At 38.6% G+C, this 69,899-nt stretch overlaps 5 protein-coding genes across 9 annotated transcripts in view; 3 read left to right on the top strand and 2 right to left on the bottom strand.

Annotated features, from left to right (window-relative positions):
• Positions 1–9,194: 9,194 nt before the first annotated feature.
• Positions 9,195–13,425, top strand: lsm14b (LSM family member 14B). Its single transcript, XM_027142342.2, has 9 exons — positions 9,195–9,457; positions 9,819–9,982; positions 10,054–10,189; positions 10,362–10,541; positions 11,523–11,591; positions 11,745–11,906; positions 12,006–12,150; positions 12,388–12,556; positions 12,939–13,425. The coding sequence occupies exons 1-8, from the start codon at positions 9,337–9,339 to the stop codon at positions 12,551–12,553; spliced, it is 1,143 nt and encodes a 380-aa protein (XP_026998143.2). The 5' UTR covers positions 9,195–9,336; the 3' UTR covers positions 12,554–12,556; positions 12,939–13,425.
• Positions 13,317–18,368, bottom strand: LOC113640017 (proteasome 20S subunit alpha 7). Its single transcript, XM_027142343.2, has 7 exons — positions 18,158–18,368; positions 17,347–17,473; positions 15,695–15,819; positions 15,495–15,617; positions 14,052–14,171; positions 13,661–13,723; positions 13,317–13,566 (listed from the first exon to the last, which is right to left on the bottom strand). The coding sequence occupies exons 1-7, from the start codon at positions 18,251–18,253 to the stop codon at positions 13,465–13,467; spliced, it is 756 nt and encodes a 251-aa protein (XP_026998144.1). The 5' UTR covers positions 18,254–18,368; the 3' UTR covers positions 13,317–13,464.
• A 755-nt stretch (positions 18,369–19,123) lies between these two features.
• LOC113640012 (SS18L1 subunit of BAF chromatin remodeling complex) lies at positions 19,124–32,955 on the top strand. 3 transcript variants are annotated; one of them, XM_047806787.1, is made up of 13 exons: positions 19,124–19,575; positions 21,307–21,383; positions 22,111–22,195; positions 22,585–22,717; positions 23,309–23,485; positions 24,084–24,098; positions 24,796–24,836; positions 25,109–25,262; positions 28,364–28,459; positions 29,889–29,981; positions 30,073–30,192; positions 31,513–31,640; positions 32,139–32,955. In XM_047806787.1, the coding sequence occupies exons 1-13, from the start codon at positions 19,507–19,509 to the stop codon at positions 32,163–32,165; spliced, it is 1,215 nt and encodes a 404-aa protein (XP_047662743.1). In that variant the 5' UTR covers positions 19,124–19,506; the 3' UTR covers positions 32,166–32,955. The 3 variants fall into 3 exon arrangements, with proteins under 3 accessions (XP_047662743.1, XP_026998136.2, XP_026998135.2); XM_027142334.2 differs by lacking the exons at positions 24,084–24,098; positions 24,796–24,836 and having other exon boundaries at positions 19,128–19,575; positions 23,309–23,470; positions 25,110–25,262; XM_027142335.2 differs by lacking the exons at positions 23,309–23,485; positions 24,084–24,098; positions 24,796–24,836 and having other exon boundaries at positions 19,125–19,575; positions 25,110–25,262.
• Positions 32,956–37,937: 4,982 nt separating this feature from the next.
• Positions 37,938–48,909, top strand: mtg2 (mitochondrial ribosome-associated GTPase 2). 2 transcript variants are annotated; one of them, XM_027142331.2, is made up of 7 exons: positions 37,938–38,008; positions 39,547–39,739; positions 39,962–40,109; positions 40,987–41,102; positions 42,048–42,266; positions 45,238–45,376; positions 47,859–48,909. In XM_027142331.2, exons 2-7 carry the CDS (start codon positions 39,548–39,550, stop codon positions 48,233–48,235), a joined length of 1,191 nt encoding a protein of 396 aa, XP_026998132.1. In that variant the 5' UTR covers positions 37,938–38,008; position 39,547; the 3' UTR covers positions 48,236–48,909. The 2 variants fall into 2 exon arrangements, with proteins under 2 accessions (XP_026998132.1, XP_026998133.1); XM_027142332.2 differs by lacking the exon at positions 37,938–38,008 and adding an exon at positions 38,975–39,008.
• A 5,215-nt stretch (positions 48,910–54,124) lies between these two features.
• LOC113640013 (cadherin-like protein 26) overlaps positions 54,125–69,899 on the bottom strand; it is a 16,411-nt gene continuing 636 nt past the window's right edge. The window contains exons 2-16 of one of the 2 annotated variants that reach the window (XM_047806791.1): positions 69,381–69,494; positions 68,302–68,451; positions 67,720–67,861; positions 66,556–66,728; positions 66,295–66,426; positions 64,711–64,890; positions 63,469–63,767; positions 62,051–62,193; positions 60,814–61,035; positions 60,505–60,705; positions 60,303–60,421; positions 59,884–59,973; positions 56,357–56,410; positions 55,731–55,808; positions 54,125–54,756 (exon numbers count right to left, since the gene is read on the bottom strand). In XM_047806791.1, the coding sequence (XP_047662747.1) occupies positions 54,538–54,756; positions 55,731–55,808; positions 56,357–56,410; positions 59,884–59,973; positions 60,303–60,421; positions 60,505–60,705; positions 60,814–61,035; positions 62,051–62,193; positions 63,469–63,767; positions 64,711–64,890; positions 66,295–66,426; positions 66,556–66,728; positions 67,720–67,861; positions 68,302–68,451; positions 69,381–69,494 (2,316 nt within the window). In that variant the 3' untranslated portion in view covers positions 54,125–54,537. The remainder of the gene's footprint in view (positions 54,757–55,730; positions 55,809–56,356; positions 56,411–59,883; positions 59,974–60,302; positions 60,422–60,504; positions 60,706–60,813; positions 61,036–62,050; positions 62,194–63,468; positions 63,768–64,710; positions 64,891–66,294; positions 66,427–66,555; positions 66,729–67,719; positions 67,862–68,301; positions 68,452–69,380; positions 69,495–69,899) is intronic. The other variant, XM_047806792.1, reaches the window with a different exon arrangement.

The raw sequence follows: 69,899 nt of genomic DNA, 5'->3' as shown, positions 1-69,899 counted from the left end.
TGTGTAATATAATAACCATACTTTATAAGTGGAAGAGAAGAAAAAACTCTAAGTTTATAGTAATAACATTCAGGGCTTGGTATCAGCGGTATGTTTTCTGTTGCAGCATGTTGACGAGCATGTCCTCACAGCGGGGAACAGTAAGTAGGCGCATTAGACATTTGAAATAAGAACATTTATGAAATATAAAGTGTTTTATTCCTCTTCTGACACACAAAGCTTTTATTATAGCATGCTGTTGTACTTTATGTCTCTTAGACAGATTACTGAGAAAGCAGGACATTGAAAGTGAAGACTCCTTCCTTTAACGTTAAAGAAATGTGTCATGGTTCTCATGGTTACGCTGATATCAATGCTACACTACATTACCCATCATCCCCAGCATGCAGCATATCATGTGATCACTCACACATGTTCTGTTCCTCCACATCAGCAGCCTTTTTCCTACGTCATGCTTCGTGTACGTTTCATCGTCAAGCGTTTATTGTGGTAGCTCAGGTTAAGGTGTTCGACTACTGATCGGAAGGTCATTGGTTCGAATCCCAGGTCCACCAGGTTGCCACAGAAGGGCCCCTGAGCAAGGACCTTAACCCTCAATTGCTCAGGTGTGTAAAACTGAAATAAAAAATGTAAGTCACTCTGGTTAAGAGTGTCTGCTAAATGCTGTAAATGTTATTGTATTTGTGTCGTCGTGCGAATTTCCTCCTTTTTTTATCGTGTCCATGTTGATGACTGGACGTCTTCCTCGTGTCTCGCTCCACAGTGGCGTTAATATGAAGCTCATATCAAAGTAGACACTCAGGACTTTAAGAATTTGTAGTTTTCTGTTTACTTTATGGGGGGCACGGTGGCTTAGTGGTTAGCACGTTCGCCTCACACCTCCAGGGTCGGGGGTTCGATTCCCGCCTCCGCCTTGTGTGTGTGGAGTTTGCATGTTCTCCCCGTGCCTCGGGGGTTTCCTCTGGGTACTCCGGTTTCCTCCCCCGGTCCAAAGACATGCATGGTAGGTTGATTGGCATCTCTGGAAAATTGCCCGTAGTGTGTGAGTGAATGAGAGTGTGTGTGTGCCCTGCGATGGGTTGGCATTCCGTCCAGGGTGTATCCTGCCTCGATGTCCGATGACGCCTGAGATAGGCACAGGCTCCCCGTGACCCGAGAAGTTCGGATAAGCGGTACAAAATGAGTGAGTGAATGAATGAATGTTTTTCTTTACAATACTAGGAGCGATAGATTCAGAGAAAAGTTCTAAATTTAACAATTTAAACGGTTCTTTTATTTCCACACAGATGTTCGTGTCTTCAGAGTAAATGTCGATATCGAACCCATTCCTGCTCTCTGAGACGCTCCGAGTGTTCGTTCGTCTAAAAAGCAGCTCAGATTTAACTTCAGATTATCAACAGAGGGACAAACACACGTCTAAAACACAATTATTTTAGATCAGACTCACAGACACAACATCAGATGATTCTTTCTACTGATTGAAAATATCTCCAGTCCATTTCCAGTCCACTGGCAGAATGGAACATCAGCATCCTGCTAAAAAGGGTTAGTTTGTATTATCGTATTGTTATTAGGTTTCGCAAGCGGCTCCCGCACGTCTAACGTAACGTGTTCAGACGAACGCACTTGTTCAAAAAAAAAGTCACGTGACAACTAACGTGATTTTTATGACTACGTTATACAATGAAATATCTGTTCATTATCTATTATTATCATGTAGTCACTGACATATCAAAAGAAAAATATCATTTTCTAAACAGCAAATTATTCAATAAAGAGGAAGAAGAAAATGACGACGGATCGAAACGGCAGACCGAGGCAGGATGAGTTCCGTCCTCGCCGTCTTAATTCGAATTTCTTCCTTCGGCCTTCGCCATTTTTCTCCCTCTAGTTGAGTTTAGGAGCTGAGTGATCTAATCTGAGATGCAGTCAGCACAATTTCATCTGGAAATTGTTCTGCCCAAACTCAGTAACACTAACATTATTACACAGTAACTGCAGGAGCCACGCTAGCCCCAAGCTCCACTTCACTCAGCCTTTACAGTAGGGTTTGGGTTTTTTCTTTATTTTTATTATTTATTTTTTTTTAATTTCTTACTGAATATTACAGCTGAAAAAACAAGCAAGTGTTTCTTTTAAACCGAATATTTTAGTTAATATTTTAATAAAGGCAATACAATTTCTAATTGAATCTGTAGATAACTTAATATAAAACTTTTTTTATGAAGATATATGTGTAAGTTAACGTTCACTGAAATTTACAGTACATTAAAGTGGAGAAAATTGGATATTATTATGGATTTAATATGGAAATAAAATAATAACCCTAGCTGCTGGGGTTGCCAGATCGTAGCAAGTAAATCCTCAGAGTAACTCGCTACCAGTGTGTACTGAATATAATTTTGCCGGAAAAGCTTAAGGTATATGTAAAAAAGTTGTAAAGAGTTCAGCAAAGATGCAAGCTTGTTTTTTTTGTTTACTCACACACTACGGACAATTTTCCAGAGATGCCAATCAACCTACCATGCATGTCTTTGGACCGGGGGAGGAAACCGGAGTACCCGGAGGAAACCCTCGAGGCACGGAGAGAACATGCAAACTCCACACACACAAGGCGGAGGTGGGAATCGAACCCTGGAGGTATGAGGCGAACGTGCTAACCGCTAAGCCGCCGTGCCCAGTAGAGAATATTATTCAGAATGAAATATCTGAGTGTTGGAATGCACAATCATGCACATTGGAAAATACTGACACTTCTGTGTGTAGCATAAACACAGGTTTTTACAGCTTTGTTATGATGTCGCCTGTCCAACATGGACGTCGGTCATGTTATTGTAGAGGCAGTGTTTAGTCTTCGTCGTTGAAGGTAACCTTCCACTTTTACAACTTCGCCAAAGGCAAACTCAGAACTAGGAAGTGCTAGGACTTCAGTGTGTGCTGAGTCGCTAATAAAAAGACATGTCTAGGTAATTATGTTTGTCGTGATATATTGAACGTGGAGAAGCAAACGAGCTGCCCGGGACGTCTAACAGCTGTGCGTGCAGATGTTATCGGACCTCTCGTCCGAAGCACTAAAACAGAAGCGGGTCATTTTAACAGGTAACAGCTGTTCGTGGCTAATTTGTTCAATTACTGTGAGAGATAGGCCGAGGATGTTTCCGTGTTTTGGCGGCCTGAGACGCAGCGATGACATTTTAAACTCTGCGTTTATGAAGGAGAAATCGGTGTGTTACGGCAGACAAGATCTAACCCGCTTCAATGTCTGTATTTTACTCTAGAGAGCTGATATATGTCAGCGGATAATCAGTGAATAAACGAGAGTTGTCTTGGGTTGCTACTATTATTTATTTGGGGGAAGTTAGCTAAGGTTTATCTGGCATTAATATTTAGTTTTAATATAGATTTGGTTTGGGAATATTCTCTAATCTTAGCTAAATTCATTCATTCATTCATTTTCTACCGCTTATCCGAACTACTCGGGTCACGGGGAGCCTGTGCCTGTCTCAGGCGTCATCGGGCATCGAGGCAGGATACACCCTGGACGGAGTGCCAACCCATCACAGGGCATACACACACTCTCATTCACTCACACACTCACACACTACGGACAATTTTCCAGAGATGCCAATCAACCTACCATGCATGTCTTTGGACCGGGGGAGGAAACCGGAGTACCCGGAGGAAACCCCCGAGGCACGGGGAGAACATGCAAACTCCACACACACAAGGCGAAGGCGGGAATCGAACCCCCGACCCTGGAGGTGTGAGGCGAACGTGCTAACCACTAAGCCACCGTGCCCCCTTGTAGGCTATTATACTTGTATTTTCTGGGATTGTCTTTGGAAAAAAAAAATCTATTCCTTCTCAGTTAAAATCCATCCTGTTGTGTGTTCATCACTCCGTGTTACACAGTAAAAATGATGAAATCCACAGTTATTTCTTAGCAAAATGCTACGGAGGCTGTGATAGCTTTGGAAATTAGCCAGGTTTATACGGTAAGGACATTAGTGTACTCAGTATCCTGTTTTTTAATCTCCTCTGCCACGAACTGTTAATGTTAGCAGCGTTAGCTTCAGGCGATTAGCACAGATGCAACTCCATCACTCTGAACGTAGCTAGCGTTTCAGCAGCATGAAGATGAGACGCGCCTCCAGCTGCTCCGTCTGCTCATCACTCTTTTCCGCCTAATTCCGTTATACATCAGAAAGGTCACACTCCATGCCAAGCGGTTCAGAGTTTAATGTTTTCCCAAATACGACACTTCAGCCCGAACTCGGCAGCTAATTATCGCTGCTTTTTTTAAGTTCGGCTCAGCGGCGGCTCTGATGCGGCCCTCGAGAAATCTTCATTTTCATCCATCGTTAACCTTTAGGTCTAATCTGTGTTAGAATGACCCCATTTTTATTACAAGTACAACGATATCGAAGACGTCGGTCCGGTTTAGACGTGTAGACAGAGATAATAATCAGAGGTCTCGTATTCGTACTCAGGCCGAAGGAGCTTTCTGACACGATACCTGAAAAAACTGTCCTTTTTATTAAAAAGAACTCACTCTCGCTTCATCCTCGGTTTCGTTCAAGTAATGCTAAACTATTTTGACATATTTTGACACCAGGCCTTGATTCTTGCAAGGAATCGAATGATCAAACCGTCTCTTTGAACCCCGTCTGTCTCAGGAAAAAAAAAAAAAAAAAAACAGCGCTCAGCAATTATGCATGTCTCCTTATAAATATTTCAGCCATGATTGAGGTTGTGCTGACTGAAGCAGTTAATAACCTGCTTTTAAGGTCAGTTTATTACTGTAACCTGACAGCTGTGTTTGTAGAAGCTGCTTGAACAACCACAATCAAAGCCTGGATTAAACCTTAGGCTATGAGATATCTAGGCCGCTTTAAAAGGAAGCGTGTATATTTATGCAATTTAACACAGTTATTGAGTTAAGCACATAAGGGATGTGGTAGAATAGTATCGAATCCCAGGTCCACCGAGCTGCCACGCCTGGGCCCCTGTTCAAGGCCCTCGATCGCTCGGTTGTACAAAACCAACAGACCGAGCCGAGTTCTGCGATCTGGAACTCAGATTAAACCCATTATTCTTGCATAAGGTTGTTTTGAGCTGAATTAACGCCAGCAAACAGCAAACAGTTTGATGTAAGCATAATGCGTCTTTGTGAATTTTATGTTTCAGCTGTAAATACGCTTAAGTATCTTTCACGCTGGAGGTTCAGTCTGAAACAGAGCAGAGTACGCATGAAAAATTGGTAACGTCGAGGATGTCGTGCAGACCGGGAGCACAGGAGCAGGGTAACAAACCCGAGGCTTCCTGTAGGAGGTGGTGTGAGGTTGGTGAAGAGATTTATGTCGAACACTAAGAAACAGAGACCGGTGATGTGTCTGGATCCCAAGGGAGTACTAGCCCTTCTGATCTGATTGATTCTCAGAAATAATAACAAATAATAACAGGGGGGGCACGGTGGCTTAGTGGTTAGCACGTTCGCCTCACACCTCCAGGGTCGGGGGTTCGATTCTCGCCTCCGCTTTGCGTGTGTGGAGTTTGCATGGCATGTTCTCCCCGTGCCTCGGGGGTTTCCTCCGGGTACTCCGGTTTCCTCCCCCGGTCCAAAGACATGCATGGTAGGTTGATTGGCATCTCTGGAAAATTGTCCGTAGTGTGTGTGTGTGTGTGTGAGTGAATGAGAGTGTGTGTGTGCCCTGTGATGGGTTGGCACTCCGTCCAGGGTGTATCCTGCCTCGATGCCCGATGACGCCTGAGATAGGCACAGGCTCCCCGTGACCCGAGAAGTTCGGATAAGCGGTAGAAAATGAATGAATGAATGAATGAATGAATAACAAAGGGTTGTTTACAATTCTGGCATTTGGCAGACATACTGTACTGTACTCATCCAGAGTGACTTACTTTTATCTCATCTTTTATACAACTGAGCAATTGAGGGTTAAAGACATTGTTCAGGGACCCAGCAGTAGCAGATCAGTGGTCCTGTGATTCGAACCTTTCGATCAGTGGTCCAAATGTTTTTGTTGCTGTGTATGTACTTCTGAAGCGTAAAATGACAAGCCTTGTGCCGTGTGCAAAACGAGGACCACGAGACTACGAATGAACCGTTCGGGATGTGACATCGCACAGCATTTAACATGGTCTGCGTTCATACCGTATGTTTAATGCAAAGCGGGAGCAGGGCCTACCTGAGTGCACGAGCCAGTGTCAGTGATCAGGTTATTAAATGAGTTGCTGTGAATCGCAGTCACACCAATGTATTCGCAAACACGGAGCAGTGAAGTCAAATGAAACTCTTTCCATGCTCGCTTCGCTGCACCACACTCGCTAATACCTTTGTGTGCATGCAAATGCCAGCACCTTGTGCTCCTTTTTAATGAGCAAGCTCACCGGTACCGCTCTGCATGCTCACGTCCACCATGCTCACACTCTCTATTAAATATACTGTTGAAATGCCATAGAGATTCCTGCAGTGTTTTGAGAACATCTGCTGTGAGAACGGCTTGTTTTACAGTCTGCAGAAAACTGAATATCCTCGCGACGAAATGATTCTAGCCGCAGTTTACAGAAAGTAGTTTTATACATAGTTATTGGTAACAAATGAGTTAAATCAGTGTTTTCCAATTCTGCACCGTTTGTTCTTTTAATGCATTTAATTTAGTTCACTGAATATAAAAAAAAGGAAGAAGAAGAAGACGAAGAAGAAGAGACATGTTGGGTTTCTAACATTTGTCATTTAGTTTCTATTCGGCTGTGAAGCTCATAGAGTACGTTAAATATTTCTCTAAATGAAACGTCGTCCCTTTATGTTTTTCTCAAGGTGTCATATTTTCCAGCTCTAACACACTGAATGAGGATAAAGGATGTGAGGACTGTTAATTAGCCTACTATTCATTAACTCTAAGTAGGAGACACAGTAGGAAACACTCAAATTCACTTTACATCTTTATTCCAAAATGCAGTCTGAATGGAAAAAGACGTTAGGTGTAGTGTATTTATGAGGTAGCAGTGACCTCTTGTGGCGGATTTTGGCATTGCAGTCTGAAATCATGCAAACCAGTAAAGGGAAAAGAAAAGTAGTGTATTTTAATATAGAGGGTTAAAATTGCCAGCTAAACCTTTCCTTTCAAAATTATAATAATCTTTAAGGACATTAATTAAGGGGCAATTAATTGAGGGGCGATCTCTTTATAAATCTATAAAATAACAAATGTCTTTAAGAGCAACTTGGACATTGTCGCATTTAACTTGAAATTGGCAAATGATTTAAAAAAAGATTTTTCAGCACAAATGACTGACTGTTAAAGTGGAAAAATATGGAAGAAAAAAATGTTTCAGAACATATATGTTAAAACACAATAAAAAGAAATAAATGCATTTTATGGTCTTGGTTTGAATGTGCATTTACCAGACACCCTCATCGACAGCAACTTGTTTATGCAATTGAGCTCAAAGGCTCAGCAGTGGTAGTTCGAGGATGCTGAGATTTGAACTCATAACCTTCCAATATCTTATCCACAGAGCTAGAACTTCCCTTTGTGCAATGCCTAACGAGGTAGTTCTTAATGTATGTCTCCAAACAAACAAACAAACAAACAAACAAACAAACCCACCACATATGTAAATTTGTCCAGTCATAGCAGATAGTCAAAGGCTGGAACTGCCAAAACTGATTAAAACTGAAGAGTGTTGAATCTCCAGACAGTTATTTTGTACTTGTAGGTTTTAAAACACAGCTGCTTCACAGAATAATAGAGAGAGTCAAAGCCCCCAACACTACAGTGGGATTTTAACACATTTAAGGTTTCTCTGAGCTTGTTAAATCCTCTCCTAAAGTCTTCTTCAGTGCATTTTCACAAATCGGTGGCAAAAAAACAAACTTCTGATCAGCCACTGGAACAGATTTTCACAACACTTTGTCTTTTTTTTTTTTTAATAGAAATATAAAGATCTGTAGTAGAAATGCTGGGCAGGTTGCACAAAGACAGTAGTAGTTCAGTTGTTTAGGGCTCTGGGTGGCTCAAGGAAACGAGCACGTCCTATGTGACAGGTTCCCGACGCTCAACCTACAGTACTACTGGATTATTTGATCACACAGGATACAAGTTTCTAAACCTGGTCCTGGAAAATTCCTTGTCCTGAACATTTTGGTATTGAGCAGGGAAAACAAAGCAGCTCAGGTCAAGTCATGGTGTTACACAGAACAATGCAGAGCGACATAGAACAATGCAGAGTTACATAGAACAACACAGAGCTACATAGAACAACACAGAGCTACATAGAACAACGCAGAGCTACATAGAACAACACAGAGCTACACAGAACAACGCAGAGCTACACAGAACAACACAGAGCTACACAGAACAACACAGAGCTACAAAGAACAACACAGAGCTACAATGAACAACACAGAGCTACATAGAACAAACACAGAGCTACATAGAACAAACACAGAGCTACAATGAACAACACAGAGCTACATAAAACAATACAGAGCTCCATAGAACAAACACAAAGTTAAGGACTTAAGTAATTTAGTCCTAGCCTCAGAACCTTTACAGAACATTAGAAATATTGCAAAAAGAACAAAGCTTAACATTATACAAATATTTATACAAAGATTCAATATTAATATTAGACTTATATTTACACGTGTTTGTATTTATCCCTAATGAACAAGTCTGAGGTGACCGAGGTGACTGACGAGGAAAAACTCCATTGGATGGAAGAGGAAGAAACCTTGAGAGGAACCAGACTCAAAAGTGAACCTCATCCTCATGTGGGTGACACTGGACACGGAAATATACAGTCTGATAAATAATAATAATAATAATAATAATAATAATAATAATTCACACAGGCTTCTGTTAACACACACACACACACACACACACACACACACACACACACACACACACACACACACACACACAATTAATAAAATAAGGCTGTGTGAATTATTATTATTATTATTATTATTATTATTATTATTATTACATTTATTACATTTATTACAATATAATATAATATAATATAATATAATATAATATAATATAATATAATATAATATAATATAATATAATATATATTTGGAGCCAGCAATGCAGCACAGGTGTGCAGAACGAGGGGGCGTGGCTTAACCGTCAGGTCCATGCCTTATAAATATGGCGGCGCTGTGTGTCTGGCATCTTCTCCATGTGTTTGTGGTAGTAAAATGTGACGTGGGCTTTTGTGTGTTAATTATTAGCTTCTGTAGTAAAGGCTTCTGTAGTAAAGGCTTCTGTGAACAAGGACCGCGTCCCGACACGTAAGGTGTTGAACATGAGCACCGGAACTCCTTATATAGGCAGTAAAATCAGCCTCATCTCCAAAGCCCAGATCCGCTATGAGGGGATTTTATACACTATTGATACCGACAACTCCACTGTGGCTCTGGCTAAAGGTAACGTTTTACTCCATGTGCTTTAATGTCGTTTCTTTCCACAGTTGAATTCTTTCTGTCAGTTTAATGAATGTGTTTTTTTTCTTTTCTTTCTTAATTGTATTTTTTTGTTCATTAACGCAATGGTCACGTGTTCACGTGGATATCTGCTCACGTGACCTCAGGTGGTCTTAATGAACTGATGAATTAAAACGCCTGATTCAGTTAATTAAAGGTTTTTATCGATTTGATTTAAATCTTCATATCACAAATTGGAGCAAGATCACTTCAAATAACATTCAGATCGAATTTTAAACAAGTTATTAAGTGAAAGTCTTTGGCTTGTTGATGATTCGGATCTGTTTTGTCTGTCTGTGATCAGTGAGGTCCTTTGGTACCGAGGGACGACCTACAGACCGACCCGTACCTCCACGAGATGAGGTTTTTGATTACATCATCTTCAGAGGAAGTGACATCAAAGACATTACTGTCTGTGAGCCACTGAAGCTACACCCCGGTCTGCCTCAGGATCCTGCGATCGTCCAGGTACGACTTCACACTTTTATTTATTTATTAATTTATTTTAACCTGAACCTAATGTCTGCCTTGTCTTTCAGTCATCTGTAGGTAGTTCGTCTTTACCGTATGGCCCTCAGGGTGGTTACAGTCCCTACAGGAGCATGATGCCACCTTATAACCCCCTTGCTGCTAGTTCACTGCTCAATCAGCAATATGCTGCTGCACTCAGCTTGGGTGAGAGAGTGAACTTTATTTATATTGAAACCTATTTATTTATTTAGCATTTTTTTGCTCATTGCATTTTATATTCATAAGCAGTTACATTTATCCATTTGTAAAGTGCTTAACCTTTTTAAAAGGGGCATGGAACAAGTTTGCACATGTTATTTCTTTCACACCACACCAGGAGCCGGACTGCATGGCCCTCTAAGAAGAGGTCCCATGGTGGAGCAGGCTGTCCAGACGGTGCCTGCTGAAAACCCAGCTCCGAAAAAAGGCTTGGTGTCACAGCAGCAGGGCCGTGAGGGTGGCAGGGTGCAGCGAGGCAGAGGAAGTCCTCAAACACAGAGGAGTGCCATGTCTGCGAGTAAGCGCGCTGTTAAAAACGCTTTCCAAACCTGGAACTGGACATCGGGTTCAAATCCCCTGCTTCTAGTCAGAGCCTCTGTAGTTCGTGCTGTTTCCTGAAGTGTGGTTCATTTCTCTGGTCATTTCATTTGTGCTCATGTTGGCAGTGATCTTGGGCTTTGGTTGTCATAGGTTTTCAAAGTGTTGATTTATCTGAAAGACGATTTAATGCTCTGTGGGATTTGAACCTCGCCTACTGTAGTTACTGCATCATTAGTGCACGCTTGATTTGCACGGACAATTAACATGCTTCAGCTACCGTTTGAGATTCACATGCGTTCGTAGTTCTGTGCGGAAAATGGCTGCATCTACGCTTCCAGAAATCTGTGGTAATCGCTGTGGCCCACACGCTCCATATCGACCTTTTTGTCATGCCTTTCAATTCGCACCTGACGGGACGTCTGGTTGCACAGCGGTGTAGACGAGGCGGGAAACAATTATTTGAAGCCTTTGGTTAATTATAACATGCACATGTTAGGACTGTTAAGGCTTTAATAATGGCATGGTTTAAAGAGAACATTGGTCATTCTTTTTCAAAATGTGGGCTGTGGAAGCCTAGTGGTTGATGTGTTAGTCTTCTAATCAGAAGGTGGAGTTCCAATGCCAGGTCCACCAACCTGCCACAGTGGGGCACCTGAACAAGGCCCTTAATCCTATTTTTACATTTTTATATATATAAGTATGCAAAATGAAATTTGCTCTGGATAAGGGCATCTGTGAACTGCCCTAAATGTAAAATAACGTGTATACTGGTTTTAGTCCTCAAATTTGTTTGCATGACTAGTAAAGCACACACTCCTGCACTTCTCACTGGGTTTCAGACTTGCACACCTTGACAAAGTATACTTTTTTTTTGTTTTGTTTTGTTTTTTGTCTCAACCAGTTTTGTGTTGCAGATTAGGATCAGTGACCGAATGATGTGTGTGTGTTTTGTGGATAGATGCTCAGCAAGGAGAAGGGCAAAATCAATCTAATGATGAAAACAGACCACCACAGAGGAGGAGACAAGGTACTGTACCTGTTATTATCAACCTTATGAAAAAGGCTAAGATGGATGGTAATGTGGTTTGTGCATCAAGGCTTAATTTAAAAAATAAATAAATAATTTGAATGTACTCTTGCACTTTTTAGCTCTTAATTTTAAACGCCCGTCTCCCTGCAGGTAATCGCCGATCCCGGAATCGCAACCGAGGTCAGATTATCGTAGCCAACACAAAGCCCACCACCCTTCAGTTCGAGTCGGATTTCGATTTTGAAACGGCTAACGCGCAGTTCAACAAGGACGAGCTGATCAAGGAAGCTGAAGACGAGACCGAAGTCAAAGGTTAACGAAGCGCTGTTTATCAGAAGGTCCAAAATTAACATCTGATTTTCCTCCTGTTTCATGCTTTTTTTTTTTTTCTGGGGTTCTGTTTTCCTCCAGGTAAAGAGGAGAAAGAGAAGTCCGACTCTGGAGTGGAGACTCAGAACAGTGAGGGAGCTGCAGATGAGGATCCTTTAGGCCCAAAGTGCTTCTACAACAAGGCCAAATGCTTCTTTGACAACATCTCTTCAGAACTTAAATCAAGGTATTTCAAACTGGTTGTATTTTCATTCCCGGTCTTATTTTTTTGAAATGTCCTGGGATTGTTTAATCGCAGCTCTCCAGTCTTCATATGCCAGGTTTTTACTCCGTATCATTTGAAATGTGCCGGTTTCATCTCGGTAGTGTTGCATGATCCCTTTATCATCTTTGTATGTAGATACGGTGATACCCTGAAATGTCCCACTATGTCGGTTAACTCTGGCTCTAACCTTCGACTCAGGCGTACGACATGGGCAGAGGAGCGCAAACTGAACGTGGAGACGTTCGGAGTTCCCGGTCGCTTCCTGAGAGGCCGTGGGTTTCGTGGTGGGTTCAGAGGGAGGAGAGGAAGAGGGATGACTCAGCACATCTCTGCTCAACCAGCTGTCGGAAGCGGTAGAGTGTGACAGGTAAGTGAATTCATTCCCATCAAAGCATTATTTTAGCCAAATCAGGAAATTCAAGATGAGGTTCTTATCAACATTTCATTGTAAAAACCCCTCATGAAGCTCAATTATAGAATACCGGCGAGGTGAAGGTTTTTAAGCAAAGCCAAATGTATCAGGTCCCCAGATATGGTTTAATATTTGCTCCTACATCTGTCACTGGGGTTTAATTGTTTATAGCTGCAATGACATTCCATAACCATAAGTTTAAATAAGTGTGACTGTGTAAATGGTATTAAATCCTGTTTAAGTATATTCTAATTGTAAGAATATGAAAATGCTTCTAAATCTTTGCCTTTCTTTATTCTTTACACTTTGTGTGACTTGATCGTTTGCTCTCTTGCAGATCTTGACGGATTCTTCAGATAGCCACCAAGTGGTTTTGTAAATAAGAATTTTCTCCTCCCTTTGTTTTCCCTTTCTAATGACTTTGTAATTTCAGTTGGAGTCTTGCACTTAAACTGTAATTAAATATTTTTTTATTTGTTTGTCCAAAGGCAGCTTTTTTTTTTTTTGTTCGTTATTGCTGCCTTCACTAGTGAAATGTTTCTAAAATGTTTGCACAAACTGAACTGCACATTAATTTGATCTATCGACATTTGATTCTAAGTAAAGCTCTTTTATTTATGCTTTATGATGGAAGTAATATCGGAATTGCAGAATGTAGATTTGATTATCAATGTCAGCCTTTGGCATTTGTTCCCCGAACATTGATTAAAGAGGCTTTTTGTTTTGTTTCCTTTATTTTTGCTTTGCATTTGAATTAACTGGGGACTTTGTACAAAAAAAGGAACCATTGTTAATAAATTGGAAAATGGCTGATAAACCTCAAAGTTTTAATGCATGAATTCATTGTTGCTTAACATTCATGTTCAGGATGTTTTGGTGGCTGCAGATTTCTTTTTCTTCTCCGCTTCCTCCTTTTCTTTCTCCAGTTCAGATACGATCCTCTCGACTTCATCAGGGTCCAAAATCTATAGTGCAGAAATGCAGAGTTAAGGGTAAAATGTAGTTGTGTGGTGAAGGAAGGATCGGTGGCATACAGTAGTGTCGCTGCTTTTAACCGACCTTCATGGGTTCGCCGTGCTTCATTTTGGCCAACTCGATATTTTTTCCACCTGATTGCACCACCTGCGAATGAACAGTTTTTTTTTTTTTTTTTTTTTTTTTTTTTTTTAAGATGGTTTTTTTAATTATTTAATGTTTTTATAGTCAAACAATTTAAGGACTGTTGGTTGTCAGTATCTTTATAATCTGGTGGACAGAATTCTGGTAAAAAGTTCGATCCCACACTTGACCCCCCCCTAACCCTCCCACCATGATGCGCATTATCCATTCCAAAAATGGTGACTGGTTAGTACATAACATTATAACACATTTATAAAGACAATAGTGAGTTGACGTCTTGTTAAATAACCAACACGGCACTATGCAGTTTGACGCTCAGTATTTTCAGTACCTCGAGAAGAGCTTTGACTGCCAGTTTAAGCACTAATTCCTCTGACTCCATCTCCTCCTCTTTGTAGTTCTTCTCCAGGAATTCGCGAACGGTTTTCGCTGATCGCCCGATAGCATTTGCCTGCATGTGACAGATTTATGTAGTGAAGGCCAAAAATAGTCTATAATGTTTTAGATATTGGCATGCTTCACTGAAGGTCAAAGGTTGATCATTTAAACTCCATTACAGTGCTTCTGGATTTTTCAAGTAGGGTTAGAAAGGGTCTCCAGTGTTGCACTGTAACAAAGGTAAAGCTGGATCGTTCATGTTTTAGTTTAACCTAGGGCTGGGCGATAAAACGATAATATGTATCGCGATATAGAACGTTTTATATTGATATCGTGTGTCTTTGATTTTATTCTTCGGCGGAAGAAAACGGAGGTTGCGAAGCAGGTTTGGTTGCATTAACAAAGGCATGCACTCTCAGGTAACCTAGCAACGTAACGGCCAATCATGTAACAGTATCACGTTTGGTTGCGCCATGTCGTCGTCTCGTGCTGGTCTGCTCGATTCCTCTTCAGTAACCGGCGACTGATGAGCAGAAAATGAGCCGCAGCGAGCGAGGAAATTGTAAATAAAAAAGGAAAAATCAGCTATGTTTTATATTTCTGCAGGTTTTATATTGCAAACAATGTTACTGTAGTGTATCAGGTTTGTGTTTTATATTACAGATGTATCTCAGTCTACCTCAGTTTTATGTTGAACACTTTATTAACCAGAAGGTGAACAGCTAGTAAACTTCCTAGCACTAAACTTACACTAAACTCTCAGGTTTCTCTTTTTATATTTAACACTTTGCACTAATTTATACCACTTTATTAATCATTTCTTACATTTTCTTTCATTTTGTACCTTTTAAAAGTTAAGAGATAATAGTTAAGTGTTTATTGTGACTTTAGATTCATGTTTACATTGTAATTATTTGAGTTTTCCTGCTTGTTGACATTTCTGTCTTAATAACTGAGGGGATTCTGATCAGAGGAAGGTTAAGTTTCAAATAAAAATGTTTTAAACGGAATATTTTTCTCCTGGTCCTTATTTTAAATGGGTCATAAAAATCAATAATTATCGATATCGACCGATATGAAACACTGATATCGTGATAGTTTTCATCCATATCGCCCAGCCCTAGTTTAACCTCCAAACCTGCCCTGCTTCCCACCCTTACTGACTTTCAGGGAGTCAGGGAAAAAACCTGTTCAGTGAGCCATACAGTAAAACAACTTGAAGGAATAAATGTTGCAATGCTGTTTAAAGTAGATCTGCTCATTCTAGCTTTATGGAGCAAGTCAAAGACAATTTGCTCGCTTTTTAAAAAATAGCCGTCTTATTTATTTTATGATTTCTGTAAGGAGATGTAGGTCAGTGTTTTTGTAGCAAGAGGACGGAAGTCACTTTTCCTACCTTCCAGGCATGGTATGTTCCAGAAGGATCAGTCTGATAGAGATTGGGAGTACCATCAAAATCAAAGCCCATGATGAGGGAAGAGATCCCAAATGGTCTTCGTCCGTTACTCTGCGTGTAACGCTGCATCGAATACATAGATGACGTGAACTCCCTGTACTAATGTTTCAAGATTGTATATGTAAAGCTCGAGGTGTTACCTGTTTCATGTTGGCGATGTAGCGGGTGATGTACTCCACAGTGGCCGGATCCTCTACAGTCAGTCTGTGGCTTTGACACTCCACCCGAGCTCTGTTAATCAGGATCCTCGCATCTGCGGTCAGGCCTGCAGATCAGATGAACCAGGAAAAATGTCTAGACCAGGGGTCGGCAACCTTAAACACTCAAAGAGCCATTTGGACCCGTTTCCCACAGAAAAAAATCCACAGGGAGCCACAAAACCCTTTTGACATCTACATTGAAGATAACTGTACAGTATATATATCGTTTTTTTTACCTTTATGGAAAGTAGAGAAAAAACTGTAGTGTGTTGCATTTATGAAATCGATGACCAGCTACCGAGTAAACCAAATTTTATTTCTGCAAGCAAACAAAAATATTTTGAACAGTTTGAACTAACCTTAACAAAAAAGACGCCGGGTCGGAGGTTACTTTCAAATAAAAGGTTCAATGTCTAATCGAGTCCACTTTGTATTCATGACATCAAAATTTTAACTTGCCGGCTGCAGCGAACCTAAAATGCGTCTGCTTCTGTGTCGGATTTATGACGCAGATTTTGAGCGACAAACAAATTAAACACGGTTTATTTTAATGTTACAAGAGCATCCTAATCTTTGAATTTAGAAATACAGTTTTTAAAAAACTAAACTAAAATAAAAAAATTTAATGAAATATTTATTTTCCAAATCTACAGGGAGCCGCAGTAGAGGGATGAAAGAGATATTTGCGGCTACGGAGACGCGGGTTGCCGACCCCTGGTCTAGACAATATAAAATTGACTTAAACATGTTTAAAATTTGAAATATACAATTTTTCTTAGAACAAACTTGAAATAAGTTTAGAGATCACTTATTTTCGTTGCTATTCTAAGTTAATTAACCATCATCGGTTCCTTAAGCTTTGTTGTCCTTTGTTTTTTTTATCTTTATTGTATAACGTTAGCTTTGCTTTAGGTAGTCTACAACTTTTTTTTTCTACAACTTTAATTCCGTTATAGGCGACTGGACGCTGCAGTTAATTTGATGGATATAAAATAAAAATAGATAATTAATGATTTGAATGAATAATGGGTTTAACTTTTCTAGACGTTTTTCATTCAATCTAAAGTATACAAATGTTATGTATTCATTCATTCATTTATTTTCTACCGCTTATCCGAACTTCTCGGGTCACGGGGAGCCTGTGCCTATCTCAGGCGTCATCGGGCATCGAGGCAGGATACACCCTGGACGGAGTGCCAACCCATCACAGGGCACACACACACACACACACACTCTCATTCACTCACACACTCACACACTACGGACAATTTTCCAGAGATGCCAATCAACCTACCATGCATGTCTTTGGACCGGGGGAGGAAACCGGAGTACCCGGAGGAAACCCCCGAGGCACGGGGAGAACATGCAAACACCACACATACAAGGCGGAGGTGGGAATCGAACCCCCAACCCTGGAGGTGTGAAGCGAACATGCTAACCACTAAGCCACCATGCCCCCGTTATGTATTCAGATAATACATAAATGATCAGTTAACATTTAACATTTATCAGTTATTCATCTAACATGCTATTAAATTTAACAGAGGTTAACATGGAAGTTGTACAAATGATAACCCATGAGGTTTGCTAACCAGCAAACGCCAGGAAGATGTTGTCATCCAGAGAGCAGATTTTCCGCACTGTCCTGTCATCCTGAAGCATGGCCGCCGATTTCTTCTCAACTCCGAGCACAACGACGTTTTTGCCTCTCACCCCCACCTGCAAGTGCAATGCATTTATAACCAGATGCACATAAAGCTAGGAGGCGCTGTACAAGAAATTAAAATATGTTCTTTTGGAGCTTTTGCTTGGGCTCTATACTGTGATTTTTCTGCTGACAGACAGACAGACAGACAGACAGACAGACAGACAGACAGACAGACAGACAGACAGACAGATAGACAGATAGATAGATAGATAGATAGATAGATAGATAGATAGATAGATAGATAGATAGATAGATATTGAATGGTTTCCTTTATTCAAAGGGTCATTAATGGATAAATTAATGACAGAGCTTTAGTCTTGACATATATATATATATATATATATATATATATATATATATATATATATATATATATATATATATAGACACACACACACACACACACACACACACACACACACACACACATGAGCTGGCAGAGGCACATGTCTGTGTAGTCTGCTCTTACACTGATCTTTATCTACACAACTCACTGTATCTGACATGACTTGGCAAACATAAGGGCAAAAAAGGTTGCTGTAGAGTGAAGTGTGCTGACTTCAGGCTCATATAAGCTCTAATGCCCTGTATAATACACTATATTGAGCATCATGTTATAGTAGTTGATTTAAATTTAAATTGAGGCTGATTGCTGCACTTTGTCCTGTGTTTGTCTCATTGTGTGCTGTACTCACTGCAGTTGAACCCTTCTTCACTGCCTCTTGAGCATATTCCACCTGGAACAGGTGTCCATCAGGAGAAAACACAGTAATCGCTCTGTCGTAGCTCATTATTCATACACAGGTCTAAATCTTGATTTATTTACACCAGTTTGTGGCTGATTTGCGCTTCTGTTCTTCAAAGTAAAAGTGAAAGTAAGCTCCTTGAAGTGTAGAATAGATTTGAACAGCGCCTCCGTGCGACTCTAATGCGTAATTGCGCTGAAAGCTTTAATTGGTCATTGGCCTCACCTTAAAGCTTTCTTATTGGATAAAGACAGACTATCAACTGCGCCGTCATTAGATGATCTCAATAAATATTGCATCTCAGATGCAATAAGAAACAACACCACAACACTAGAGAAAGTCACATGATTATCCAGTATACCGTCATTTCTATTCCATGGAACTGTGTGTTTGATGTAGAAACAAACAAACAAACAAACAAACAAACAAACAAACAAACCAAAGTTATAAAACAACAAAATAAAAAAGTAATAACTATAATAGGCCTAATTAGTTCTAGTAGTAACAGTAGTAGTAATATTATTAATATTGTTGTTGATATTGATCTCACGAATACCCTTTTTACTTATTATTATTACTGTTATTTTTATTGTTATATGTTATTATTATTATTATTATTATCGTTATTATTATTATCATCATCATTGTTGTTATTATAATTATTACTGTTATTATAGTATAAATATCTTAATATAATATAATATAATATAATATAATATAATATAATATAATATAATATAATATAATATAATATAATATAATATAATATAATATAATCCTAACGCTAAGCACCATTAACCTATCAGAACAGAGCTGATCCGCCGTGGGCGTGGCCATCCTGAGCTCTGACTCAGAAAAACACAGGTCGCCTTTGTTTACGTGGTTCCGCAGCGTACAACCCGTTTTACGTACAGAAAGGTGCGTAATGACGTCGGTGAATGAGCCGTAGTGTGAGCGTAGAGCGAGCCGCTCACTGAGGAGAGCTGGATGGAGCAAACCAAAAGCAGGTGTTTCCTCCATGTAGACCACGGTGGGGTTTCAGCATCTCCACCTCCAGCACCGTCATCGCCGTTCTCACTATTTTTATTTTCATTTGTAGATGATCAGGTTTTTTGTTTATTTCCAGAAAAGTTTTTTTTTATTCTGATAAAGATCCATTTCCTTTTACAGACACCCCTATTTTCTTTATAATTATTACAACCGACCTGTCTATGTAACAGGCGCATGAAAGCCAGAGAATAAATATTTGAATAAAATCATTCTCATATTCAGATTTTTTGTTCCTGCGATTAAAAGAAATGTCAGTCGCTTTTTCATCAACACGACCGAGAGGAAAAGGTGAAGTGACCCAACAGACGATACAGAAGGTAACTATACGTTGTTGTTGTTGTTGGGCGACGAAAAGCGTTGTATTATTATTATTATTATTATTATTATTATTATTATTATTATTATTATTATTATTATGATCACTTCATGTTTATTGGTGTAGAAGTGAAGCTGGTCCACATTGATCTAAAGCAGAGGTTTGTGTTTACACTTTATGTTAAACCTCAACACAATAATCAGACCTCATTCAGGTGTCTTTCAGATTGCTTTTGTAGAACCGTGTAATAATAACAATAACATTATTTACATATTAAATATTATAGTGTAAATGCAGGAATGAGCATTATTATTATTATTATTATTATTATTATTATTATTATTATTATTATTATTATATAATCTTTTAGCATTGATTTTATAATAATCCAAAAGGTAATACCAATATATTAATGGATAAAACCTTGGAGTTGGTGAACACACACACACACACACACACACACACACACACACACACACACACACACACACACACACATACATACATACACACACACACACTTATCCTCTCTCCACACCTTTGTTTGCACTGGAAGGTGATGGATGTGTCGCTGTCATTCCACTGTCACTTTAATGGAAGACAGGCTTTTTGTCTTCGGATGCATTACCTGTTTTTTTTTTTCCCCCACCGATTATTTCCAATCGAAAAGGTGACATAAGGCCACAGTGATGCACTTTTATAGATCTTTTTTTTTTGAAGTAAACATGCAAGCAGAAGTGAAATGTACCTAACGCACAATATATTCGATTAGACAAGAGTAAATACCAAAAAAAGTAAAGGACGAATTTTCCTTTAAAAAAAAAAAGAAAGCATAATCATGTGCATGTTTTATTCATCTCATTAAGCCACAGTGCTGTGACAGAATACTCAAGTCACATCCTTTTATTTTCTGTATTAACTTAATTAAAGAATATTTTTTAATATAATGGTTGATGGTACAGTTTTTCTGTATGATTTCTGTTTATTTATCATTTATAGTCTCCAGTGCCAGGATTTTATAACGGAGAGGAGGGACGGCTGAGTTTACGTTAACGTTGCAGGGATTTTATATGTTATTAACTGAAATTAAAATGAAAATAAATTGAAGTTCTGTTGTAAATGAGGAATAAAACACTTCTGGATGTGTTATCATGGGAAAATGATGATAATAATAATAATAATAATAATAATAATAATAATAATAACAATATTAATTCACTTTGATTTTGATTCACCATGGAGCAACACGATCTCAATCATGAAGAAAATAAATAAATAAGAACGTAAATATGAAGGGAGTTATTTACAAACACAAAGTGGAACTTTAATGGTACCTCTTCTAGCATTTCAATCATCCGTGGGTGAGACCCAGTGGACAGATTTGGTACCAAACTGCACAGAAGATCACCGCCTCCTGACACACTGCAGTGTTCAGCCACACTGTGAAATGTGTTCATCATTTTAATAAAGTTTGTGACATACTTGAAGTAGTTGGTGACAGACGTTTAACACCTCTTATCGATACCATCCTAGTAGCTCCACTACAGAAGTAAAGACACAGCTCCGAACATGTTATGCCTCTTAATCCACATTTGGTTTCTTTTTTTTTTTCTTTTTTTTTTTGCTAAGCAGCTCCTATAAATGTTCTGAATTATTTCCTTTTTTTCCTTGAATTATAATGATTTAGATTAAACCTATCAGTTTAAATGTGTGTTTTTCTCTTTCCCACAAGATGCTGGATGAAAACCACTATCTGATTCAGTGCATTATGGACTATCAGAGCAAAGGAAAGACGGCAGAGTGCACACAGTAAGGATTCGCTTTATTTATTAAAAACGTGATGCGCAGAGCAGTTGAGGGTGAACTGTCTTATGGTTATGAATGCAGCTTTAATCAACTGTACTGTCTGATTAACATCGTCCACATTAATCAACTTCTTAGCGGGGGCACGGTGGCTTAGTGGTTAGTACGTTTGCCTCACACATCCAGGGTCGGGGGTTCGAATCCCGCCTCCGCCTCTCGTGTGTGGAGTTTGCATTGCACGGGGGTTTCCTCCAGGTACTCCGGTTTCCTCCCCTGGTTCAAAGACATGCATGGTAGGTTGATTGGCATCTCTGGAAAATTGTCCGTAGTGTGTGAGTGTGAGTGAATGAGAGTGTGTGTGTGTGTGCCCTGTGATGGGTTGGCACTCCGTCCAGGGTGTATCCTGCCTCGATGCCCGATGACGCCTGAGATAGGCACAGGCTCCCCGTGACCCGAGAAGTTCGGATAAGCGGTAGAAGATGAATGAATGAATGAATGAACTACTTAGCTCTCAGTGCAGTGTGGGCGGGGCTAAATTGTGGGCAGGGTCTGTCATCAGCCACACCAATGATGTTACTCGTCCCTTCAATCGTTCAAGTGATCACTTGAACAGTCTCTTGTGCTCTCACTACCTAATCTAGTGAATGTAGCCACTTATTGATGTTCATTATTAATGTTATTATTACTACTACTAATAATCAAAATAATTTTTATAATTATGTGTTTAATTTAGGTATCAGCAGATTTTACACAGAAACCTGGTTTACTTGGCCACAATCGCAGACTCCAACCAAAACATGCAGTCCCTCTTACCTGCGGTAATCTATCTATCTATCTATCTATCTATCTATCTATCTATCTATCTATCTATCTATCTATCTATCTATCTATCTATCTATCTATCTATCTATCTATCTCTGTCTGTCTGTCTGTCTGTCTTCATTCTTTCCAAAGCTCTTTCTTTTTTTGTCCTTCTCTTCCTTCTTTCATTCCTCCCCCCTTCTTCTCCTCCTTCTGTCTCTCTTGCTCTCTCTTTCTCTCTCACTCTCTCTCTATCTCTCTCTGTCTTTCTTGCTCTCTCGCTCTCTCTTTATCTCTCTCTCTTGCTCTCTCTCTCTCTGTCTCTCTCACTCTCTCTTGCTCTTGCTCTCTCTCTCTCTCTCTCTCTCTCTCTCTCTCTCTCTCTCTCTCTCTCTCTCTCTCTCAGCCTCCGAACCCCGGGATGGGCATGGGCGGAGGTGGGATGGGAGGGAGCAGTGCAGGAGGATCTCTACACTCTCAGAGTAACCTTAATGACAGCATGCCTTCTTCCTCACTAATGCAGAGTCAGATGAGTAATGGTGAGTCTCTCTGAACCTGCACACAGCTCTTCTCCTGCACTTATTCTCTAACCGCACGACTGCCGATGCTTTCTGTCTAAGCTCTGCGCTGCTTTTCTCTAGACTAAAATAAATAAAATAATAGATACTAATATATGATAATAATAATATAAATGTGTAAAACATAATATACAAAATCAAAACATCAGTATATACAGAATAGATTTAATTGTAGATTCATTCTTTATTCTATAAATTTCTCTATTACCTTGTTTTTTGTTCCTTCCTTCCTTCCTTCCTTCCTTCCTTCCTTCCTTCTCTCCATACTAACTTTCTCTTTAACCCATTTTGAATCACCGTATGTTTTTCCGTTCCTTGCTTTCTTCTAGGTGATATGAAATGAAAAGAGTAACGCACCTCGATTAAATGAATCATTTAAGGAACATCTTTAAGCTTCACACTTTATCATCAGCTTCAGTCACTTTGATTCCCAACTATTATATAATTCCTTTCCTTCTTTTTTTCAATCCTTTTCTGTTGATGAACTGAACGTGTGTGTATCTCGTGCCATTGAGCCTGACTGCACATTTGACTGTGAGTGTCTGTTATCAGGCCCGAGTCACACCCCCATGCAGCAGCAGCAGTCCGGCACTTCCACCTCGTCCATGAGCTCCGGGTCGAGCTTCACTCATTCAGTGCCCTCATCTTTATCGTCACAGGGCACAGCACTGTACCCGTCCTCCCGCACCAACCTCAACATACAGTCCAGCCAAGGTGAGCCCAGAGAGCGCTCTCCATGTCAGTCTCAACCAGACGACCGATTGGACGGTAGAGAAACGAACAAAGATTTTTTATTTTAGTTTATTTTAGAACCAGATGCTTGTTTGCACCAGTGAACACGTACAAATGATTATCAGAGCAAGCTTTTGGACGGAGGAATGTATTCAGGACAGACACTAATTTATGGTTTCTCTGGAGCATGACAAGTTAGATTTTGTTCACATGTTAACTTCAACAGATGGGAAAAAATTACATGGTGTTTTGGCTGCTAAAGTAATAAAAGGAACTCACTTGTTTCAGAAATGTTTCACAACATTAATTATAACTTCAAGGAATAAAGCGGCATGTGCAGTAGCAAAAACAGTAAAGCTTGAATTATTATTTTGTGGAGGGGGGGGGGGTACGGTGGCTTAGGGGTTAGCACGTTCGTCTCACACCTCCAGGGTTGGAGGTTCGATTCCCGCCTCCGCCTTGTGTGTGTGGAGTTCGCATGTTCTCCCCGTGCCTCGGGGGCTTCCTCCGGGTACTCCGGTTTCCTCCCCCGGTCCAAAGACATGCATGGTAGGTTGATTGGCATCTCTGGAAAATTGTCTGTAGTGTGTATGTGTGTGTGTGAATGAGAGTGTGTGTGTGCCCTGTGATGGGTTGGCACTCCGTCCAGGGTGTATCCTGCCTCGATGCCCGATGACGCCTGAGATAGGCACAGGCTCCCCGTGACCCAAGTAGTTCGGATAAGCGGTAGAAAATGAATGAATGAATGAATATTATTTTATCGAATTATATTATTGCTTTTAACTACATGTATACATACGCAACAAAGGTGGAAGCTCGTGTACATCTTTAGAAATTAGAAAGTAGAGAAGAATAGAATCAACTTCTGACAAGAAAAATCTTGTTGTTTTTTTTTTGTTTTTTTTTGTTTTTTTGTTTTTTAATTCTGGGCAATAAATGTAGCTAATCTAGCAGACAAAGCTAACCTACTAAGTGAATGTAAACTAGCAAATTAAAGCTAAACTCCCAGATGAAAAGAAACGAGCAAGCAAGTCCTAAAACACAAACAAACGCTAACCTACCAAACATAGCTAACTCTGTTAATTTGCTAAATGTAATTGGGGCAATTAGCACATACACTGCTAAGCTGTCGTGTAAATTAGCAAGCTAGCAGCCGTTAGCCAGAAATGTAAATCAAGCCTTTTGCTTTAGAACAATAGTTTGTGCACATTGGGACAGGGTTTTTTTTTTTCAGGTTTGCTTGATATTTAATATACCATATATCATTTTGTTGTATCAGGGTTCCAAATCTCCTGTGCTTAAATAAGAGGCAAAAGACAGCCAAAGACAAACACATTCAGTTCATCACGCTGATTATTTACCCTCCTCCTTTAACAACATTTAACCCCTCTCTAACAAGCTTAAGCGATATTTTCTCCCCATGCAACCACTTACCCTAGCTTGGCTTCTGCTATTTATTTCACCTTTTCCAAGTTTTTCCACTTTTCCAAGTTCTTCCCTTTACTGGTTTTTGTTTTCTCTGGCTGTTTCTGATGCTTCTCCTTGACCTCCATGATGTTTTTATGACTTCAGATTGTATTTAGATGCAATCGGTGTTACGGTAACGTGTGATTTTCTTCAGTCTCTATGATGCATCAACAAAGTTCAGGACCTCATTACTCCTCTTCTGGAGGTCAGCAGTATCAGGGGCAGCAGTCCATGGGCATGATGGGACAAAGTAATCAAGGCAACAGTATGGTCTCACAGAGGCCTCTCTATCGTCCTGCTCAGCAAGGTAAGTGTGGTATAATTCCTATGTTCTAGTGGAATTGGTTTGACTAGATTGCATAAGGAAATTTATGCAAGGCAATATGCAAGTTTTAGGACAATCTGTGAGGATTCATAACCTGAGAGACTAAAGACTAATTCATATAACCAATAGCCCTATAAAGATTAACACAAACCCGCTAGTGGTAGTCGCACGACTACATTTACATTTACATTTACAGCATTTATCCAGAGCGACTTACATTTTTTATCTTCTTTTTATACAACTGAGCAATTGAGGGTTAAGGGCCTTGCTCAGGGGCCCAGCAGTGGCAGCTCGGTGGATGTAGGAATCGAACTCACAACATTCCAATTGGTAGCCCAACACCTTAACCACTAGGCTACCGATCGGAAGGTTGTGAGTTCGATTCCTACGTCCATCAAGCTTACACCAACACCTTACCACATCCAGTACAAACTACGACTAAAGTGGCGTGACATACGGTGACCCGTACTCAGAATTGGTTCTCTGCGTTTAACCCATCCAAAGTGCACACACACAGCAGTGAACACACACACACCCGGGGAGCAGTTGGGAGGGGGGTCGGTTCCTTGCACAAGGGCACCTCAGTCGTGGTATTGCCGGCCCGAGACTCGAAACCACAACCTTAGGGTTAGGAGTCAGACTCCCTAACCATTAGGCCTCGACTAACCCTCCATAAAACCATAACATTGTGTTCTATCTGTCTACCTCCTGATACTCTACATCAGTGACAACGCAAGAATTGAACACAATGGTAGAACAACTACCATCACCATAAATGTTGATGGGTGATATTAGTAGTCATAATACATGGGGTGGGGGGGAATGACACAAACACCAACGGCAGAAGAATAGAAGAGTTTATAAATAATAATGATTTGTGCCTGATAAATGGTGGCTCCAACACGTACATTCATCCAGGACATGGAAAGTATTCTGCCATTGACCTAATCCTATGCAAGCCTGAAGTAATATTAGATTTTTCATGGCAAGTATGGAAGTTTTCCTGTGGGAGTGAACATTATCCACTGATTCTAACATCTATCGAAGATGACATTCAACAGAATTCACCAAGGTGGCAAGTGTAAAAAGCCAACTGGTGTATCTTCCAAACACTATGTTATGAGAAATTCAACATAGACTGGAAAGAAAATTACAAGCAAAACAAGAAAAGGAGAAAATCTCATTTGGCTCAGAAAACACCGAACCATATAACCAGCCTTTGTTGGTCTAGCAACCAAACTGCAGTTTGACCCGGCCAAATCCACTACCAGTTTTTGAAGCACTTACCTGATGATGTAGTAAGGATTCTACTGTAAATCTTTTACATAATCTGAAAATCGGGGGACATTCCAGAGTCCTGGAAAGAAGCAATTGTCTTTCAAAAAAAAAAAAATCGGTAAATACTAGTGTGGGTTTAGACGAGGGAAAAGCACTCTTGATCATCTCATAAGATTAGAATTTCAAGATGATTTTATCAAAAAAAGATCCTGTAGTTGCTGTATTTGTTTAATTAGAAAAGGCCTATGGCAGTACATGGAGATATGGGATTCTAAAAGACCTGCTATTATATGGGTCTTACTTGGACAAAAGGAACTTGGACATTTACCAAGTTTTATCTCCATCTTTATATCCAATAGAAAATTCTGTGTTCAAGTAAGAAATGTGTTTATCTGAAGCACATACGCGAGAATCCCAAGGAATGATACTGTCAGTAACTCAGTTCTGTCAGGACCACTTTGTCACAAGGGAATTTATTAGATGATATGCATACAGTTAGCGTTAGCGGTATGGTTCTCTTCTGGGCAAGAATCCACACGCCCGCCGTACGCATGCATGGACAGAGTGGGGAGAGCAGCGACTAGAAAATACAATAGACCCCCCTGTATAACAGAACCACTAAGCATGCGTAGTATTGATACAGTATGCTCGCTTACACGTTTTTGGAAAGTAATACATGAATGGATAGATAGATAATTAAATAATTCGAGAGAGAGAGAGAGAGAGAGAAATGTGTGGAGATTTATGACGTAAACTGGTACAGCGAACACAGGTTCCGGCATGGTGGAGTTGGGGTTGGAGGAGGGAGTTTAGATCACGGCAGCAGCAAAGCGCTAGAACGGCTCTACAAATGGGAATTTAAATGGTCGGGTAATATGGATGTCGTAACCGGATTGGTGCGCGTCGTGGACAGCTGATCAACAGCTGATGCACGCTTGACGACGTGGCCTGCCAGATCTAACGCGATGCCTGATTAACAAAGTCTGTATGTAGACGATGTCTATATGTAGACGATTCCCCCTTTTTTCTTATAACCATAGCATACACTCAAGCTTGCACGGATTCCACAGCTTTCAAAACCCAAAGATTCACTTTAAATCCATCAGCTTGTCATCTGAACATGTGCTTCAAAGAAATAAGACTTATCGTACAAAGCAGGTATCACAAACTGTATTAAATTGACCTAATAGTGCAGAATCTTGTATGGTGCTAAAGCTTTCTGTTTAGAACCAAAAACACCCTGGTGTACAGTAGATGACATCTGACGTGTAAGCTTTAGTTTTAGATGATGGTTTTCCAGCCACAAAGTAAGAATGATGGAGTTAAGAATGAAGTCTCTTTGCTCAATTTATTGTGCTTGGGTTTCTAGTGCGGTCTTTTTTTTTTTTTTTTTTTTTTTAATAAAGGTTCTCTGAGATTTAAAAGGAAATAATACCTGGAGTTTCTGCACACTATCTCTTTTCCCTTTTTAACACCGTCACCTTTTTAATTACTTTTGCACCTCTTTTCTCGAACATACAGATTTTGCTAATTCTATTTTTATGACCATTTTGCTTCTTTAATTTTTTTTTATTTATTTTTTACTACAGTATGTTCAAAATTAGAGACAAACTTCGTCTAAGCTGACTTGTTGTTCTACACATAAATCTTCACTTACAGAGAGATTATTACAGCCTGAGCCCTGCATATATATGCACACTATAGTCAATAATAATCTATTCATTCATACACTTATTCGCCCCTCTGGAGGCTGTTTGATCAGATCAGATCTGATTAACCAACCATGGTGTCACCCTGTGTTTCAGGATCGCAGTACATGGGTCAGGAGGAGTTCTACGGAGAGCAGTACGGACACACTCCGAGCTCCGGCGAGCCTATAAATCAGCAGTATTACCCTGACGGTAATCACACGGACCCTCACAAACATTCCTACAAGCAGTTTATCTAACCCTAACCTTCCTAAATCATCTACCACACCTTCACCTTCTGCTTTGCTTACATTTTTTCTTAACTATTTTTTTTTCCTCTTCACATTTTTCACTTATTTGCAGTTCTTTAATATTCCAAGGTGAAAAATGTTTTTCTGATCGTAAATGTATTTTGTCTCAGAACAGAATTTTATTGTGAGTGCATTCGGTGTGCTGAAATTTCAGATCTGGTACATTTTCATTTTTTTTTTTTTTGCTTGTTATTTGACTGGAAAAGAAGTGTACATGCTGTGTTTCAGTATCGGGGAATGAATCAATGGCGGAAAAATAGAGAAGGAAACGATCACGATAGCTGTACGAAGCGCAATAATGGTCAATTGCTTCAATTCGAATCAAGTCTTACCGAGATACAGAAGCACAGTTATTAAAAACAGATTATAGTTATTATAGATAGATTACCACTCCAGCTGTGCTTTTTGTTCCAGTTATTGAATATTTGCATCTCAGCTAGCTTTTGTGCGTTTTATAGCCAGCTAGCTCAGGTTAGGTGAACTTTATTGCATAAATAAAATGCTTTCCCTGCAAGCTATCGGTTGTTAGGCTACTATGGTGTAATTGCATCGGGGGGAATGTTTGATGATGGCTAATATATAGATAGGCATTCACAAAATTCCATGGGTTTCGTTACCACGACGTAAAGTGGGCGTGTTTCCGGAGGTCTTGGAAAAACGCCCTCTTTCAAAAAAAAAAGAGCATAGCTACGAAGGACAAAACGGTCATACAGGTAGATTTATTTTAGAAAACAAATAAACAACCAAAAACTACGGTTAGGGTTAGGGTTAGATTATCAAATAGGCCACGCCTACCCGATGATGAAATATCTGTTACGCTGTTCTGAAATTCCTGGAAATAATTGCACCCCTATATAGATCATTCATGCTAACTATTGACCAAGGCATATTTAACACTTGATAAAATTCAGCGTTCAGTGTTTCTTATAACGGGGCACGGTGGTTAGCACGTTTGCCTCACACCTCCAGGGTTGGGGGTTCGATTCCCGCCTCCGCCTCGTGTGTGTGGAGTTTGCATGTTCTCCCCGTGCCTCGGGGGTTTCCTCCAGGTACTCCGGTTTCCTCCCCCGGACCAAAGACATGCATGGTAGGTTGATTGGCATCTCTGGAAAATTGTCCGTAGTGTGTGAATGAATGAGAGTGTGTGTGTGCCCTGTGATGGGTTGGCACTCCGTCCAGGGTGTATCCTGCCTCGATGCCCGATGACGCCCGAGATAGGCACGGGCTCCCAGTGACCCGAGGTAGTTCGGATAAGCGGTAGAAAATGAGTGAGTGAGTGCTTCTTATATGCAAGCAAATAGTACTTATAAAATATATCTCGCCCTCTATAGGTCACAGTGAGTACTCATATCAGCAGTCTTCTTACGGAGAGCAGGGTTATGAGAGATCATTTGAAGACTCATCGCAGCACTATTATGAAGGCGGTGGGTAGAAGAACATAACGTGATTGTCTCACATTGTGACACTTTGCACGAACGTTACGAAAATATCATATATTTGTTGTCGTCGTTGTAGGAAACTCGCAGTATAGCCAACAGCAGTCACAATATCAGCAGAGCTCAGGTCAGCAGCAGACATTCAACCAACAGCAGTACCAATCACAGCCGGGATACAGCAACCAAGGACAGGGTTACGGTAAGAGCACAAACACATTCAAAACCTGAAACACTTATTTTACTGTCAGAATTAAGTATGAAGAAGGTAAAAATGATATCTGGTCTTATATATGTAGTTTTTGAAAGATAATGTCTTTATGTTTTGGTGTTTGGTCGGTTATATAGGAATTTGTTTGACGGTGTTAGTGTTTGGTGAATGTTGATGTTTGTTGGAGAATCTTGTGTTTTGTGGGAGTCTGAATTTTGGTGATTGGTCAAAAATCATCATGTTTTTTGGAGTATGTTGTTGTTTGATGAAGAAGTTTGGTTGAGAATAAGAATTTTATTAATAATATTGACGAATGTCTGTTTTTGGTGAATTATGTTGGTGTTTTCTTACCAATACTTGTTTTTTTTTTTACTCATTCTGTTTTTGCGAATGTTAGGTAGAAACATAAATGTGTCTCGGCGAATCGGATATCGATCCGATCTTTCTACTCCCGCCCAAAATGGAAATATATTTCACCTCATTTCTGGGGTAATTGAAACGGAACACACTTTGGTGTCTGCGGTTGCTACAAAAAACAGCATTTACTGTTTGCTGCATTTTCGCTGGCGGCAGCAGTGCGTTTTAAGACCCAACGAGATGCCTGGGTGAAAGATCGGAGCCAGCGCTGGTGGGAAAACATGTTTGTTTCTGGCGCGATGCACGACTCGCGAGTCACCTGCGAGTGACGTACTTCCGTTTGGGAGGAGTATAGCGCTGACGTATGTGGCTTGAACAACCACATGCATTTACACCTGTCCAGTTTCATCTGAAACGCATCCCAGACCACCTCCTGAAGGGGTTTGTACCATCGGATTTATATCAGTCTCGCAACCATTTCAGAGGCCATTTAGACCTGGTCTTTTTACCCTCGGATAGCTATCGGATCACAGAAAACGTGTGTAAAAAAAGTGATCAGGTGTAAAAAAAAACCCTAGAAGAACCTTGCATGTTGTTGGAGAATGTTGAGTGGGATTTTTGGATTTGTTAGAGAAGAGTGGATTTTGATAGTGTCATTAATTGTTTTGGGTTTTTGTAAAGTATGATGATGTTTGGAAAATATTGGTGTTGGGTGAAGTACATTAGTGTTTGGGAGAAAACGATGTTTTGGAGAACGTCGATGCCTGGATTTGGTGATTATATGTTGTTGCTTGGTAAAGAATGTAGGAGTTTGTTGGGGAATCGTGTTGGAGAAGCCCAGAGGTCATGTAGCCCCAGAGGAAATACACACGATACAATTAACAGTAGGGCATTTATTATGTGGTACACACTTTTACGCTTAGACACACATACAGTTTTCTACTTCTTTTTCAGGTCCAGGACAGGGAGCTCCATCTCAGTACTCGCAGTATCAGCAGGGTCAGAGTCAGCAGTATTCCTCATATCGCTCCACACAGTCTACACCTGGCCCTCAAACACAGAGATCCTACACTTACGAACAGGTAGAACATGCACACAGTACTTACTTATACACAAATAAAGTCTGGAACCTTCGAGAGTCAGATATATTCCTATGTAATTGCTGAGTATTTGCAACAAAATGTTGGGTCAGAGTACCTACAGATAGAGTTCATTCATTCATTCATATCTCAGGCGTCATCAGGCATCGAGGCAGGATATTATTGGGTACCCCAATAATACATCATTATAATTCCAAATAGACTATCTGTGTTAGACACCAGACAACAATTAAAACTGAAGTTAAGGATAGCACGAGAAGTTAAGGATAGCATGAGAAAGGAAAATAGGAGACTACTGTATGTGCTAGAAATACAGGAAACTCAGCTAGAAAGCCAGGATATAGGAATTGACTATAATTGTCTGGGAACATTATTTAAAAGCCATGTGTACAAAATTGTGGCTTTTTCACTTAAGGAAGTGTTTGTTGTCTTAATACTTCAAATTTTTTTTATTTCACACATATTTTTTTTTCTTTGCAGGGTCAGTATGGAAACTACCAGCAGTAACGATACGCTGCCATGTTGACCATACGGCAAACTGATCGAATGAACAGGATCGCGAATGCTGCACCGTTCTGTCGTCCTGATCAATGAGAGAATCGGTTTGTCCAAAAATATTATAGCTTCCATCTTCTTATGCAGATTGAGATCGGAATCCACTCTCACTGTCTGTCTGTTTAACAGTTAAATATTCCCGGCTACTTTCTTTCACCTACCTCCTCTTCATTTCTCACAGGGATTCAGAGCTTCTATCTCTGTACAGAGATAAGGTATATATCAGACAGGTGAAAACCGACTAACGAATACATTCGGTATCTGTTTATATGAAGTGTGTAAAATAAGCGTGTGAAAACATTCCTAGTGTCCATCAGATGTTACGTGTTACATGTTAAAGGTGCAGGAGTTTTCTAGTTTTGCGTACTGTTAGCAACAACTCGGTATGGGTTTTTCTAATTTTTCTCTATTTAATTCTTTCTATTTTTATAGCTGTTTTTACAGTTTTCAAAAGAAGCAGTTTAAGAAGGTGTACCAAACCCAACATTCACAATCACACACCAAGCTCCACTAAACACCAGTATTGTCCAACATACAACCGTCAAAACCAATACTATTAAATGGCAAGAATGCACCAATATCCATCAAACACTAACATTTACCATCCAACACCATTAAACACTAACATTTACCATCCAACACCATTAAACACTAACATTTACCATCCAACACCATCAAACACCAACATTTACTATCCAACACCATCCAACATCATTAAACACCAACATTTACCATCCAACACCATTAAACACCAACATTTACCATCCAACACCATTTTAGGTGGGGTCTCCGATTTTTGAAAGCTAATGTTGACATTTGAAATCACCAAAACAAACACGCCCCTAACCCAAATGGGTCCCACCCCTGTATCGATAGCTCCGCCCACACATACATATGTAACCAAGGGAAATAATGGAAAGAAATGTGCCTTTATCATAGCTGAAGGGAAGAACAATACGATTGCATATAAACAAACAAGTAAAAATGCCACACAAGCATAATGATGTAAAGGACAAAGGCATATATTAGTTCTGTGTAACAAAGCAAAACCAACGTTACTCACCTATCGAGAAGGAAAAAAGCGCCTCGGCGTCTTAAGTAAAGTCGTCTACATGTTCACAGGTCGGAGTTTCCCGAGTCGATAACTCCTGAGCTAAACGCTGTTACTACACAAAACGCGGTTGTAGCTGCCTCTCTACATTACTACGATAGAAAAGAGGTGTTATTTGTGTAGTAACAGCGTTTAGCTCAGGAGTTATTGACTCGGGAAACTCCAACCTGTGAATATGTGGCCAACTTCCTGCTCCTTCAGTTCTCTCCAGCGCCGGAAAGCTGATCCTATATTAACACGTCCTACTTCTTGCCTTATCGTAAGTCTTTCTTCTCTTTCTTTCTTTGTTTTTATCCTCCATGTCAATGTTAAAACCGCTTTCTGCTAATGTCACACATGCGCACTGAACACTCTCTCCGCCCATATTGACAAGACACGCCCCTTTCTGCTAATGTCACACATGTGCACTGAACACTCTCTCTGCTGCATATTGACAAGACACGCCCCTTTCTGCTAATGTCACACATGTGCACTGAACACTCTCTCTGCTGCATATTGACAAGACACGCCTCTTTCTGCTCATTGGCTCCACGTTTGTTTTGATTTTTGCTTTGTTTGTCAACAACTCAGTTTTCTGAAACATTTCTCAAACAACAGAGACCCCACCTTTAAACACCAACATTTACCACCCAACACAATTAAACACTAACATTTACCATCCAACACCATTAAACACATTTTTTCATGAAACGTCATTAATTCAATTCAACTCAATTTTATTGGCATAGCGCTTTTAACAACGAACATTGTCTCAAAGCAGCTTTACAGAACATAAAATATGTTTAGGTTTATTTGTATTTAGTCCTATTTAAAACTAACGAGCAAGCTTGAGGCGACTGTGACAAGGAAAATCTTTCTGAGATGGAATGAGGCAGAAACGTTGACAGGAATTACACTTTAAGGAAACCTCAGCTTCGTTTAGGTGACACTAGAGAGAGTGATTATAAATTATTATAAAGACCGTAGCATGTAATTATAAATAATGTCCTTTCTATAGTCATACACAGACAATTGGCTCCTGAGCAACTCATAAATTAACTTATTATCAGAGATTCAATCATTATACAGTAGATTCAACACCAACTCCTCTATGCCGAAGCCTACAAATACCCAGTGATGGAGATGCAGCATATCGTTGCTGTCGGGCAAAATCCTCGTATCTCCAAAACCGTTATTTCCATAACCAGTATCTTATCTATAATGCACAGGGTTTAGTCCGCGTTGCAGTGGATTGTCTTGCGCTAAATTCCTGTCCTCAGATGAGCACCAGAACTAGCGGGGGTCAGATTTTTTTTTCTTTGAGCCCAGTGTTTTGAAGACATTTACCTCAGAAGACACGTTGATTCGTTGCGACTCTTAATCTTGAAGATATGCCGCGAAGCTCTCCCACGGAGTGAAGAAGAGGTGGACAGTTGAAGTGTCCAATGGAGTTAAGAGATTTGCGCTCAAGCTATTTTCAAGACTTTAGTTTGGTGAATAACTTGTAAAAATAACAGACCCACGTGGGGACTGACCGATAGCATCGATATGTGAAAAAATATGAAATTGGCAAAATTTGGACATACGAGGTTTCTGCCCGACAGGGACGATATATAGAATGTTATTTTGTGTATTGATTAAGAGGTTGTTTTTCTCAAAGTCCTCATGGGGTTCCTCATGGCAACTTCTCTTTGAATGTCTGAAATCTTCATGAAGCAGAACACAAGTGGAGCACAATCTCAATCTATTTGCCTCAGAATGGGCAGGAAAAGAGAAGCAAGTGGAGAGTAATCTGCATTAGCATTAAACGCTAACAATCACTGACATTGTTTAGCTGAAATCAGTGTCCACCCCCCAAGAGCATAAAACAGCAACATTCGTTAACTTTCTTCATCAGAAATCAGTATTCACCACCCAGTAGTATCATCATGCAACACATTAAACATCAAAATTCACCGTCCAACACATTAAACACCAGCATCAAACATTAAACAACACATCCACCATCCCCAAAACACCGACATTATTCATCAAACAGCAACGTTCACCAACATTCCCTAACTTCTTGTCCCTCACCAGAACAACACACTTAGACAATAGATTCATTGTCGCCATTTGAAGTAAATGTTCAGGTTATCTATATATCCAGTCAGAACTTCTGTAATGTTTTTTTAAATGATTTGTTATAGTATATTTGCTATATCGCATTGAATTTATGGTCCGTGTTCCATCTGTACAGAAACTGTGAAGAACTGTGAAAATATGGATAAACTAAATCATAGTTCAGTCGATTTATCTCTCAGTTACTCGCGCATATATGTGCTTTATACTGTACGTACTGCTGATTTCGTGTTCTTTTTTATTTTATTTTTTGTATCGTATCGTTCATATTTGATATAAATTATTCACACAACATAGTAGCAGATAACTAGGCATGTGCCAATACGAAGGTTTTATATTATCGATCGTTCTAAAACGTTTAACGAGTTTCTATAGTAATATCTTGCACAGGGATTTGTATAGTGGACGTGCCACGTAGATGATACGGTCAGGTTCTCTGTGAAGAGATGTTTATTGGATATCTTTGGAACAGCAGCGGTGAATCTGACGATTTTAGTTTTCAGTGCAGAGGACTAAAAAAGTTTCTCTGTAACAAGGGCATTTGTAATGAGGAGAGAGAACAAAGAGAGGCCGATGAGGAAACTGCTGTTTATAGCTGCTATAGCGTAACTTCCACAAAATAGATATTACTATAAATGGGTAAAATTATGACACGTCATCCTTTATTAGCACTTGCGATTTGCTGTCATAAAAGAAATATAAAAATCTTGGGGACATGTAGTTTTTGGAACATTATCAACTTTGGGGTGGTACCAATCTCTCATTACACCACCCCATTGTTCAGGGACGGCCAACCCGCGGCTCCCGAGCCGCACGCGGCTCTTTGCCCGGTTTCATGCGGCTCTTACGTTCATACGGAAGTTTGGCTCTTACGAAATACCTCAGAGTTTCCAAGTAGGAGCAAGATCATTTGAGTAAACAATTTGTGTCAAGTTCGCTCTCAAAATGACAGGGAAAAAAGGTGATCATGTGTATAATGTGGCTCTTTGCGGTAACACAGTAAAAAATGTGGCTCTTGGTCTCTGACTGGTTGGCCACAAATGCCATTGTTGATTATGCTCCTATATTCGCATGTCCCTAAGTGCTTTATTCCTAACTTATCAGCACATAACTACCTATAACCACATATTTCTGTTTATGTAAAGATCTTTATATAATTTTTTTACTTGGATGTTTTTTTTTTTCTGAATTTGTACGATTCATTTAATTGGCACTTTATTTTGTTAAGTTTGTTGAATGAAAGAATGAGCATATTTATCAAAACTGCACATTCATCCTGTCTTCTAGCATGACCTTGTATGACATGACGTTTGTCGTTGTTTTTTTTTTTGTTTGTTTGACATTTTAATCCTAATAGTTGCTGGGTTCCAGGAACGCAGAAAATGAAATCTGTGACCAATTATAGCCAAAGCTTACAACCTGTATGTTTTATATTTTGTACATATTTTGAATTAAACATTCTTTTTCAATGTACTTTGATTTTCTAATTGTTATTTTATGCTTTTTTTTTTAACCTTGATAGTTTCCTATTACTATCAACTGACGGATATAAAATGATCCCGTCTAATATTTGAAGGTATTTAGGTGTCTAATGTTATATATTTACATTTCCTATATTAACAATTTCATATTAATATCAAAATGTCATTATATTACCAGGCTGTCAAACATCTAAAGCTGCGATAATTTCAGGTTAATCAATTTTACATATTAATTCATTTAAATATTTGAAATGTTTTGATTCCGAGATCTGAATATAATCTCTCATTACTTAGCACTTGGCAAAATACATTTGACTTGCCCTTCTAGGAAGGTTTTGAACAAAGGCTTTGGACTGTGACTGTGGGGATTTGTCCATTCAGCCAGAAACAGCTGTGATGTCCAGCAAGAACATCTGGCAAGGTTAACTGAAGTACACTCACGTTCTTCCAGTCTAAACTTTACAAACCGTGTCTTCACAGAGCTCTCTCTGTTCACAAGGATGTTGTCATGATGGAAAAAATTTGGTCCTTTTAGATCCTGTGAAGGGAAATCTTAATGCTACAGAATACAGAGACAATCTATACAACTATGTTTCCAAATGTGTCGTTAAAGTGGTTAAAGTGGCCATATTGGTGGTTTTTCATATAGTGCATCAGAATTAGTGATAAAAATAAAAAATTAAAAAATAACAAGAATAAATCTTAATATTAACGATATTGTTTATAAATGAATATATACTTTTGTTCAAAATATCTAATTGTTTAATTTAAATGTAACTGGGCAAGGTCAATAAAGTAAATCTTTCATAATAATAATAATAATAATAATAATAATAATAATAATAATAATAATAATAATAATAACAACAATAATAATAAAATGTAACCGCATACAATTAAATTAAAATCTGCATGTCTTTTCCTATAAAACTTTTAAATTATATTTTATATAATAACAATAATAATAAAAACAAATGTGAGGTGAATAAAATTAAAACTCAAGACGAATAATCAGGTAAGTTTTTTTTTGGCCTCCGCTCGCCTGCCGTAGTTTTACCTCCTCCCATCAGATGGTGTTGTTTCTGAAACATGAAGCATTAGAGGTGACTTCTGTGTTTATAACGCCTATTAATTATATATAAAATAAACGGTGGAATTTTACTATAAGAAGAAATATATAAGCGCTAAAGCTATATTTAGGGACGATAAAATCGATATTTAAGGTATTTGTGGCAGCATTATTAGCATAGCGGCTAACACACTCTGCTAGCATTAGCATTGTAGCATTGCTAAGTGTTATTATAGCAGCACATTTAGTCTGTCGCTCTGAATGTACTAATCGTTTAATCCTCATTCCTTTGTCTTTAATAAAATAGTTTTACTTTTAATTAAACCGCCTCTTTTCCTGCTATGAAGTGTAAAGGGGATGTTTGTTATCTAGTAGCTATAAATATATAGTAACTGTTTATATATATATTATAGTCTAGTAGTCCAGTATATATATATATATATATATATATATATATATATATATATATATATATATATATATATATAATAGAAGATATTCTTTTTAAAATTGGGGCTAATTTGGTGAAGATATATATATATATATATATATATATATATATATATATATATATATATACATATATATATACATATATATGTATATATATATGTATATATATATGTATATATATATATGGTACTGTGCAAAAGTTTTAGGCAGGTGTGAAAAAATGCTGTAAACAAAGAATGTTTTCAAAAATGGAAGTGTTAAACATTTATTTTCATGAACAAATGAACAAAATGCAGTGAATGAACAAAGGAGAAATCTAAATCACATCAATATTCGGTGTGACCGCCCTTTGCCTTCAAAACAGCAGCAATTCTTCTAGATACACTTGCACACAGTTTTTGAAGGAACTCGGCCGGTAGGTTGTTCCAAACATCTTGGAGAACCGACCACAGATCTTCTGTGGATGTCGGCTTTCTCACATCCTTCTGTCTCTTCATGTAATCCCAGACACACTGGATGATATCGAGATCAGGGCTCTGTGGGGGCCGTGCCATCGCTTCATGCTAGTTCGAAGGCAAAAGGTAGTAACACCAAATATTGATTTGATTTAGATTTTGCTCACTTTTGTTTGCTCACTTTGCATTTTGTAAATTGACAGAAATAAACACTCATTATTTATATTTCTGAAAGCATTCTTTGATAGATAGATAGATAGATAGATAGATAGATAGATAGATAGAGATATTTCCTTGATGTTTGCCGAGCTTTACAGAACATAAACATAGAACAAAGGGTTAATATAAAGATTAATATAATACAAAATTCAAGATTAATATTAAATATATTTATTTCACAATGTGTATGTATTTGTCCCCAATGAGCAAGTCTGAGGTGACTCAAAGGAAAATCTCCCTTAGATGGTAAAGTAAGAAACCTTGAGAGGAACCAGACTCAAAAGTGAACCTCATCCTTATTTGGGTGACACCGAAGGGTGTGATTATAAATATACAGTCTGATAAATGTTGTATTAATGCAGAAGATCACATGGAGTTCACGTCTCCTCATTAGTATCGCAGATAATGTGTCAAATTATTTTTGTCAATCAAACTGTTGTACCAGAATGAAGCTGGTGATCTGGAGGATCCTGAGCAAAGCTGTTACTGTGCGCTCTGGGAATACAGCTGCTGGGGAGAAACATCTGCACAGATGTGCAAACAGCACCATATTCGTCAGAAACCTGTGGCTGAGCTGCAAACTGTGTGGAAAAACTCAAGGAAGTTCCAAGAAGAAAGAGCTGACTGAAAAGAAGCTGGTATGTAGCGCACGCGTCATCTCAGAAAGCTGAACATTTTCAGCCCTCGTAGACAAATTAATGATGTGACTTAGTGACCTGTTAACATTAACAAGGTTTTCTCTTCTTTTTGAGCTGTTAATCGCAGCCTCTGAAATCTGGCATGCTTTTAGTAATAATAAAGAATAATAGATTAATAAAGAATGAATAAAAAACATTGCTTTTCCTGTTCGTAATTGTCAGACACGGTATTTCGTGGACCAGCGCAGGGTGAAGCTCCAGGCCGGGTCAGGAGGAGACGGATGCTGTAGCTTCCACAGTGAACCTCGCAAAGAGTGGGGTGGCCCTGACGGGGGCAACGGGGGCAACGGAGGCGACATCATCATAAAAGGTAGAAGGCTACTTTATTTTAAATGCTTTAAAAATGTATTTCACCCAAAGCTTGAAAGTTTAAAAAAGAAGGTCCAGATTTCAGACAAAGTAGTAATTATTGTATTTAAGTTTTTATGTCATTTCTTTACATTTTGGAAAACGCATTTTCTGTCATTGACATCAGTGCGGAACAATTAGAAGAGTTTTAACAATGAAACAATTGAAAGCATAAAATGAAACAAATCCACTGCCAGAGTAGTTTAATGACTGAATATATGAACTATCGCAGTGCTCTAAGTTTTCTTATTAATTATGTCATTTAGTTTCAGTCCACCGGATTGGACGAGTTAAGCGTCTTTCCAAGTGTGTTAATATTAAAGGTGGGGTCTCCGATGTTTGAAAGCCAATGTTGACATTTGAAATCACCAAAACAAACACGCCCCTAACCCAAACGGGTCCCACCCCTGTATCGATAGCTCCGCCCAAACATACCCAGGCGACTAACGGAAAGATCCCGACTCTGAACCATTTCTCAAACAACAGAGACCCCACCTTTAATTCCAACTGCTCATAATTCATTATAACAGCGCCATTTTTCTGAGCTTGTCACCTCGTTGGCGTTCACCAGGTAAAAATTAACTTCCTAGTTTAATAAAACACTAACTACAGCAGTGTGGTGACATCATCAGTGCACAGTTTTCATGAAAAACTATACTTTTCATGAAAAGAACTTTTGAATTAAGACTCCAAAAGCTAATAATCAGAGGAAGACAAAAATAATGATATAAAATTGCAGCATTAATGCCTTGCATTTATTTCTTTGTGAATTCATATCGATGTTGTAGTGAGGCTTCCTGTTTTAGTATAACGACAAAAATGTCTTGTTCGTCCTGCAGTGAACAAGCAGATAAAGTCATTGTCTCTCATATCGGCTGCATATCGAGGAGAAAACGGAGAATCCGGGAGGAGTAAGAACTGTTACGGACGCAACGCTGGTCCCAAATACATACAGGTAGGTTCACACGAATCCCCTCAGACTGAAGCAACCGATGATGGAAAATATCGTGATAGTCGATTAAAACGATTGAAAATGCCAGAAAGCATCAGACTTTTCTTTCTCTGCTTCCCTTATGAAAGGTCACAGCTGTATGACAAGTAGCTAGTAGCTGCCACTTGGTCACCGTAGTAATTACAAAGCTGTTACATGTTGTAGCTGATAATTAGAATTTAAATCCTATAAATTTGGGGAAGTCGTGGCCTAATGGTTAGAGAGTTTGACTCCTAACCCGAAGGTTGTGGGTTCAAGTCTCGGGCCGGCAATACCACGACTGAGGTGCCCTTGAGCAAGGCACCGACCCCCCCAACTGCTCCCCGGGTGCCGCAGCATAAATAGCTGCCCACTGCTCCGGGTGTGTGTTCACGGTGTGTGTGTGTTCACTGCTGTGTGTGTGTGCACTCCGCATGTGAGACGGCGTGTGAAATATCGCATCGTCCCCTCCTCTCAGCTTCATCAGTGAAAGTGACAGTGACGTGACATACGGCTAAGTACGGTGACCCATACTCAGAATTCGTTCTCTGTGATTAACCCAGAGGGTAATGGGACCGACAGAAGGATGGAAATGTTAATTCATTACCGAATAAATCTCAATCGATGCCCTACTACTCTCTCACACTAGAACTTTTTTTTTGGACATTCGTCGATGCATGAATGTAAACACGCGGACCGTCTTTTTCTCTAATTTGTTATTTAATGCATTTGTCGGTTTGTTTATTTTATTCTGTTTCCCCCTTTAGTTTCTCTTTCTTTCATCTCACCTTTCTTTTGAAATTGGCCATAACGTGAAAGTGCGGTTAACAATCCCAATAATTCTGACAGCATGCCTTCCTTTAACCACGGCACTATTAGTTGTTGAGTTTGTGGTGAGTTGTGTATGTTACCTGTTTTTTGTGTGTGTAGGTCCCCGTGGGCACTGTGGTGAAGGAACAGGGCAGAACAGTAGCCGATCTTGCCCATCACAGGCAGGAGTACGTAGCTGTACATGGAGGAGCAGGAGGAAAAGGCAATCGCTTCTTTCTTTCCAACGAAAACAGAGCACCGATGACTAGCACGGCCGGGGAAACGGGAGAAGAACGAGTGCTCCAGCTGGAACTGAGGACGATGGCACATGCTGGTTTGGTGAGGAAGAGGGGGGGAAGGGAGTGACAGATGCAATATGACAGATGCATGTTTATCTATCCTAATTAAGCACTGTTCTTTTCTGATAAATAGATGATAGAACAGGAACGACATTGTCGCTCTAACCGCCACGGTCAGGGTTCGATTCCCGGGCAGGGAACCGACTCGGTTAATAGAGAGATGCACAGGGCCAAGTGTTGCATCACTGTATACAATGTTATTCAGCAACGTTAGTGCAGCAGCGACAAACACATCAACAATGGCGGATGTTGCTTTACTGTTAATGCTCATGGCTTTGCGAGCCTACGTTGGCATCCAAACGCAGCGAATCCTGATTTAAAATGATTTAAAAATGATGCTAACGACATTCTCAGTAACCCCGCCCTAAGCACCGCCCCCAGCTCCTGACGCAAGTAGTTCTTAAGTCTAGACCAGCAACGTTTTGGTGCTACTTAAAAAAAAAAAAACTTCTCCTGGTTCAGAGCCGGTGCTTTGGGTGTCGAAAAGGAAAGAACTAAAATTTTTAAATTTAAGATTTTTAAATGAGGCTCTGAGCCAGCACTCACAGGCCACGTTCACACCGCAAGTCTTAATGCTCAGTTCGGATATTTTGCTCAGATTTCATTTTTTTTGTTTGGCTGTACACATTACCTTTTAAAATGTGACCTATATCAGATATCATTGTGAACTGTTTGTTGTTTCGAACTGACCCGCATGCGCAAACGAACGATAACAATGACGTCACACGCAGCACGCCGTCGCGCTGAAAAGTTGGCGAGGTTACGGAGGAAGTAAGCATTTTCCCTTCTCTTTCCAAATGTTTGTGGAACGGCAGTCGTAACATTAATAGTTTTGCCTGAATTGAAGTATCTCCCCGTATACTAATTAGGTCTAACACCTCACTCTCCCTCCATAGACTTGCTCCATCACCGTACTCCATTTTGTAGGCATAGTCACGTTCGTGTGCGTACCCGCCGGCGCATAATTGTGAGGAATGTCGATGTAGATTGACGTAAAAGTCGCATCAAATCCGCCTCGGTTGTTCACACTGCGGCCACATTGGAAAAAAATCAGATCTGGGTCTGATTCAGGACCACATATGGAAGTGGTCTAAATCTGATTAGAAAAAAAATCAGATCTGGGCCAGATTTGAGTGTTCACACTACTCCTGCAGAAGACTGACCTGGTCACGTGACCCCCAAAAAAATCAGATTTGGGCCACTTTTACCTGCAGTGTGAACACTGCCTCGGTGGAAAAGGGGCGCTTGTGCCAATCGTACAGCCAGATAAGGGAGGGTTATATCAGGAATGGCTACTCTTATCCTACATGTAGGTCATCGGCTTACACGAGCCTCTAAAGTTTGTGTTTTTAGCTTCGTATCAGAGCGAATCGTCTAGCGGAAAGGTTTAGCATCATGCACAATAAACACTCAATACCAATGTGTCAAAGCCTTCTTCAGCATCCCGAGTGCTGATGTTTGGAGGTAAAGTCACATAATTATAAGGAAGTGTTGTTATCGATGGCGTTTCCGAGACAGTGACCTGACACCAAAATACCATTTCTTGGTTGGGAAAGCGATTAGTAAGAAAAAATTGTCCCATCCAAGCACCTAAAAATCCTCTTTCTAAAGGAATTTGATGGAAATTATTTATTAATGAGCCATTTATTAAATTTCTAACCGTTATATAATCAAATTCATGGTCAATTTTTAGAGCTTCTGTTTACAACAATATCCTGTTTATTGTACGCATGTTTAACAGCATCAGTGCGAATGTTGTGAGTTTGTAGTTTTAATACATTCGGCCAGAAGATGTCACTAGTGAGAAACAATTTCCAGCAAAGGGATTTTAATGTTTCACAAAGCTTCTATTCACACACAAATATTACCATTCATAGCTTCATCGTGAAGATAGAAACCCTTTCTCTCTTTTCCTCAACATTTTCTCACCGACATAAAACGTTATAAAAGACGAGTTTGCAAGTGGAATTGTACACCAAACATTATTTGTAGCACATCAGCTACATCTGAATTGTACGTTTAATTACGTTTACGTTTTAATTAAGTACGTTTTTATGCTATTTCAAGAAGTCGGTTATGTACAAAATGTATCACTGAGCCGTAAAGTGGGTCTTTTTTTGTGTTTGTTTTTTTATTTAAATCCGTTTTTAGTAAAGTTTTTTTTTAAATGTTTTCAGTCAAGCCATATTAAGATCCCTGTCAAATGTTTAAATGCTTCGTTAAAGCTTATTTTATATATTCGTGACAATTTAATTAATCGTTTGTGTCCTGTTATGTTTTTGATCATATATTAAATATATTAACAACCGTCTGTAATTCAGAGTTTACTATTAATCAGCAGAGATGGGGGACTCGAGTCATATGACTTGACTCGACTCATATGACTATTTAAGTTGCATATTTGAGACTTGAGAACTGCTTGACAAATATTAAAAAAAGACTCGACTTGACATTCATGACTTGAGACTTGACTCGGACTTGAGTTAAACGACTCAGAGAAGGTGGGACTCGACTTGACTCGAGTCAGACTTAAGTCGCAAATTTGAGACTTGAGACTTGCTTGACAAATATTAAAATAGGCTCAACTTGACTTTGACATTCATGACTTGAGACTTGACTCGGACTTGAGATAAACGACTTAGAGATGGGGGACTCGACTTGACTCGAGTCAGACTTAAGTCGCATATTTGAGACTTGAGACTTGCTTGACAAATATTAAAAAAGCCTCGACTTGACTTTGACTTGACATTCATGACTTGAGACTTGACTCGGACTTGAGTTAAATGACTCAGAGATGGGGGACTCGACTTGACTCGAGTCAGACTTAAGTCGCATATTTGAGACTTCAGACTTGCTTGACAAATATTAAAAAAAAGCCTCGACTTGACTTTGACTTGACATTCATGACTCGAGACTTACTTGCTAATCAGGTCCTACAAAACTGTTCCCAGGTCGGGTTTCCTAACGCAGGAAAGTCGTCGTTGCTGAGAGCGATCTCTAACGCCCGTCCTGCTGTAGCGGCGTATCCCTTCACCACGCTAAATCCACACGTAGGCGTCGTCAAGTACAGAGACCACGAGCAACTGGCAGGTACGCGCATGTCGCCCGTCATCCCAATAATTACCAGTCATTTTGTAATTTGATGTACAAACCTTTTACACTGTGACGTGAACATAACGTCACGTTAAACAGAATAACCGCCAAGGCTGTGAAAATGCATTCGGTCTAAGTTTAGTAGTCCAAACTAACTACTTATTATAATGAGCATTTTTGGGGGTGCTGTTTTATCAGTTCATTCAGATTCAAACATCTGGATTTCTGTTTTTAATAAATATGTCAAATATTAAATTAATTTAAAATGACTAGCATTCAGAAATGTTTTCATAGTAAACAAAGATTTCATATCATTTAAAGTATCCATATAAAATATTATTATATTTAGAAATATTTTAGAATAGCGCTATGGTGTATTATTCGATGTTTTATATCACATATTAATATATATAGTGTGTAATATAATAATACATATTACATATATGTTCCGTTAAGTTGTATTTTATATTAGATGAGGTTATATACAGTAATAGTCTCTTATTTTTATCAAGTTCAAGTTCAAGTTTATTTGTATAGCGCTTTTTACAATAGACATTGTCTCAAAGCAGCTTTACAGAACATAAACACAGAGCAGAAGGTAAACATAATTAATGATAAAGGAATTAACAAATAATAAAAGAAATAAGAATTAACAGAATAAAAATTCTAGATTATTATTAGATGTATATAGTTCACAGTGTGTATGTATTTATTCCCCTATGAGCAAGTCTGAGGTGTCTCAGGCAGCAGTGGCAAGGAAAAACTCCCTTAAAATGCTAAAGGAAGAAACCTTGAGAGGAACCGGACTCAAGGGGGAACCCATCCTCATATGGGTGACACTGGGGGTGTGATTGTAATATACAGTCAGTTAAATGTTGTATTGGTGTGAGGTTCAAGGACTTCTGATCTCCTGAGTACCACAGAGTCTAACTGGAGATGTCTCAGGATTCTTAGAGTCGTCCTCGGCTCAGTGGACGTCCAAAGGCTTCGTCCCACAGAGGACGTTGGGAGCTGGTACAGTGTCTGGATGCCTCGGGATGGGAACAAAGAGAGAAGCAGTGGAAAGGGATTAACATATCTGCTGTTCATAAAAATGTGCTGGTCTGATGTACTGGTGCATGATATTATGGGATGTATTATGTGTACACCTGACTAAAGAGATGAGTTTTTAATCTACATTTAAACTGGGAAAGTGTGTCTGCGCCCTGAACACTATCAGGAAGACTATTCCAAAGTTTGGGAGCTAAATAAGAAAACGCTCTACCACCTTTAGTAGACTTAGATATTCTGGGAACTACCAGAAGCCCTGAGTTTTGTGATCTCAGAGAGCGTGAAGGATTGTAACGTGTTAGAAGACTAGTTAGATACATGGGAGCTAAACCATTAAGAGCCTTGTATTTAAGTAGCAGCAGTTTGTAGTCAATTCTATACTTAACAGGTAGCCAGTGTAGAGATGATAAAATTGGGGTTATATGGTCATACTTTCTTGTCCTAGTAAGAACTCTGGCAGCTGCATTTTGGACTAACTGTAACCTATTTATTAAAGATGCAGGACAACCACCTAGTAATGCATTACAATAGTCCAGTCTAGAGGTCATGAAGGCATGAACTAGCTTCTCAGCATCAGATACAGACAGGATGTTTCTCAGCTTGGCAATGTGTTTGTGGTATGGGCGATATGATTTTACAAAAGACAAGTTACTGTCTAATATAACACCGAGGTCTTTCACTGTCGAGCTACTTGTAATAGTACATCCCTCTAAATGGGAGTTAAGTTGTGAGAGTTTATGTGCACTGGTTTTTGGACCTATGAGTAGTATTTCTGTCTTATCGGAGTTTAACAATAGAAAGTTGCAGCTCATCCAGTCTTTTATCTCTCTAAGGCACTGAGTTAATTTGGACACTGTGGCTATTTCATCTGGTTTTGATGAGATATATAACTGTGTGTCATCAGCATAACAATGGAAACTAATCCCATGTCTTCTAATAATGTTCCCTAATGGAAGCATGTATATAGAGAAAAGCAGAGGTCCTAGAACTGATCCTTGAGGGACCCCATAATTAACTGGTAGTAAACTGGAGGATTCACCATTTAATTCTACAAAATGGTATCGGTCAGACAGGTAGGATCTAAACCAGCTTAAAGCCTGACCATGAATACCTGTGTAATATTGTAAGCGATCTAGAAGAATGTTGTGATCTATAGTGTCGAATGCAGCACTAAGGTCAAGTAGAACTAATAGTGACATACAGTCTTGGTCCGAAGCTAAGAACAAGTCGTTTGTAACTTTAACAAGTGCAGTTTCTGTGCTATGATGGGGCCTGAAAAAATTTTAATTTAAAATTTATTTATTTTATGACTAAAATAAATAAATAAAAGTAATAGAACTGATTTTTTTTTGTTTGTGCTTTTTTTCCTTCTCATTCTCTCTCTCATTTTCTTTCTCTCTCTCTTTCTTTCTCTCTGTTTTTGGTTCAGTGGCCGATATTCCCGGTATAATCCGCGGAGCTCACCTGAACCGTGGCCTCGGTTTGTCTTTCCTGCGCCACATCGAGCGTTGTCGCTTCCTGCTCTTCGTGTTGGACATGTCGTCCCCAGAGCCGTGGGACGAGCTGCAGTGTCTGCGCTTTGAACTAGATCAGTATGAAGCGGGTCTCTCTCAGCGTCCTCATGCCATCGTGGCCAATAAAATGGACCTGAGAGGCACACAGGAGAAACTGGAGGAGCTGAAGAGCCGAGGGGAGCAGCGCATCATCCCTCTCTCCGCTCTCACCGGGAATAACACGGAGGAGCTGATAATCCACCTGAGAGAGCTGTACGACGACCATAAGGAAGAGAACACCTTCAACTGGTAGACATGAGGGAAAAGATATTACAGGGTGAATGTGTCAACATGTCTGCTAGGTGGAGAAGAGTCTCTTAGTCACTGGCTATGTTAGCCTTGGAGTTTTTCAACACAAAACTAAGTCAGGAAGCAAATGTCACACACCACATGTCACGTTCGGGCAACAGTTCAGGAGCTTTTGCGGATCAGGATGAAGAACTTCTGAACTTCTTTGAGAGATTTAGGAAATGTTCTAGTCTAAGACTGAAAACACAATTTTTTATTTTTTTTTCCTTTTCTCCCCTTACATATTATTAAGAAAAGTGAATTATTATTATTTTATTTTATTTATTTTTTTAATGTTGCCTTTTTTTTTTGTTAGTTTTACTTTTTTTTGTTTGTTTGTTTTATTTGTTTATTTTCACCTTCGGATCTGTCAGGTTGAGGCCAGGAAGAACAACAGTCATGGACGGCAAGGTGTCGGTGATGTATAAGCTTTTTTATTTTCTCTTATTGGGTGAATTTAAGATTTATAAATGTTGTTTCATCACAGAAACGACTGACTTGTCTAAAGAGTTTGTTAGAGCAAATTGCATATGTCAAAATATACAGTATGTTGCTCGCTACTTTGACACTGAAACCGTTAAAACATTCAGAATGTAAAATGTTTATTTCATCTATTTATTAAATGCGTTTCTAAATAAATATGTTGTTGCATGGTTATTACCACAGGTTGTGATTACGGTCCAGATCACTGATTATAAACGAACTATAAGTTGTTAACACTTGTGTCATCATATTATAGTATGGTAAAAAATAATATGAATAAATAGTATAAGTATTTTAATAAAAACATACTCTTAACATCAATAAATAATAGTAATTAATATTTGATAAAAAGTAATCTTAATATTAATACATAGCAATTATTTAATAATAACATAGTCTTAATATTAATGCATAATATTAATTAATATTTAATAAAAAAGTACTCAATATTAACAAATAATAATTTATACTTAATAATAAAGTACTCTTATTAATAAAAAAGTACTAAATATTAACAAATAATAATATTTAATAATTAATAAAAAGAGTACTCTTAATATTAACAAATAATATCAATTAATATTTGATAAAAAGTACTCTTAATATTAATACATATCAATTAATATTTAATAATAGCATAGTCTTACTCTTAATACATAATATTAATTAATATGTAATAAAAAGTACTCAATAGTAACAAATAATATTAATATTTAATAAAAAGTACTCCATATTAACAAATAATAATAATTAATATTTAATAATAAAGTACTCTTAATATTAATTAGAAAAGTACTAAATATTAACAAATAATTGATATTTAATAAAAAGAATACTCTTAATATTAATAAATAATATTAATTAATATTTCATCATATAGTATTCTTAATATTAAAACCTGAGAGAAAACGTAAGCTTTATTTTTCATGTCGGCTATATATTTTTATCTAGTCATTAAAGACACTCTGTCCTCCGTGTTAACCGTCGCAGGCTGATAGGAAGAAAGACCCAGCACATAGCATTACAAACAAATTTCTTCTTTCTTCTTTCATTGTCTGTAATGCAAAAGCTTCTGTAGTGGAAAAGTAGGAGTGCTTAAGACTTAGTTGAGAAAACACTCTTTTCTGAAACCTGGCATGCAGAGTGGAATGTGCTGAGAATGGAAATAATGCAAACATCCGTATCCTGTAAATCACCTTCACAGGAGGTCGGAGTAAAGGACAGATGAGGGAAAGATAGAGGTGGGGCTTTGTGTTACAAACAGCTGGTGTGGGTGAAAGTTTTCATTCCATTCTAGTCAATCTGCGAGCCACACCTCGATTCCACCTGCATAATCAGTCGATCTTGACTTCCAGTAGACTTAGATGTGGCTTTTGTCTGGTTGAAAAGAAAACCTGCACCCACACACAAAAAAATGCACTTCCTGGTACGTCATTAATAATAATGATAATATATTTTATTTAAAGGCGCCTTTCAGGGCACTCAAGGACACCGTACAATTGAGTGGTGAAGTTAAAATCAATAGATCAATACAACAAAAAGAATGGGGGCACGGTGGCTTAGTGTTTAGCACGTTCACCTGACACCTCCAGGGTTGGGGGTTCGATTCCCACCTCCGCCTTGTGTGTGGAGTTTGCATGTTCTCCCCGTACCTCGGGGGGTTCCTCCGGGTACTCCGGTTTCCTCCCCCGGTCCAAAGACATGCATGGTAGGTTGATTGGCATCTCTGGAAAATTGTCCGTAGTGTGTGTGTGTGTGTGTGTGTGTGCCCTGCGATGGGTTGGCACTCCGTCCAGGGTGTATCCTGCCTCGCTGCCCAATGACGCCTGAGATAGGCACAGGCTCCCCGTGACCCGAGGTAGTTCGGATAAAGTGGTAGAAAATTAATGAATAAATTAATTATTCATTTTGTATTTTTACATCAGAAAAACATCAGATTAAGTAAAACCAGTACAGTTTTTGACGCTCTCAACAATAAAGTAAAACACAGCCATGTATAGGAAAGTGCACAGATTGCTGCTGTAAATGTATGTTGTACTATTTGTTTTGGTTTTTTTTATAATGTGATATATAATAAATACACACTGAGCTGCTAGTTGCTAGATACAAACAGTAGATGTCACCCTACAAGCTGCTGTTAATAGATACCACAGTAAGTAAGTTAACACGTCCACCACATGATACGGTAAGTTACTGTAACTACAACAAGTTGGCACATCCATGACAGAATACAGTAAGTTAACTAAAGAAAGTTAACACACATGACAAATGGCGTCAACACATCTGACGGAGTGTCTATCTAGAGCAGGGGTCGGCAAGCTTAAACACTCAAAGAGCCATTTGGACCCGTTTCCCACAGGAAAAAATTACCACAGGGAGCCACAAAACCCTCTTGACATCTAACCTTTATGGAAAGTATAGAAAAAACTGTAGTGTGTTGCATTTATGAAATAAATTAACTGCTACCGAGTAAACGCAATTTTATTTCTGCAGGCAAACAAAAATATTTTGAACAGTTTGAACTAACCTTAAGAAAAAAGACGCTGGGTTGAAGGTTACTTTCAAATAAAATGTTTAATATATAATTGAGTCCTTCGTATTCATGACCAGGGCTCTCAAGTTTTGAAGACAGGCAAGCGTGACATCTCCAACCCCTCGCTTTCATTGGATGTTGCGTTAAATCTTTCCCAGATAGTGCTATTTTCTGATTGGCTATTGTGTAGCCTCTTTTTTGATTGGATGATAAGTGTCAGGCTCGACTAAGAACTGAGACACGCTTGGTTCCTGCCCGGTTCCACAGAAGAGACAGCAGTGCGGACTGATACATTTTGGGCGCTGCGGCTTATTAAATATATGATAGTCAAAAAGTTTTCTGCGTGAGTATATGATGTGCGGCGGGAAAGCGTGAGAAAAGACCAAAATGCGTGACTGTCACTCTCAATGCGTGACACTTGAACGCCCTGCATGACATAAAAAAATTAACTTGCCGGCTGCAGCAAACCAAAACTGCGCCTGCTTCTGTGTGTCGGATTTCGCAAGTCGGCAGTTATGACGCATATTCTGAGCGACCAAAAAAAAAAAAATTAAACACGGTTTATTTTAATGTTACAAGAGCATCATGATCTTAGAATTTAGATTTAAAAAAAAAACAAAAAAAAAACTAACTAACAAAAATAAAAAAAATTAAATGAAATATTTATTTTCCAAATCTACAGGGAGCCGCAGCAGAGGGGTGAAAGAGCCACTTGCGGCTCCGGAGCCGCGGGTTGCCGACCCCTGATCTAGAGAAATGATATATATATATATATATAGTCGTGTTTGACTTCTAACCCTAAGGTTGTGGGTTCGAGTCTCGGGCCGGCAATACCACGACTGAGGTGCCCTTGAGCAAGGCACCAAACCCCCCAACTGCTCCACGGGCGCCGCAGCATAAATGGCTGCACACTGCTCCGGGTGTGTGTTCACGGTGTGTGTGTGTGTGTGTGTGTGTGTGTTCACTGCTGTGTGTGTGTGCACTTTGGATGGGTTATACGCAGAGAACTAATTCTGAGTATGGGTCACCGTACTTAACTGTATGTCACGTCACTTTCATATGTATATATATATATATATATATATATATATATATAAATTTTCCTTTTCACTTTTTCCTTGATTGTACCTTACTGCTGTAAATGACCTGTGAAGCAGTTGTATGAAATCCTTAACAAAATGTACCACTCATGAAGAAGTAAAGAAATACACATACCCTTTAATATCACTTCTGTTGCATTGAGTATTTGTAAACGCTAATTGTGTAACTGGGGTATAGCCCTGGTTTTGGCAAATTTCTCCTAACATGCATACATCTCAGTTAAGAGGCCCTCAACCCGAGGCCCTTAACCCTCAATTGCTCAGTTGTATAAATTGAAATAAAAAAAAAAACTGTAAGTCACTCTGGATAAGTGTGTCTGCTAAATGATGTAAATGTAAATCCCCACTAGATGTGTTTAATACAGCATGAATAAGGCTTTTATTGTTCTGTGTCTACAACTTGGACCTTTGGAGAGTGCAAATCTGAGCGATAAATATTCTTGAATAACCGCAGTTGTAGGGGGGAAACGGTGGCTTAGTGTTTAGCACGTTCGCCTCACACCTCCAGGGTTGGGGGTTCGATTCCCGCCTCCGCCTTGTGTGTGTGGAGTTTGCATGTTCTCCCCGTGCCTCGGGGGTTTCCTCCGGGTACTCCGGTTTCCTCCCCCGGTCCAAAGACATGCATGGTAGGTTGATTGGCATCTCTGGAAAATTGTCCGTAGTGTGTGAGTGTGTGAGTGAATGAGAGTGTGTGTGCCCTGTGATGGGTTGGCACTCCGTCCAGGGTGTATACTGCCTCGATGCCCGATGACGCCTGAGATAGGCACAAGTTCCCCGTGACCCGAGAAGTTCGGATAAGCGGTAGAACTTTAGTGAGTGAGTGAGTGAGAGAGAGAGAGAGAGAGAGAACCACAGTTGTCAGAAAACGGGTGTCTTCAGTGATAAAAACCCAGACCCAATGTGGTGATAGCTAAAAACATGATTTATTACTTAAAAACACAACACAAAAGACAAAAGCAGAGAACACTGGGGGAAAGAAAAGAAAAACAAAAATCCAAAAACAAGGACGACACAAAGACAAGCATTCAGAATAAAAAGGAAAGACAATTAGAGACATAAGGAAGAGATGTGCTGAAGTGGGAAGGAATAAAGACTAGGATGGGACAGACACGTCAAGACAAAACGTAAACAAAAACACACGCCACGAGACTGCCAGAACGCCCCCTAAAGGTCCAACAGGTAAAAAGTTTGGGCATGATTCTGACAGCACTCATGATACAGTCGACATGTTAAAATGTTACATGAAATTGAATATTTTAGTGGCATGTTGTTTATGGAGTTTATGCTAATGGAGCTGTAAACGTCATTCTGATGAATATGCAACTGATTAATACTGAAACCTTTTCGGTACAACGTGCCATTTAGTAGCCAGAACTGAGTTGTTTAATGTGAACAAAAAGGTTTGACAACAGGTTGAAAAAAAAAGCTTTTACAGACATGGCCAGCTAATTAACACAGCAGCACACAGTATACGCAGTGTGTACATAAATACCTTCCAGTGGAACTTGAAATAAAGAAAAGGACACACTTTTTAATTGAAAATTGTTGTGATAAAAATGGCAAGGTGGCAAAAGATCTGATTCTTAACAACCGTAGAAAAAAGACACCATAATGTGTCTATAATAATATATAGACCTAAGATATAGATGTACAGAGCTATAGACCTAAAAATTATTATTATTATTATTATTATTATTATTATTATTATTATTATTATTATTATTATTATTATTATGTATTTATTTTTATTTTTATTATAATTATTACTCAAAAATTTGCTCAAAAATTCAGACCAAGATGACATTAGCTTTTGATTTTCTCCTCATACCTTTTTAATTCTCTATTATTGACTTTTCTTTTTTTTAATTCTCTAGAATTGACTTTTTTTTGACAATTTTTTTTATCTATGTTTGTTCCGATTGCACCTTGAGCCCAGCCATAATACCAGTTCACAACGTTTTATTCCATGAATCAGTCTTTTAGTTTAAAGCAGCGGTGACCGATCTTATCCACAAAGGGCCGGTGTGGGGGCAGGTTTTCATTCCAACCAAGCAGATGTGGATACGATTAGACACCGCTGCTTTAAAGTTTAAATTGTTCCACTGATTCCAAATTCAGAAAATTTACACATAGTCACACATAATCTTAAATTTATCCTTGGGGAGGTGACTTTAAATCAGCCCTACACACAGCTGCCAGGCTGGAAAAGCGTACGCTTAGATTTGTTAGGATGTCCGGATTAAAATCATTCTCAGTAACTGAGAGTGTATCTAGATTTTCATCATGGATTTCTTCTGGTCCTTCATCCGCATAGCTGTGTGGCTTGTAATCACCGAGCTCGTGTTCTGAAGTCTGGAGCTGGACGAGTTTCTGTAGTGAACAAATAAAAAAGTTTTTCATCATTACAGTATATATGGCTTATATGATATAAAACGTTTAAAAGTACATAATTAAGATTTAGCTGTATAATTGTAAAGTGGTATGTTTATGGGTTTTCTTTTAAAGAAGATAGAGAAGCATGATTCCTGATAATGAATGTATATATCATACCGACCTCAATATAATTTTGTTTGTATTGATAATCATTTTGGCTCAACATACTGTAGCTATTACAATTATACTATATACTTAAAGGTGGGGTCTCCGATTTTTGAAAGCCAATGTTGACATTTGAAATCACCAAAACAAACATGCCCCTAACCCAAACGGGTCCCACCCCTGTATCGATAGCTCCGCCCACACATACATATGTAACCAAGGCAACTAATGGAAAGAAATGTGTCTTTATCATAGCTGAAGGGAAAAACAATACGATTGTAGATAAACAAACAAGCAAAAATGACACACAAGCATAATCATGTAAAGGACAAAGGCATATATTAGTTCTGTGTAACAAAGCAAAACCAACGTTACTCACCTATCGAGAAGGAAAAAAGCGCCTCGGCGTCTTAAGTAAAGGTGGTGCATACTGTATTCACTGAGTTTCCCGAGTCAATAACTCCTGAGCTAAATACCCCCGCATATTGACAAGACCCGTCCCTTTCTGCTAATGTCAGACATGCGAAACTGAACCCTCTCTCCGCCGCATATTGACAAGACAAGCCCCTTTCTGCTTGTTGGCTAGACGTTTGTTTTGTTTGGCGGGCCCCGACTCGGTTTTCTGAAGCGTTTTTCAAACATCGTGCACCCCACCTTTAACTCCACCTGCTGGCTATTACCAGCTTTAGTGGTAGATACATTTTTTGTTTTGCTTATTTGAAACAAATCCTAAGTCTAAAATCTGTGAAACTGCATCATAAAGAATAATAAAATGTGATAAAAATAAAAAAACAGCACAGCATTACCTGATCAATTTGATTTGACAGGACTCTGCTAATATGAGTGTGATCTCTGTGATTGGTAAAGTTTGTGCTCATTGACACCTGTTGGTAAAAAAAAACAACTAAATCAACATGCATGTTTTGGGGACAAATAACGTCTGATAAAATCTTTTTTAATTTCTATTTTAACCCATTTCTGGATTCAGAAAGGAATTTACTGGCATCCACTGGCATGATTATTTTAACGCATGCAAAAATACACCGACTTCATACGTTGAATTAGATCAAAATTGCCACGCTTCTGTTATTATGATTTTATTAGAAACATTATAAAATAAAAGATGTCCATGCGTTAGCATTTGACTGTCATGTCAATTTATCCGAATCCTGAACAGGAGTCGGCTAAATTGACATGACAGTCAAATGTCAACGCTCAGTTTTGGGTGATTTATGAGTAGGTTGTAAAGATTTATATTCAATGTGATTACATTAAATTAACCACATTTTGAACTAAAATTAACAAGTTGGCTAGTAAGTAAGTAGGTAAGAACTGATAGAATTTCAGATCTAAAAACAGATCTAAGAACTAAACTTTGTTAGCATCTGTAAAGTTGTCAGTCATGCATAAAAATAAATAAATGAATAATTACCCTGCAGGGGGATTTTCCCAACATTAAATTTTCAGCTGATGTTGCAGAAGTACTCTAGAAAATTAAATTTAAAAAATGGTGAGCTGGTGAGAATTAAAGACGTGGACTAGAACATTATTAATACAGTTTGTGCTGCTGGGCACTGTATAGTATACTGTAAGACTTTCTTGTGTGACGTTTTGTTCTTGCTCTGGCTCAGGATCCGTCGTTGCTCTTTGCTAACTAATGCCTACTAATTAATCTAAATATGTTTGTTGGTAATTTCATTTAAATATCTTTAATAGTAATCTTGAATTTTGTATTATAATAATCTTTATATTATTCTTTATAATAAAATTTTGTTCTATGTTTTTTGTTTTCTAAAGCTGCTTTTTATTTCAATTGTAAAAAGTGCTATACAAATAAACTTGAATTAAATTAAATTGAATTGAATTGAAAGTTTCAATCCCATCCATCCATCCATTTTCTACTGCTTATCCGGGGCCGGGTCGCGGGGGCAGCAGTCTAAGCAGGGACGCCCAGACTTCCCTCTCCCCAGACACTTTCTCCAGCGCTTCCGGGGGAATACTGAGGAATTCCCAGGCCAGCCGAGAGACATAGTTCCTCCAGCATGTCCTAGGTTTTCCCCGGGGCCTCCTCCCAGTTGGACATGCCCGGAACACCTCCCAAGGGAGGCGTCAAAGAGGCATCCAGAACAGATGCCCGAGCCACCTCAGCTGACTCCTCTCAATGTGGAGGAACAGCGGCTCTACTCTAAGCTCCTTCCGAGTGACCGAGCTCCTCACCCTATCTCTAAGGGAGCGCCCAACGCCCCTGCGGAGGAAACTCATTTCGACCGCCTGTATCCGGGATCTTGTCCTTTCGGTCATGACCCAAAGCTCATGACCATAGGTGAGGGTAGGAACGTAGATCGACTGGTAAATAGAGAGCTTCGCCTTGTGGCTCAGCTCTTTCTTCACCACAACAGACCGGTATATCAACCGCATCACTGTAGAAGATACACTGATCCGCCTGTCGATCTCCCACTCCATCCTTCCCTCACTCGTGAACAAGACCCCAAGATACTTAAACTCCTCCACTTGAGGCAGGAGCTCTCCACCAACCTGAAGGGGACAAGTCAGCCTTTTCCGGCTGAGAACCATGGTCACGGACTTGGAGGTGCCGATTCTCATCCCCGCTGCTTCACACTCGGCTGCAAACCATCTCAGTGCACGCTGGATGTCCTGATTTGAGGAAGCCAACAGGACAACATCATCTGCAAAAAGCAGATGAAATCCTGTGATCCCAAAACCGGACACCCTCTGGCCCCCGACTGCGCCTTGAAATCCTGTCCATATAAATAATGAACAGGACCGGTGACAAAGGGCAGCCCTGCCGTAGTCCAACATGCACCGGGAACAAGTCTGACTTACTGCTGGCAATGCGAACCAAACTCCTGCTCCGGTCATATAGGGACCGGACAGCCCTTTGTAGAGGGCTCCAGACCACATACTCCCAGAGCACCCCCCCACAGGTCACCACAAGGGACACAGTTGAATGCCTTCTCCAGATCCACAAAGCACATGTCGACAGGTTGGGCAAACTCCCATGAACCCTCCAACAGCCTGGCGAGGGTATAGAGATGGTCCAGTGTTCCACGACCGGGACAAAACCCGCATTGTTCCTCCTGCATCCGAGGTTCGACTATCGGCCGAATTCTCCTCTCCAGTACCCTGGCATAGACTTTTCTGGGGAGGCTGAGGAGTGTGATCCCCTGTAGTTGCAGAGGCGTGTCAACCAAGACAGCCCCACAACATCTAGAGACTTGAGGTACTCAGGGCGGATCTTATCCACCCCCGGTGCCTTGCCACCGAGGTCACTACCTCGGTGACCTCAGCTTGGGGGATCGACAAGTCCACAACTGAGCCCTCGGCCTCTGCTTCCTCAGTGGAATACATGTTGGTGGTGTTGATTAGAACCTCGAAGTACTCCTTCCACTGTCTGAGAATGTCCCCAGTCGAAGTCAACAGATTCCCACTCCAACTGTAAACAGTGTGAGCAGGGCACTGCATCCCCCTCCTGAGGCGCCGGACGGTTTGCCAAAATTTCTTCGTGGCCGACCGATAGTCCTTTTCTATGGCCTCACCGAAATCCTCCCAGACCCGAGTTTTTGCCTCCGCAACCAGCCGGGCTGAAGCTCGCTATCAGCTGCCTCCGGAGTCCCCCAAGCCAGCCAGGCTCGATAGGACTTCTTCTTCAGCTAGACGGCACCCCTTACATCCGGAGTCCACCACTGGGTTCGGGGATTGCCTCCACGACAGGCACCGGAGACCTTACGGCCACAGCTCCGAGCAGAAGCGTTGACAATGGAAGTGGAGAACATGGTCCAATCAGACTCAATGTCTGACAATGTCTGTCCTACATCAGAAGTCAATGTTGTATTTGAGCACGACTCACATTTAGGTGTTTTCACTAAATATCTACATTTTCTCTTATGGTGCTTTCACACCTATAGTTCTGTTCATTTGGTTCGAACCAAAAGCAAATAAATGATACATTGTATATTTTCAGCAGTTTTGGTTCTTTTTCACACCACACTGATCGTTCTGTTCCGCACCAGTTGAAACGAACCAAAATGCAGTCATGTGATAACATCCGCATCACTTATTGGCCACATGTCTTTCCTAAACTGCTTCTCGATTGGTCAGAATAAACATGCGGGAAATTTCAACAAAACACCGGAAGTAAACAAAAAGAGGAAAATACAGGAAAATACAGCATACAGTACACCACGGAGAGACGACTGTGCGCTGCAATTATGTTTGTGGTTGTAATCTACTGCATCGCTCGTATACAGCATTCTATGCAAAGTCTTAATTTTCAGAATGAAGCGCGGATGTGGCTTTAAAATATAATTTTAATGCACTGCAAACGGCGAAGACGCATCGCAAGACACTTCAGGAGGCGGCGAGCATTATTTTTGCGGAACTGTGACATGCTTATCTTCCGAAAATATTGCCAACGACCCACTACGGCAGCTGGTTTAGTCCAAAATGCGCAATCCTTTTTGCAGTTAGATCTATTCGATCTCGGACCGTGTTCTCACCACAAACGAACCGTACCAGAGTTCGTTTGAAAGCGTACCGAGACCACCTCTTCAAGGAGGTCTCGGTACGCTTGTTTAGTCCGCTTTTGGTCGCACCAGAGTTCGATTGCTGCATTCTCACCTGCCCAAACGAACCGCACCAAACGAACCGCACCAAACGAGCAATCGAACTCTGGTACGATTCAACCGAACTAAACAAGGCAGGTGTGAAAGCACCCTTAAACAGGCTCAAGCTAAATATTTTAAGCTTTTAAGTTACATGTGTAATTTTTCTACTGTGTTTTTTCTTGCTCTTTGTCTACACTAGTGTTTTTCATTGTTATTTATTATCGTTATATGTCGAGGATCTTAAAATGGTTATACTGCAGTAAACTTTATTTTTAAAGTTTTTTTCTTTTCTATTTTGGAACAGTGAATGTTTTACGTTGAACGAATTACATACGTCGTGAAGGAGTGAATGCTTCCTGGAAGAGCCGTTGGTCATCTTCACGCTTCTTCCGTTCAGTAGTAATTGGGATATATGATTCGGGACCTTTATAAAAACAATCAGACACTTTATCAGCATGTCTAGTTTGACATATAACATATGAAACAAAAGCTACTCTTTATTAATGTTACTGTAAATAATAGCAAATACAAAGTTATCATAAATTCTTTTGCTATTTTACTTTGTGCCTTTATGACTGGAGTGAATAATACATGATAGTATTGAGTATTTATGTGTAGTATTTGCTTAAATAATGTGCATCTACAATCCCTTAATAATTCTTCAGCTTTGGACTCATTGAAGGTCAGTTTAGAACTGTATGAGGAACCTTCAGGAACCTTTAGTTTTTTTTTTAAGTCTGTAAATTTGATTACCTCACAGTCTGTTCCAGGCATTTCAGTGTTTGATATCATGAGATTCCCAGAAACGTCGTCAGACAGGATCATAGCTGTCTTTCGCTTTTTGCTGAGCTTGAGAGCCATCAGGAAAGTCACTATCAAAGAAACATTTTCAGTTCTTTTATAAGTTAGAGTATGTATTAGTTGTGTCAGTATTGGTCATGCGACTCAGACTTACCTAGCAGAATCAGTAAAGTGAAGATAATTATCCTAACAGCACTAAGGCCTAGCTGGACAGTGAGATGGTTGCTGGTGCAGAAATGCACTTTGACATACAGGTTTTGGACTGAACCATGTCCTTGACTGTCTGAAATTTTGATCCTTATCACATAATTCCCACTATAGACCGTGTCCTTTTTGACCAGGCTCACATTTGTTCCTGAATGAGATCAAATTTATCATTTATATAGAACGTATAAATTTCATCTAATGATTTCAGCTTGATACATATATTTATATTTATAATTTTAAATTTGTTTTTCAGTACCAAAGTTTGGTTCTATCTTCCATTTTTCTTTCGTTTGGTCATCTTCCAGTAGCCAGTGAAACGGTGCACTGTATGGCGGAAGGTCTGGATCAGCAGCGTAGATATTAGTCGTTTTGTTAGATACACACATTTCCACTGTATTCCTCACCAACAATGGCACATTATCATTCTCATCCATTAAGTGTATGAGCAGCGTCCCTGTACCCGTCTGTGGATTTTCAGCTGTAGGTCAGAGGAGAGAAGGCTTTTGGAACAAATGTGAATAATAATAATAAGAGCCCAATTTCAATCAAAGCAAAACCTTCTAGTAAGAAAACAGCAGAAGTAAATACTGAGTATACAGCATGTATCAAACTTAGGGTTAGGGTTAGAAGTATTACAGAAGGATTAGGGTTAGGGTTGGGTTAGGGTTAGAAGTATTACAGAAGGATTAGGGTTGGGTTAGGGTTAGAAGTATTACAGAAGGATTAGGGTTCGGGTTAGAAGTATTACAGAAGGATTAGGGTTAGGGTTAGAAATATTACAGAAGGGTTAGGGTTAGGAGTATTACAGAAGGGTTAGGGTTAGAAGTATTACAGAAGGATTAGGGTTCGGGTTAGAAGTATTACAGAAGGATTAGGGTTAGGGTTAGAAGTATTACAGAAGGGTTAGGGTTAGGAGTATTACAGAAGGGTTAGGGTTAGAAGTATTACAGAAGGGTTAGGGTTAGAAGTATTACAGAAAGGTTAGGGTTAGGAGTATTACAGAAAGGTTAGGGTTAGAATACAGAAATACAGAAGTATTTTCTGCTTTTGTGACCTTATCCATTTAGCAAAAAAAAAAAAAGACCATAAAACCTATTCCTATTGTTGGATGAACTGTAATAAAGACTTTGTGTTTACATCCTATTGCCTTCAGGTCACTTTGATTGGACTGTAAAAAAAATATTTTGGAACACCTAAACTTTTTATTTATTTATTTAGTTATTTAACTAATTAATTAATTAATTAATTTAAAAATATACAAATTCTAATCCCAGTCAGCTTGATATACTCGGCTTAATAAGTGGCTTAACTGTAGTTTATATTTGCATTATAAAGCAGTGTATTTGTCTCTTGTCCACAATGGTCCACTGTGGCTGTAGGCTTCTCGGTTTTCTTAGTCTCCAATCACATCTGCCTCCTATTTGTCTGGATGATAGCTTGCAGCCACACTGTAGAGAACCCTGTTATAACATTTCACATGCACTGAATCTTACCTTTATTTACAGCATACACGATGACAGTATAAGTGCTGTCCTTCAATATCGCCGATTCTCTGTCCATAACATTGTTGACCAAAACCCGACCAGTTTCTGATTCAACAGTAACCCAGTTATTTTTATCTTCTCCTTTTTTAAAGCTGGATGAGAGAAAGAAAGTGAGATATAGTTATAAATACTTCATGAAGATCCGGCGATTGTCAAAAACAATATACACATACTGTAGAAAACCTGTTAGATATCACAGTGGTTAAATTCTGGAAAACAGTCAACGGCTATAAATAAAATTGTGTTGCGTTTGACGTAAACATAAATACAGTGATGCCTCGAGATATGAGTGCATTGACATAAGAATTTTTTGAGATACGAGCTGTGTTTCGACCAAATTTTTGCCTTGAGATACGAACAAATTTTTGAGATACTGTAATCTGAGATCTGAGATACTGTAAGAAATCTGAGATACTGTAAGAGCATCCGAGCCGACGCCATCGAAACAAAGATCCCCAACAACAGTTAAGAGAATTTCAGTTAAGTTCATTAATTTTAGTGAAATTTAAGTTCCATTTAAGTGTAAAGTAGCATTAAGTCTGTACAGTAGTGAGTAAGTGAACGACAGTGAAAGTGAACGTACGATACAAAATTCCTCCTAACTCCTCCGCCTGTTTACTCCTCCCTCAACCTCCGTGCGCATCTTCCGTTAGCTCAAGTCATCTGATCTTCAAGGTAAATAATCCACTTTATAGTAATACCAGTTTATTTTTTTAGCATTCTCTTTTATTACTGTATGATTTATACAATATTTGTCATTTATAAATACAGGTACTGTACATTTTTCATATTCAAAACACATAAACAAAACAACTGGAGTGGAATTTTGCGGAGATGCAAGCAAGGTCACGGAACGAATTAAACTCGTATCTCGAGGTATTACTGTTATGTTCTACCAAAGTAACAGACTTGTGTTGTGTAACCTTCACATTGTGTAATCTTCGGTGTTAGCCTGCAAAGTTCACATTGTTTATGGGGTCAAATCTGTTTTTTTTTCTTTATTTAAATTGTTTATTTGCTGATGTGTAAAAAAAAGTGTAAGAAATAAAAAGAAATAAGCCTAATCAGATTCCAGCTGTTACATTATTTGGGATGCTCCTGTGCTTGTAGCATTGTTTAATAAAAAATGTTAAAATGACTGAAAAAAAAAAAGAAATTTAGTCACAAGATCCAACCTAATTGCTAAATTAATGAGTGATTATTTTCCCACATATTTACATATTGTATATATAAAACACTCAAAATTATAATGCATTTCACATTTAATAGCAGTGTGATTATCATGTAATTACCATATAATTAATAATTATTATATTTTACGGTCGAGCACGGTTAGACAAAATATAAAAAAATGCAGTTCCACTTACTAAAATGTGTTATCGAATGTCTTATCCGGGTCTATGACTGAGAATGTTTCCAAGACGGTACCTATTTTTATATTCTCCTTCATCCAGATTTTTTTAATAGGTAGTACAAATTCTGGAGGGTCATTTACATCCTCAACATTAATGGTGATGTTATAAGGCACACTGAACTCTTTGAGACGAGTCTCAACATCCCATAAGTCCGATAATTTACGTTTTTTCACCCCACAGAAAAAGTAGGGTACTTCATTTTCCACACTGATGGACAGGTTCCTTGCAGATTGCTTCTCATAATCCATCGCCTGTTTAATAACAGTTAAAAAAGTCTGAGTAGCACTTTGTTTGAAGGGCACCTTTATAGTTCATTTATAACACATTCAAATATTTGCATACATTTAAGAAATGACATGTTATTGTAAGATTTCTGCAGTTTTGTCTTTACATGGATGAGAAAACAGGACCCATAATTAACATTGTAGATTGACTGATATTACTGTAATTCATTAGTCAATTTAAATGTGATTAAGTTTGATTATCATTAGATCAATAAACATTTATTTGATTTGTATGGAGCTCCATAATCATTTTAATATCGATAAACTGATCGTTCGATTTCATGCTCCTATAAGAAGTAGATATGTTAATAAAGTGTAGGCAAAAATGTCTCCTTCGGCCAGTATATTCTTCTTCATATTACAAAGTATCTCTGATAAACAGCTCTTTATTACACTAGGTTGAATTCGACCAATCCTTTCAGGTTTTTGCAAGTAAAGACTTGTATCGCATTATCTTTTTGGCATGCAACAAGCATGGACATATACTTTGCTGAACTAGATGGTTGTAAATCTACTGGCAACTCACAATACTATTCTTATTGTCTTCTCAATCTTGTATATATCCTCAATATATATTGATGTCTTGGTTCCAAGGTTAGTGACTGTATGTTCGTAGGGTTATCTAACAATTGACTTTTTTTAATGGAGATTAAATTACATTTCTGTCTTTTACCATTTTATCTGATCAAATTCATTACTCCAACGGTTCCCTTTTGTGTCCGTAAGTTTCAAACTGTCCACCCCTCCCTTGTGTTTTTTTTTCTTTTAATAGTCATTTAATATCATTTTACTGTAATAGATTAAAATTTTGTAGGAGATGTTAAAAAAGCTGTCATTATCTTGTTGTACAGAAGGTATCGTTAGTGTAAATATTACAGCATATTTCTTCAAAAACCAATCAAACAAATACCTTTACAACAGTCAGGATTCCTTCATTAGTTTTGGGGTCTGTCGTGATATTAAAATAGTTCTCAAGATCTCCATGAAGTGTGAATTTAGCTTTCCATGCTGGTGAACCGTTACTGTCGCTGTCATTGACCTGCAAGCGCAGAACTACTCCAACCTCTCGTTCTTTTATCTTTGCAGGACCCTGAAGGGTGGGAAGATGATAATATGCTGACAGTAAATACTGGGCACTCACTATACCATTTTGCTAGTGTTTCATTTCTGTAGACTTGTTTGAAATAATAAGATCTGAGTACAACAACAAAAAAATAGATGTCAGTTTATTCGTTTCGTAGATCTTTGTATCCAAAGAAATTGAATTCAAGCAAAAAATCGAGTGAATAGAAATGTTAATTAGAGTAAGTAGATAATGGAGGAAACACATACAGGTTGGATATTTTTTTAGATTATTATATACAATTTCACAAAAAAGCAGTTAGAAAAAAGTTGCATATTACTTAAAATCGGGGTGTGCGATCTCTGAAAGCCAATGTTGACATTTGAAATCACCAAAACAAACACGCCCCTAACCCAAATGGGTATCACCCCTGTTTTGATAGCTCCGCCAATAAATGAACTCAGTGAGTAATACTATGGTAATACAAATGTGTTTTTTGTAATACTGTGTGTTGTACCGTGAGAGGTTTAGCTCCGTTTCACGCAGTTCTCTCCAGCACTGTAAAGCTGATCCTATATTAACACGTCCTACTTCTTGCCTTATCGTAAGCCTTTTTTCGCTTTTCGTTGTTATCCACCATGTCAATGTTTCAATCGCTTTCTGCCATGGGCGTAAATTTCATTTAACAGTAGAGGGGGACAATAAATATAAAATTTCTCATGAGCAATTTTTGAAGGGGGGGATACAAATAATACAGTCAAATTGTACATATAAAGACAAGTTTTTTTAGTTGCAGTGCACTATGCAACAAGCTATTGTAAACAAGCTAACGTTCTCTAGATAAGTAATATTTTAATCGCTGATATAGCAGATTCATGGACAATTACATCGGTAATCAGAATTTTTGCCGCAACTAATTTATGAATGAGTCTACATCAACTACATTAAAGAGAATCGCTTTATTTAAAGTGAATAAAATCCCCTACTTAATGGAGTTGTCAAACCACTGTGAGGAAGGGGAGGGGGAACTCAACTGTTTCTTTCTACTTACACAATTATTTAGGTATACATACATATATTTTTCACAATAGAGAGATGTGATATTTTTTAAATAATTTTTTTTTTTTTTGGGGGGGGGGCACATTTCTCGGATGGGGGGACATGCCCCCTCCGTCCCGCCGGGATTTACGCCCATGATTTCTGCTAATGTCAGACATACACACTGAACACTCTCTCTGCCGCATATTAAGACACGCCCCTTTCTGCTGATTGGCTACACGTTTGTTTTGTTTGTCGGCCCGTCTTGGTTTTCTGAAGCATTTTTCAAACAACGTGCACCGCACCTTTAACTCTACTTTGCATTTCTGCATTGATTTTATTTTAATTTTATAGGTTTAAGTTATTTCATTAGTATACATAAGCAGTACTCACTGTGTGACCAGTAATGTAAGGGTGGTTATTGTTATTGTCGATGATGTTCAGTACCACTGTGCTCGTATTGGACAGCTGCACCTTGTTTCCATTATCTGTAGCTTTGATCAGGAGTGTATATTTCTGTGCTTTCTGAAAACATACAATATATATATATATATATATATATATATATATATATATATATATATATATATATATATATATATATAGTAGATATATTTAAAAACAGGAATGTGTTGAGCACTGAATTGGATTTACCTGGTAGTCAAGGCAGCCTTTGAAATAAATACTTCCTATGTTGTTGTTCTGCTTGATGTAGAACTGAACATTATCTGTTTCCGGCGTGACGGAGACAATTGCAAATTTAAAGGTGCTGTTGGGTGTATTTGGTTCATCGAGATCTGAAGCATAGACTGTAGCAACCAGATTACCTGCAAAGTTTTTAACAAAATAAAATGAAGTCATTCTCTAATTCACACAAAGCAGGAAAATTAAGCTTAGATCATTTTTTTTCTTAAGATTTCTTACTTTGTACATGTAAAACTGTAGCACATTTATTTCACAACTCTTTACATTTAGGAAGGATTTCACTATTCTGTTTTAGTACCCGAGTGATTTTGTAATTTGTGAACAATGCATCGTAATCACTTTTATAAAGTCTATAATTAACAGTACTTAAGTGTTAAATCTTAGTATTCCTTAAGGGCCATATTCATAGTTGGTGCCTTAAGTACAAAAGCTATGTACATACAGTATTTACAGTGTATTGAGCCAGGCTTTTTTTGTGCCAGGCTTCTTTTTTTTCCCTGAAAGTGCTGTTCTTGGTTATCTGAAGTAACATCTGAGGTCTGAACACTGATGTGCATAATTACTGCATTAAATCTTGGTTAAAATTTACAGAATAAGGTTGAGTTAAAATTCCCACACATGTAGTAGAGTCTGTTTTGCTCCTTAGGGCACAGATGATAGCATATAAACATGACCAATGTCCATATATGCTCAAGACGATTACTGTATTTATTATTATTATTATTATTATTATTATTATTATTATTATTATTATTATTATGTGTTTTTTATTATTTATTATTTTTATTATTATTAGCAGTAGTAATATTATTAGTATTATTAGTATTATTGTTGTTGTTGTTGTTGTTGTTGAACAAAGCACTTAAAAAACACTTACTAAATAAACAATAAAATAATTCTGTTATTGAGATTAAATATAGTTTGGTGATTCTAACCTACCAGTATATTAGAGATGATTGTAGTATTAACAAGTTAAACTAGACTTTTGTTCATTATTTCTTTAAAATGATCGTTCAATTACGTTGATGTTAATGTTCTGTTCATTTATGTAACATAGCAGCATAAACATAGTAAATTAACGATATGAACACATGGTATATACAGTTAAGTCACCTTGAGTTACAGACTCATCAAGTGTTTCTTCATAGAGAGAAGAATTAAAAACAGGAGCGTGATCATTAATATCCAGAATCTTAATCTCAACTCCAAGTTTTGTATTCAGCGCAAATTTTTCATCCCTTTCTTCAAAAATGAGCTGCAAAAAACACAAAGACATGTTTAAATGTATCACTGGAGTAAAAGCCAAACGATGTACAGGATTTATAGATACAGTATAACAGTATAATAAAAGCTATCTTATAAACTTTTACAACGTTCAATACATTTACAAACATACATATGCTACTATGAACAATATTAAATTAGCTTGAAGTAGATTCATTAGAATTAGATGTGCTTTTGTTTAAGTATATCCTTACAGTAAGTGGCGTCATGTCGATAACAACACGCTCTTTATATCTGTTGGAACGAGTGCGCTAACATGTTAAACTTGTGATTTGAATTTTCTCAGTTTAATTGTCAAAGCTACTATGAGAAAAAAATTGTTTCTGACCAATTAGAATTGAGAATTCACCAGTACTGCGGTATAGTGTATGGTTCAAATATATTTACAAAATATATAGGAGTAAAATATACCGAGAGAGATTTATACGTCTCGTAGTCGACTTTCTTATGCACGAGCAATTCACCGGTTCTGGTGTTGATACTCAGCACATTTTTAGGTTCCTTCTCAATACCCATCCCTGTGAGAAAGAACCATACCGATTTGTCATTCTCCACATGGATCTAAAACGAAAGCACATACAAAAATATATATTTTCTTATTATTATTATTAGCAACAAAAACAACAGTAATAACAACAATAATAACAATGAATAAATTATCGTCTTCTAGTTTTCGCTTTGATCGCAACTTGATTGCAGGGCATCGTAGTATCACGTCATGTATTGTCGTATTTATTGTTTTCTGTAATCATTTGTGCTATCAGGTTAATCAAAACAGCAAACGATAATGTAGCTGTAAGATATTTATCCATACTACAGTGATTGAACATTTTTGAATCTAGCATTTTCAAAATTTAAATATACAAACTTTTATGGAATCTTGATCTATTTCTTTTCACGCATTGTGCTTGAGTCTGTAAGTTCTGTCCTGATTAATTAAACAACCGATTGATACTTGGGTCACGTCAAGGGTTTAAGAGGAACTGTTCAAAGTTTAATGATTAAAGGAATAGCTATTCGTCAGCCACGGACACCTTTGGACAATAAACACAGCCTGAAAAAACTTGGCTTATTTATTAATTCCATTCATCTATTACTTACCTACATTTATTATTACTTCATTGTTTATCATTAACATTTTACTGGATTATGTCATAGCATATAAGAAAATAACACAGAAATCTGCATTCCATCACAGTACATGATTTAGAGTAAAATCATTTTGCTCACGAAACTGAGTCTAGCATTATTTTATCCATAGCGATCTACCAGCTGTAATTAGAAAACATTTCTTAAGAAATAATTATTTGTGTGTTTTGTTTGCTTTGTTGGTGTAAAATTGCATTCTACATAATAAACTACTCTATATTTTAATTCAATAGTGATTTTTTTTCACTTTCATCTCAACTAGTGCAGGTATTATACAGATTTAACAGTTATTTATTTAATGCTATGATATTCAGTATACATATATAATATACAGTACCTACCGTGCCAAGTACATATGGGAAAGGGCCTGGGTTTTCTTCTTCTATAACGAATGAGTCAATGATCCATGTTCTCTTCTGCCTGATTTTGCTCTTGCCGGATACCTCGACTACACACTATGTAAGGAAAAATAAACATCTGAGATCAGCAGTATTTAGTTAGTATTTATAATAAAAGTGTTATAAGACATGGGCCTGAGCTATAAAACTTTAGGCTAAGTAAACAAAAAGGATAGAATTGGATCTTGATAATAATATCACCGCGTTCGCTTCGACCTACACAGAATTATAAACACCGAACATCAGATTGACTTCATTCTGCCAAACGTATTTTTAATGGTGTCCAAGTGAAATAGAAAGTTCATTGTTTACAGTAGCTATATTACATTTAGCTATTTTAGCTTCCTGAGTAAATGGCATGGGATATTTAACTGAATGTAATATAATCTTCTTATCTTATAGTGTGAATTTACTTTAGGTTAAGCTTAGATTAATCTTTAGCTGCACACTGTTTGTAAAACA

This window comes from Tachysurus fulvidraco, chromosome 23, assembly GCF_022655615.1.
Source record: "Tachysurus fulvidraco isolate hzauxx_2018 chromosome 23, HZAU_PFXX_2.0, whole genome shotgun sequence".
In the NCBI taxonomy this organism is placed as follows: domain Eukaryota; kingdom Metazoa; phylum Chordata; class Actinopteri; order Siluriformes; family Bagridae; genus Tachysurus; species Tachysurus fulvidraco.
The sequence above is the reverse complement of the archived record's forward strand: the minus strand, read 5'-3'. Positions and strand labels throughout refer to the sequence as shown.

What these genes read in the sequence shown, in the direction of transcription:
- lsm14b (XM_027142342.2), top strand. Translation starts at nt 9,337, where the DNA reads ATGAGCACCGGAACTCCTTATATAGGCAGTAAAATCAGCCTCATCTCC. An exon ending in GAGGAGTGCCATGTCTGCGA is followed by an intron (nt 10,542 to 11,522) that starts GTAAGCGCGCTG and finishes TTTTGTGGATAG; the next exon opens with ATGCTCAGCAAGGAGAAGGG. An exon ending in TCTTCAGAACTTAAATCAAG is followed by an intron (nt 12,151 to 12,387) that starts GTATTTCAAACT and finishes CCTTCGACTCAG; the next exon opens with GCGTACGACATGGGCAGAGG.
- mtg2 (XM_027142331.2), top strand. Translation starts at nt 39,548, where the DNA reads ATGAAGCTGGTGATCTGGAGGATCCTGAGCAAAGCTGTTACTGTGCGC. An exon ending in AGCTGACTGAAAAGAAGCTG is followed by an intron (nt 39,740 to 39,961) that starts GTATGTAGCGCA and finishes CGTAATTGTCAG; the next exon opens with ACACGGTATTTCGTGGACCA. An exon ending in AGACCACGAGCAACTGGCAG is followed by an intron (nt 45,377 to 47,858) that starts GTACGCGCATGT and finishes TTTTTGGTTCAG; the next exon opens with TGGCCGATATTCCCGGTATA.
- LOC113640012 (XM_047806787.1), top strand. Translation starts at nt 19,507, where the DNA reads ATGTCAGTCGCTTTTTCATCAACACGACCGAGAGGAAAAGGTGAAGTG. An exon ending in AAACACATTCAGTTCATCAC is followed by an intron (nt 24,837 to 25,108) that starts GCTGATTATTTA and finishes TGATTTTCTTCA; the next exon opens with GTCTCTATGATGCATCAACA. An exon ending in CTATCGTCCTGCTCAGCAAG is followed by an intron (nt 25,263 to 28,363) that starts GTAAGTGTGGTA and finishes CCTGTGTTTCAG; the next exon opens with GATCGCAGTACATGGGTCAG.
- LOC113640017 (XM_027142343.2), bottom strand. Translation starts at nt 18,253, where the DNA reads ATGAGCTACGACAGAGCGATTACTGTGTTTTCTCCTGATGGACACCTG. An exon ending in GAACATACCATGCCTGGAAG is followed by an intron (nt 14,172 to 15,494) that starts GTAGGAAAAGTG and finishes TGTCACATGCAG; the next exon opens with GCAAATGCTATCGGGCGATC. An exon ending in CAGTCAAAGCTCTTCTCGAG is followed by an intron (nt 13,724 to 14,051) that starts GTACTGAAAATA and finishes GTTCATTCGCAG; the next exon opens with GTGGTGCAATCAGGTGGAAA.